The following is a 72,089-nucleotide window of genomic DNA, read 5'->3' as shown; positions in this document are numbered from 1 at the left end:
GCTCTAGTTTCCAAAAGGGGGTCACTTATGGGGGGTTTCTACTGTTTAGGTACATCAGGGGCTCTGCAAACGCAACGTGACGCCCGCAGACCATTCCATATAAGTCTGCATTCCAAAACGGCGCTCCTTCCTTTCAGACATCTGCCATGCACCCAAACGATGGTTCCCCCCAAATATGGGTATCAGTGTACTCAGGAAAAATTGGACAACAACTTTTGGGGTCCAATTTCTCCTGCTACCCTTAGTAAAATAAAAATGTGGGGGCTAAAAAATAATTTTTGTGGAAAAAAACGAAGATTTTTTGTTTTCATGGCTCTGCGTTATTGTAGTGAAGCACTTGGGGGATAAAAGTTCTCAAAACACATCTAGAGAAGTTCTTTGGGGGTCTACTTTCCAAAATGGTGTCACTTGTGGTGGGTTTCAACTGTTTAGGCACATCAGAGGCTCTCTGTTGTGAATTCTGTTTGTGGGCTCCCCCGGTGGTGTTTTATGGTAGTGCCACTTATTTGCCTTCTTCTATCCTTGATCACCTGTTGACACCCATTAGGGGAGTTTCCTATTTAAGGCTGCTTGGCTGCTGGTCTGATGCCGGCCAACAATGTATCAGTAGCATTCTGTTGCATTCTCCTGCCTCAAGATCCTGTTCAGCTAAGTTGAATTTTGTTTCTAGTTAATGCTATTTTTGTCCAGCTATTTGCAATGTGACTCTCTGTAGCTGGAAGCTCTCGTGGACTGGAATTGCCACTCCAGTGGCATGAGTTGTCACTGGAGTTTTAAAGTAATTTCAGGATGGTGTTTTTGAGTAGTGTTTTGAAGTTGACCGTGAAGTGACTCTTTCCTGTACTTCTGCTATCTAGTAAGCGGACCTCACTGTGCTAAATCTGCTGTTCATCCTACGTATGTCTTTTCCTCTTGACTCACCGTCAATATCTGTGGGGGGCTGCTATCTCCTTTTGGGGTTCATCTCTGGAGGTAAGGCAGGCCTGTATATTCCTCTGATAGGGGTAGTTAGATCTCCGGCTGGCGCGTGGTGTCTAGGGCATCGTAGGAAACACTCCCCGGCTACTTCCAGTGTCGTGTCAGGTTCAGGTCACGGTCACTTTAGTTCCCATCACCCGAGAGCTAGTCCGTTGTTATTTTGATTTCCCTGCCATTGGGAAAATCATAACAGCTCTCCTTCCTCGGGGATCTACTTTCCAAAATGGTGTCACTTGTGGTGGGTTTCAACTGTTTAGGCACATCAGGGGCTCTCCAAACGCGACATGGCATCCTATCTCAATTCCAGTCAATTTTGCATTGAAAAGTTAAACGGCGCTCCTTCCCTTCCGAGCTCTGCCATGCACCCAAACAGTGGTTTACCCCCACATATGGGGTATCAGCATACTCAGGACAAACTGCACAACAACTTTTGTGGTCCAATGTCTCCTGTTACCCTTGGGAAAATAAAAAATTTGACCAAAAAGTTCATTTTTGTGAAAAAAAATATGATTTTTTTTATTTTTACGGCTCTACATTATAAACTTCTGTGTAGCACTTGGGGGTTCAAAGTGCTCACAACGCATCTAGATATGTTCCTTAGCGAGTCTACTTTCCAAAATAGTGTCATTTGTGGGGGTTTCACTGTTTAGGCACATCAGGGGCTTTCCAAACGCGACATGGCATCCTATCTCAATTCCAGTCAATTTTGCATTGAAAAGTTAAACGGCGCTCCTTCCCTTCCGAGCTCTGCCATGCGCCCAAACAGTGGTTTACCCCCACATATTGGGTATCATCGTACTCAGAACAAACTGCACAATAACTTTTGGGGCCAATTTCTTCTGTTACCCTTGGGAAAATAAAAAATTGTGGGCAAAAAGATCATTTTTGTGAAAAAATATGATATTTTCTGTTTACTGCTCTACATTATAAACCTCTGTCAAGCACTTGGTGGGTCAAAGTGCTCACCACACATTTAGATAAGTTCCTTAGGGGGTCTACTTTCCAAAATGGTGTCAGTTGTTGGGGGTTTCCACTGTTTAGGCACTTTAGGGGCTCTCCAAACGCGACATGGCATCCTATCTCAATTCCAGCCAATGTTGCATAGGAAAGTCAGTATTATTGAAATCCACCGCACTCCCTGTGTGGAATATCTTAGAAACAAAAGGATTTTTTTAAATTTGCTAATTTATTCAAGTGAAAAACAGAAAATCAAATGTGACAGATCAAATAGTAGGCAGTATAAGCGACTGAGTGATTTGACGTTTCGACCCTCCCGGGTCTTACTCTAAAGTCGCACTTAATCCAGGATTTATGAGTGGCTCTTATGGTAGTGAGGATGTTATCCCTGTAGTGTCAAGGGGCAGGTACAGTCTTTTTGATACCAAGTATGGCCTGATAGTCGATTTCTCACTGAGTATGACCTTGCTGAGGAATAGCAGCGGTGCATCAGCGTCTTGCTGCTGTTTGCATACGTGATTCAAATAGAAAGTTGGTATGTCACTGGAGACAACCTTTCTTGCAGGTGCCAATGTATCAGCCTTAAATTGCTGGTAAGTTGTATGTGGTTTAATGGATTTGCCAGTTCTGGATAAAGCCTTGTAGTGGGGTAACAGCGGCGCAACTGCGTCTTGCTGGTGGACATGTAGGCTTAGTACCCTTAGTGGATGGGGGATAGCGCTCCTGCGTCCTGTGGGAAGGCATCATGTTGCATAGGAAAGTCAAACGGCACTCCTTCACATCCGAGCTCTGCCATGCGCCCAAGCAGTGTTTCCCCCCCACAGAGTGGGTGTCTGCATACTGAGGACAAATTGTACAGCTTTTGGGGTCCAATTTCTCCTGTTACCCTTGGTAAAATAAAACAAATTGGAGATGAAATAAATTTTTTGTGATAAAAGTTATGTTCATTTTTTAAAACATTTTAAAAGTTCCTGTGAAGCATCTGAAGGGTTAATAGACTTCTTCAATGTGGTTTTGAGCACATTGAGGAGTGCTGTTTTTAGAATGGTGTCACACTTGGGCATTTTCTATCATATAGACCCCTCAAAGTAACTTAAAATGTGATGTGGTCCCCCCCAAAAAAATGGTGTTGTAAAAATGAGAAATTGCTGGACAACTTTTAACCCTTATAACTCCCTAACAAAAAAAATGTGGTTCCAAAATTGTGCTGATGTAAAGTAGACATGTGGGAAATGTTACTTATTAAGTATTTTGTGTGACATATCTCTGTGATTTAAGGGCATGAAAATTCAAAGTTGGAAAATTTCAAAATTTTAAATTTTTTTGCAGAATTTCCATTTTTTCACAAATAAATCCAAGTAATGTCGAGGAAATTTTACAACTAACATGAAGTACAATATGTCACGAGAAAAAGGTGTTAGAATCACCGGGATACATGCAAGTGTTCCTGAGTTATAACCTCATAAAGGGAAAGTGGTCAGAATTGTGAAAATTGGTCCGGCTAACCACCCTTGGGGATTAATGGGTTAATAATGTGGAACATTATTTTTAAGTAGTTTTCCTTTAATTAGAATCACCTGGAAAATTAATTATTACATATATTTACGATTGATTTCAGTGATCCAATGAGCCCGGAGACACAATATCATCCATGAGTTTATTTGAAAAACAGACAATTAAATCTTTATGACACTTAAATCCAATTTGCATAATAATTTGGAACACAGTGTATACACTGCTGAAAAAAATAAAGGGAACACTTAAACAACAGACTGTAACTCCAAGTAAATCAAACTTCTGTGAAATCAAACTGTTCACTTAGGAATCAACACTGTTTGACATTCAATTTCACATGCTGTTGTGCAAATGGAATAGACAACAGATGGAAATTATTGGCAATTATCAAGACACACTCAATAAAAGAGTGGTTCCACTTTCCAGGCCTACTGAATACTAAGTGCCTCAGAAGGCCAACTATTTAAATCCCAGACCACACCTTTAGGTGGAGATATGGAGAACAACCTCCCTCCCACTCTATAGTTGTTTTCAAAAACCAATCCCTCTTAAAATGGCTGCTTAAACCCTCTCAACAATTAATGTGCTAGAGCAAAACTTTCAAATCACCCTCAGTGAAACATATCTCCCCTCATACTTATATCCCCCCCTTCTAGCCAAAGTCGGGGGTTTTGGCACCTACACTCACTAAAGAGGGAAGTCTGGACAGTGCATCTGCATTACCATGTAATTTCTCGGACCTGTGCTCCACATGAAAGCTAAAGTCTTGGAGCATTAGAAACCATTTAGTCACCCAGGCATTCTTCCCCTTCCTTTCCCTCATCTAGCTCAGTAGCACATGATCTGACACTAGCCTGAATGTCCGACCTAAGAGATAGTACCTCAGTATGTCAATTGCCCATTTGATGGCCAAGTACTCTTTTGATACGATAACATTGTTTGTCCCCAACTATTGCCTGGGACAACACAGCTCCCAAACAGACCTTGAAAGTGTCCATCTGGACCATGAACTTCTTACTGAAGTCAGGTGCAACAAAGACAGGCTGTTTACATAGGGCGAGCTTCAACTCCTAGAATGCCATCTTCATCTCAGAGGACCATTTGGCCATCGATGTCTTTGTGCCCTTAAGAAGATCAGTCAGGGGGGTTGCTGACATGGCAAAATTCTGAAAAAATCCCCTATAGTATCCCATAATTGCCAGAAACGCCCTAATCTGTTTCTTGGAGAATGTCCAATTATGGATTGCCTCCACATTATTTACTCGCATCTTTATTTTGCTTCTTTTAACAATGTTACCCAAGTATTTTGCCTCTTTTTTCCCCATGGTGCACATCTTTGGGTTTATAGTACACCCTGCCTTCCTCAGTTCATCCAGTACCACCTGGACTTTCTGCAGGTGGCTTTCTCAATTCCGGTTGAAGATCAAGATGTCATCCAGATAAGCTGCAGTGTACTTGTTGTGAGAGGCTAGGATCCGATCCATGGCCCTCTGGAAGCTAGCTAGGGCTCCCTGCACACCGAATGGCATCATGGTATACTGAAAGCACCCGTCAGGTGTAGAGACTGCTATCTTCTCCTTGGTACTTGGGGAGAGGAGAATTTTCCAGCACCCTTTTGTTAGGTACAGGCTCCATCAGACTATGGTACCAGGAAAATGGGGCTGGACCAGCCCCTTTTTGATTCCTCGATGATGCCCAGGCTCAACATTTTCCTCCTTGGAGATCACCTCATGATGGGCTTTGGGAAACCAATATGGCTTTTGGTTCACACGTACATCCTGGCAACTCTGAAAACAGGTCCTGGTTCAACTGAAGCAGCTCTCGGCACTGTTGCTTCTGGGCTGGTGACAGTGTATCTCCAACTGTGACATCCTCGACACTGTCTTCAGGATTGGCCCCTGTCATGTGGCTTCCACCGGTAACCTGCCTCGCCGCAGTTTGAACAGGTTGACATGGTACTGTTTCCTTCTTCCCTGGCTGGTGGAGAGCCCTCAGTCCCATAGTTGTGGTCACGAAAAGATTGTTTCCTCCTACACATTCCAAAGCTAAGAGCTTGACCTTAACCATCTCCAATCTATAGGATATGGAAATACTGCCTTTCTGCCTGGTGTATACAGACAATTTCTGAAAGCTGATGGACATTGCAGTCCCCCACTAAAAGTTACACAGTCACCATTACTTCTCTAAGAAAGATGTGTCTGCGCTAAACCAGCATGTCGCAGACAACATCACCCGTTCCTTGAAAAATTTGATGTTGGCCAGGCTGCATTTCACTACTGACATCTGGATGAGCAAGTATGGCCAGGGGCTTTACATCTAGGTGACTGGGCACTGTGTGACTCTGGTGGCGGTGGAGAAGGTGGGGAAGGGGCTGCTCCACAAGTATTAGAATCAAGCCTTACAGGGCACTTTAGCATGGAGAACTAAACCACTAGACAACAGTGCTTGGAGAGCTAAACTATTAAAAACCTAGGGCTGTATAACTAAACCATTACACACCAAGGGATGGAGAACTAAACCACTATGCACAAGAAGATGGAGAGCTAATTTACTAAACACCTAATGTTAGAGAACTAAATTACTACACACAATGGGATGGAGAACGAAACCACTACACACCAAGGGATGGTGAACTAAACCACTAGACACCAAAGTGGCACTAGGTACCAAGTCTTGAAATTTCCAAGGCTTGCAGGACAAACCTATGTATCTAACATTTCCTCCACTGTTTCTGCCTCCTCCACCACCTCTAGGACCTCTCCCTGCACCCTCAATCTCTCCTTTAATGAGACACATGTTCCAACAGTGCAGAGAGAAATCCCCTCACCTCAGGACATCGCTGTCAGGGTTCGCTGCAATCAGGCAGTGTTTAAATTAGTATGCCTTGGAGTCACACAGCTCAAGAGTTGTGGACAGCTAATCCAGGTCAAGTTTGAGCAATGGCTCCCTACACTGAACCTGGGGGCAAGGAAGGCCATGTGCGGTAATGGTGCAAACCTGGTGGCAGCCCTATGCCTGAGAAACCTCACACACGTGCCTTCCATGGCTCATGTCCCCAACCAGGTTTATACAGCATTTTTTTTGCCACTATCCTGGCCTGGATGCATTGCTGCAGAAGGCCCAGTTGCTGTTTACACGATTCCGCCATTCGCAATCCGCGGGTCATTGACTTGCATCGCTACATGCACGGTATGTTCTGCCTCTAGTCCACCGTGATATGGACACAGGAACTGGGTGCTCATGCACCATCTCCATGATGGCGCTGCTTGCTTGTGTTTCGGGACCGCCGAACAGTGGATATGTGTGTGGTGGTAGACTACTGCACATGTGCCTAATTGGGGCATTACTTCACTACTACTATTTCATTGATTTTAACATGTTCACGTGATCTCTACCACATGGTTAATATCACCTTTCTTACACACCTCCCTAAATGGTCAATCTGATAGGCTCCTCTATGCTATAAACGTCATTGATTCTTCCCCCAACACACGCCTCCTGATGAAGTAGCAACGAAATGTACATTAGGGTGACTGGATTCCTACTGGCTTCTCTTGTTTATTTTCCTTCCTCTACTGCAATGTCTATATAAGCTAGGTGTGATCCATTAGCCATGTTTCCCACTGGCTACACATATATAACTGGTTATTTAACCTCTATAGTGATAAAGCCATGAACAGTGGTACCATTTGCTTTTGTTTTCCTGCCTGTTGTATTTAAGGTGCTTTGCTCCATTTATAGACACCTCATTGAGTGAAATATAATGTTTACTTATCTGTGCATGACTAATTTGTGATATTTTGAAGGAAATTTAATAGCAAATTGCATTTTTGCACATTGAGATTTTTCTTGCACATTGATAGTTTACTTGATGTCGCACTTTGCACTTTATTTGTTTTACATAGCCGGAGTGTTCCTTCCAGTGTAGTTTGGCAGCCTCTGTATTATATTGATAAATTAAATATTTATGTGATTACTAATAATAAAAAATAAATAATTTTGGATTATACTCTAGTTCTCTTTTGATTGAAGTCTCTGTTATAATAGAGTTCTTTGTCCAAACAAATTTTGCTGGATTAAGTTGTGAGTATTTTGTGCATAACATACTTATCCACAGAGTATAACACTTTCTTGGGTATACTTCGTTAGTATTAAACCTTCAAAAAATTGTTCAAAAATGTATATATTGTTACCTTTAGTGGCCATTCAAGCCTATTTGTGTAAACCTCTGTGCATGTTATCAGGCCAAAATCAACAGGGTATGTGAACTTTTGATCAGGGTCATTTGGCTGTTTTGGGTTGTCATTATGATTTAAAAAGAGAAAACACAGTAGACTGACAATAAATGGCTTCACCCAAACACTAACCATGAGTGGAGAAAAAGTTTTGGTGTTATCATTCATATTCTCTGAAAAAAGGCCAAGAAAGCAAACATTATACTGGGGTATGTAAACTTTTGAGCATAACTGTATATAAGCTTCAAAAAAATTGTTCATAAATTTAACTGTATTATATTGTTAATCCACACAGTATAACATCTTCTTGATTATATTTTGATGCTATATCACCTTCAATTTTTTATTTTTAATTATCGGTATTATATCTTTATTAGTGATGAGAGAGCACTAAAATGCTCATTACTCAAGTCGAGCAAATCATAATTCTCAGGTGCTCGACCAGAGCAACTAGTCTATTGGAATTAAAGAGGAAACTCAAGCATTTTTCCGGCACCCTCCCGAGGTGTCATGGAGGGTTAAAAAATTGCTAAAATTGATGGAAACCACAGAAATTGTGATGCAATTGCAAGGCAGATGCACGCAACCTCCCCAGGGGGCACAGGTAAGGGGGACAAGGTAGCATTCACCGTGTAGCACCACAGTGCAAGGCACAGAGTGTCACTAGGAGGCAGCAGAGTAGTCAGACAGGCCAGTCCACAACAAACAGGAGACAAGGTATCAGAAGTAACAGCAGAGCACGTAGTCAGACAAGCCAGAAGTCAGAGCCAAACCAGAGTGCGGTATCCAAAACGTCATACACTGTAGGGAACGGGTCTACAACAAATAAGGGAAGTCAGAGGCAGAAGGAACACCAGGGTGTCAGCTGCTCTAACCAGGAAGCATGAATTATCACTGACTCCGGCCAGCAGACTACAGAGGACTTGAAAAGCACAGCCAGCTCCAAAATGAGGCCGAGGGGATTAACTCCCGCATGACCAGTCTAGAGAAGGAACAGCAGAAAACAAACTCCGAACTGGATCGTGACAGAAATGAGATGAGAACAGCATGGTGAAAATTCCTAGAAGCATTTATAAATCCCAGGCCACTGCTGGGAACAATGTTGTCAGAATATTACACCACTGTTACATACTGACAAGAAAACATACACAATCAAAGATAAATTGGATTATTCCCAGTGTAATGATTTGTTTATAAGGCAAAAGAGATGAGAAAAAAATGCTCACCCACACCTTGGACTATGCTCACACTCTATGTATTGCTTTCAATAGTGAATAAAAACATATTACAGGAAATGCAAATTTAGCATTTTAACACCTTTTTGGCCAAGTGGTGTGTGAAACATGATTAAACACATCTTGTTTTCATTTTTGAAGGAGGGACTCTGAAAGTCGCAATTTTTTTTTCAGAGCCATTAGATGGCCATCAGTATTTGTAGAGGGCCATCAGGTGGTCCCTACTATTGTTAGGGTATGTGCACACATTGCAAATTTGGCTGTGGATTTGGCCCTGCAGATCCGCAGCAGTTTTCCATGCAGTGTTCAATACCATGTAAACCTATGGAAAACCAAATCCGTTGTGCACATGCTGTGGAAATTTCCGCGAAGAAACGCAGTGGTTTATTTTCCGCAGCATGTCAATTTTTTGTGTGGAATCTGCAGCGTTTTTACACCTATTCCATTATAGGAATCTGCAGGTGTAAAAATGCAGGCGAAATGCACACAAAATCTGCACAGAATCCGCAGAAAACCCGCAGGGAATAATCAGGTAAAACCCAGGTCATTTTACCTGCGGATTCTGCAGAATCTTCTCGGAAAAATATGCAATGGAATCCACAAGATGTGCACATACCCTTATACTGCCAGCACTCGGCCCTCACTATTGCTAGCAGGTGGCCCTCATGATTGTCTGAGGACCATCAGGTGGCCCTCACTGTAAGTTGCTTTGCATAGCCATATTTTGCTACTATAATATAATTTATCCATCTGAGATGGGAAAATCTTCTTTTTCGTATTAATACTGTAAAGTTTGAAACTTGGAGGGCCAGCAGACGGCCCTCACAATTTACAGAGGGCCAGCAAGTGGCCCCACTATTTTTAGAGGGTCAGCAGGGGTCTTAAGGACAGATGAGACCAATATATAGCTTTTTGGTAAAGCACATCATTCTACTGTTTACTATAAATGGAACAAAGCCTACAAATAAAAAAACACAGTAGTTATAGTGAAATATGGTGTTGATTCAAATATATTTTGGGGTTGTTTTGCTGCCTCTGGCACTGGGTGTCTTGACTACTTGCAAAGCATCATGAAATGTGAAGCTTCCCAAATGATTTTAGGCTGCACTGTATTGCCCAGTTTCATAAAGCTGGGTTTGCATCCTAGGGCATGGGTCTTACAGCAGGACAATGACTCCAAGCATACTTGAGTCATACCTGAAGCATACAGTGACCCCAAACATACCTGAAAAAAGCAATTAGTTTAATGTAGGAGAATCAAGGACTGTTATTTCATTAATCCTGCTGAGGAATATAGTGGAGTGTTTTGCATCTACTCAACTTGATATGGAGGAGACCAGGATCTTCTATACTTACTGTACAAATTCTCCTGTCCTGTCTGTGTAATCCTGTATGCAATGTGAGAACTCCCTATGTGATGACCACCTGACAGCCCATAACAAGGTAATGGATCATATATTAATAGAACCCACTGGCTCTTTTGGTTACAAAAATGTTCCCTCAACTAGAAGGTGCAGACTAAGAAAAGCATTTTTTACCTTTGCTAAGGAGTGGGTCTCCTATACTGGTAAAGTGTATGCACTAAGTGCAAGGGATGCCAAAAATTAGAAGGAGGCACTACAATACCCCTTTGAAGAGACATAGTGGATGGCCTCAGAAAACATTTTTTTCCTATTATTAACAACTTTCTGCCATCGGACGGAATAGTACATCCGATGGCAGAACCCCCCGCTTTGATGTGGGCTCCAGCGGTGAGCCCACATCAAAGCTGGGACATGTCAGCTGTTTTGAAAAGTAGGTGCGGTGGAATCACGATCAGCCCATGCCTATTAACTAGCTGAAACTCTGACAGCGACATTTAACAAGCGCTTCCTATCAATGGAAAAAAGGATTAAACTGATCGCTAAACGGCGTAGTGAGAAAATAGTCAAAACACCAGAATTACATTTTTGTTTTGTTGCTGCGACATTGCATTAAAATGCAATAACATGCGATCAAAAGAATGTATCTGCACCAAAATAGTATCATTACAATTGGCAATGCAGCAGGCAAAAATAAGACCTTACTCAACCCAAGATCACGAAAAATAGAGACGCTACGGGTAATGGAAAATTGTGCAATTTATTGTAGAATAATTTTGGATTTTTTTTCATCACTTAGATAAAAAAAATCTAGACATATTTGGTGTCTGTGAACTCATAATGACCTGGAGAATCATAATGGTAGGTCAGTTTAAGCATTTAGTGAACCTAGCAAAAAATCCAAACAAAAAACAAGTGTGGGATTGCACTTTTTTGCAATTTCACCGCACTTGGAATTTTTTTTCCATTTTCTAGTATATGACATGGTAAAACTAATGATATCATTCAAAAGTAAAACTTGTCCTGCAAAAAATAAGCCCTCATATGGCCATATTGACATTAAAATAAAAAAGTTATGGCTCTGGGAAGGAGGGGAGCGAAAAACAAATCACAAAACCGAAAAAAGATGGGGGGTTAAGGCGTTAAGAAGTGGGTATCCTAGACTAGTAATGCTAAATGCAATAAGTGCTTGGGCTGAAACATATTTAACCCCTTAGTGACAGAGCCAATTTGGTACTTAATGACCGAGCCAATTTTTACAATTCTGACCACTGTCCTTTTATGAGGTTATAACTCTTTAACGGATCCCGCTGATTCTCAGATTCTTTTTTCGTGACATATTGTACTTCATGTTAGTGGTAACATTTCTTTGATATTGCTTGCGATTATTTATGGAAAAAATGGAAATACGGCAAAAAATTTTAAAATTTTCAATTTTTCAAACTTTGAATTTTTATGCCCTTAAATCAGAGAGATACAGTATGTCACACAAAATTGTTAATAAATAACATTTCCCACATGTCTCCTTTACATCAGCACAATTATGGAAACAATTTTTTTTTTGTTAGGAAGTTATAAGGGTTAAAAGTTGACCAGCAATTTCTCATTTTTACTACAAAATTTACAAAACCATTTTTTTTAGGGACCATCTCACATTTAAAGTCACTTTGAGGGGTGTACATGGCAGAAAATACCCAAACTTGACCCTATTCTAAAAACCACACTCCTCAAGGTGCTCAAAACCACATTCAAGAAGTTTATTAACCCTTTACGTGCTTCACAGGAACTGAAACAATGGAAGGAAAAAATGAACATTTAACTTTTTTTGCAAACATTTTATTTCAGAACCAATTTTTTTTATTTTCACAAGTGTAAAAAGAGAAAATGAACCACAAAATTTGTTGTGCAATTTCTCCTGAATACGCCGATACCCAATATGTTTGGGTGCACGGCAGAGCTTGGAAGAGAATGAGTGCCGTTTCACTTTTTCAATGCAGAATTGGCTGGAATTAAGATTGGAAGCCATGTCGCGTTTAGAAAGCCCCTGATGTGCCTAAACAGTAGAAACCCCCCACAAGTGACACCATTTTGGAACCTAGACCCCCCCAGGAACTTATCTAGATGTGTGGTGAGCACTTTGAACGCCCAAGTGCTTCACAGAAGTTTATAATGCAGAGTCGTGAAAATAAAAAATATTTTTTTTCCTCAAAAAATGATTTTTCTTTAGCCCCCAATTTTTTTTTCTCAAGGGCAACAGGAGAAATTGGACCCCAAAAGTTGTTGTCCAATTTGTCCTGAGTATGCTGATACCCCATGTGTGGGGGGAACCACTGTTTGTGCACACATCGGGGCTCAGAAGGGAAGTAGTGACTTTTTAAAATGCAGACTTTGATGGAATGGTCTGCGGACGTCATGTTGCATTTGCAGAGCTCCTGATGTACCTAAACAGTAGAAGCCCCCCAAAAGTGACCCAATTTTGGAAACTAGACCCCCCAAGGAACTTATCTAGATGTGTGGTGAGCATTTTGAACTCCCAGGTGCTTCTCAGAAGTTTGACGCAGAGCAGTGAAAATAAAAAATAATTTTTCACAAAAATAATTTTTTAGCTCCCAATTTTTTTTTCTATTTTCGCAAGGGTAACAGGATAAACTGGACCCCAAAAGTTGTTGTCCAACTAGTACTTAGTACGCTGATGCCCCACATATGGGGGTAAACCACTATTTGGATGCATGGCAGAGCTCAGAAGGGAGAGAGCACCATTTGACTTTTTGAGCGCAAAATTGTCTGTCTTGTTTGGAGACCCCCTGATGTACCTAAACAGTTCAAACCCCCCAATTCTAACTCCAACCCTAACCCCAACACACCCCTAATCCTAATCCCAACTCGATTCATAATCCTAATCATAACCCAAACCATAAGCCTAATCACAACCCTAACCCTAAAATACCCCTAACCCTAATCCCAACCCTAACCATAACCCTAATGAAAACCCTAAGCCCAACACACCCCTAATCCTAATCTCAAATCTAACCTCAAACCTAACCCTAATCCCAATACACCCCTAATCCCAACCCTAACCTTAACCCTAATCCCAAACATAACCCTAATGCCAATCCTAACCCTAATGCCAACCCTAACCCTAATCCAAACCCTAATCCCAACCCTAACCCTAATCCCAATTCTAACCCTAACTTTATCCCCAACCCTAGCCCCAACCCTAACTTTAGCCCCAACCCTAACTTTAGCCCCAACCCTAACCCTAGCCCCAACCCTAACTTTAGCCCCAACCCTAACCCCAACTTTAGCCCTTACCCTAACCCTAACCCTAGCCCTAACCCTAACCCTAGCTCTAACCCTAACCCTAATTGGAAAATAGAAATGCATGCTTTATTTTATTTTATTATTTTTTCCAAACTAAGGGGGTGATAAAGAGGGGGTTCTTTGCTATTTTTTTATTTTGATCACTGTGATAGGATCTCACAGTGACCAAAATGAAAAAGAGGAAGAAATCCTCCTCTGCCGGCTGGCGGATCACGGCGGGCGCACTGCGCATGCGCCAGCCATTTTCTTACTGAAGCAAGAAGCCGGTGGCCAGGAGGGGACGCAGGAGGACCCAGGGACACCGGTAAGTATAACAGGGTCCCTGATCCCCCTATTTCTCTGTCCTCTGATGTGCAATTACATCAGAGGACAGAGAATAAACCACAGCATTTTTTTGCGGTCGCCGGTAAACTGTTATTTACTAGTGATCACAAAACAGGGGGCGATAAAAACCGACCCCGATCATGTTCAGAGACCCTAAATATCTTCTGGGTGCCGGCCTGCAGGGCGCACTGCGCATGCACCTGCCATTTTTTTGCCGGCATAAGATGGCGGCGCCCATGGGGAACCACGAGGAGCACCGGGGAGATGGGTGAGTATCGGGGGGCGATCGGGGACCCCATTTCTATGTCCTCTGATGTGCGATCACATCGGAGGACAGAGAAATTAAATGGGAAATCACTTTTCTTTTTTTTTTTGCGACCGCCGGTAAACGGCTAATTAGCCGTGATGAAAACTCATGTTCTCTGGGGTCTCGGCTACCCCCGGCAACCGAAACCCCAGAGAGAATCCGACTCTGGGGGGCGCTATACACTTTTTCCACAGCATCGTTAATTAGCGGCGCTGTGGTTTAAGTACCCTTAACTGCCGCCGTTAAAAGGCGTATCGGCGGTCATAAAGGGGTAACCTTTGGTATATACGTATAACCCCAAGAAAGTTAGAGATTGATAGCTAGAGTAACATGATCACCCTGTTGATATGGTGGTGGAGGAAGATGAGGAGAAGGAGGATGGCACAAAAAAGCCAAATTCCTGAATCCTTTGGATGGGAAGGGGTGCACGGGAATAGACTTGAAAAAAAACTGTTTATCACTCACTCATAATTATAGTTCTGCTTCACGTCACTTGTCTTGTCATTTGCATTACTTCTTTGTCCTATTGTGTATAAATATGTGATTCTTCAGATTTTACATTAGTTTTTGCTTGATGAAGAGACCCCAGTAGTCTCGAAAGCTTGCAATTTATTAACATCTTTTCAGTCAGCCATTAAAAGGTATCAACTACTGAGGACTCTCAAATCTAAATATTTTTCTATACATAGCTAAAATCCTCTCCCTAATTCACCATCACCTTTCCCTTCCCTGTTCCGAGCATGGCGTCATGGGTCTTATATAGACCCAATGATGCTATGAAGTCTGACAATCACACTAATCCAGCATCCAAGATAGCTGCATCATTACAGTGACTGGCAGGTAATCCCCGCATGCTTATTGGCTGTCTAAAAATGCCTTTAGCACACTGATGCTCGAGCGAGGGTACACTTGCTCATTACTAATCTGCATCTATCCAACGAGAGTCATGCTTGGGACTCTACAAGTGTAAAGTCCCTGATTTGAGTAAAATGCAGTTTAGTAGCAAATTAGGACCATTCTCATGTAGTGCACCATGAGGTCAATACTTTTTTTTAAAAGATATAATAAAATATGTACAATACATAGAGCATAAAAATGTACTTTTTTATTTTTATGCTTATATGCTAGTAAAATATAGTTGAGAATAATTTCAACTGTTTTTGGTGCCATCAAATTTTTTATTCCAACTTTTTATAGTTCCTGAGTCAAAATGCTTAAATTGTATTATTCTCCTGTGTCTTTCATTTCAATTTTTATATCACTGCCTTTACTTATTTGACACTTCAAATGCTTCTTGTCCCTATAGGATTGCATTTTTGCTGGTCAGCTTCAAGTATTTAGTCCTGTCCTATACATCATGTATTTCTGCCTGAGTTGTTGGCAATGACTTTGATTTATCTTCTGCTGATTGTGAAGGAAGACTTCTCTTTTCATATGTGAGCACTTGGCTTGAGTGATAGGCATATAATACTGCTGCATAGAATGTCCTTGGCAGATATTTTTTGTTAATTCTTTACTTTTTGCTTTTGGGATATCATTTCATGTTCATACTGTATGTGTCTGTATTTCATGTAGATCTTTCATATTTCTTTTGCATACTATACTTATAATATGGGAAAATATGGACATTGGGTCAAAATCCACAATTAATTCCAAATAATTTTATACAATATACATTTATTTTTAATAAACAATTCCCTGGCTATAAGCACTATCAAACATGATTTTAAAACAAACATAGGAGTCTGTGTTGGGTTCCTTGCTTTGTGTTACCCAAAATCACACACATATGCGTGGTGATGCAGAAATGTACTGTACCTACTACCTTATGTCAACAGTTGTACTATTTTAGATTTTATCTTTAAAATTATTGTTATGATTAATAACAAATAGTATTGTAATTAAAATGCTGTAATTTTTTCAGATCTTATTAAATCCTTATTATTTTGTATTTTTAAGTTTGTTAAGCAACAGCTTTCATGGGGTATACAGTAGGTCTTCTTGTCCCTTTATAGAGATAAGCGAACCTTTCAAGTTCAGTCCGGTTCACCAAACGTCTCAATGTTCGCAGAACATGTTTGCCGAACGGTCAGATGAACGCACCAGAAACTCATTAAATTCAATGGGAGGACAAACCAAAGTATACGCAACACCTTAAGGGGTGACAAAAAGCTTCCCAAACAGATAAAATTAGGGGCAGACACCATGAAAAGTGGTATTAATTGACCCACAGTAGAAATTTGCCAATGGCATAGCAGCAATCAGTCAAGGGCCAGGCATCGAGGTATCAGGGTCTGCGCCAGAATTTACAGGTTTGAATTGAAGTTTCAATGAAGACCTGGTGGTTAAGGGAGCAGTGTAAACCTACTTTTGCTGGGAGCTCTGAAAGCTCATGCAACAGTTCCATTTTTTTATTTTACCAGCCACAATCAGAGGGCATAAACATCAGTTTCAATGAGTACTATTGGTATAAAAATGTGTGGAAAGTAACATACTGTAGGTAGTTGACTGATCAATTGACCCATAGTAGAATATTCTTTAATGGCACATAAGCAGTCAATCATGGGACATGCATGAGGAATCCGTGTCACGGCCAGCATTTACAGCTTTGAATTGAAGTTTAAATGAAGACCTGGTGGAAAAGGGAGTGGTGTAATCCTTTACTGGGAGCACTAATACCTCGTGCAACAGTTCATTTTTTTTTTTCATAGGCACACTCAGATGGACAAACATCAGTTTCATAGAATACTACTGAAATAAACATGTGAAGAAAATAAAACCTATAGCTGACTGTTAAATTGACCCACAGTAGAACATTTTATAATGGAAGAGAAGCAGTCAGCCATGGGCCATGCAAGAGCTATCAGGGTCTAGGTCAGCATTTATAGCTTTGAACTGAAGGTTCAATTAAGACCCAGTGGTTAAGGGAGCAGTGTAAGCCTTCTTTGTGGTGAGCCCTGATACTAGAGATTGAGCGAACCTTCCAAACTTCGGTTCAGTTCGGAATAGCCGAACAGACCTCTGTTCACCGAACAGTTTGCCGAGTGGTTCGACAAACATGCCCGAACCCCATTAGTTAGATTCAATGGGAGGCAAAACCAAATGCATAGACAATACTTTAAGGTATGACAAAAAGCTTCCCAAACAGCTAAAATTAGGGGCAGGCTCCATGAAAAGTGGCATCAATTCACCCACAGTAGAAATTTTCAAATAGCACAGCAGCAGTCAGCCATGCATGAGGTATCAGGGGCCTGGCCCTGCTTTTACGGCTTGGAATTGAAGTTTCAAAGAGGACCTGATTGTTAAGGGAACAGTGTAAGCCTTCTTAGCAGGGAGACCTCATGCCTCATGCAACGCCTCCATTTTTTTTTTTTTTTTAATCCAGCCACACTCAGATGGCACAATCATCAGATTTATAGACTACTATTGATAGAAAAATGTAAGAATAGTAACACAGGTAGTTGACTGATCAATTGGCCCACAGTAGAACTTGTTATAATGGCAAATAGATAATGGCAGCACTCAAGTTTATTGTGCTAAAGCAAGGAAATGTGCAATACATGAAATGTGAACAGCATAATGGCTTGTGAAATTTATGAAAAAACACATGAGATTTTTAGCACAAAATTTGGCCAAATGTTGTGAGCCCATTCACCAAACGTCAAGGTAATCTCAGATCGAATGGGTAACTAACCTGTCTGCCTAGTGTGAACACTTACCTATGGCTAATAAAATGGTAAAGCCTGTATTTATAGAGGAGGTTAGAACCAACTGTGTTTGGATGTAATTAAAATCACAGCATGGTGAAGGGCGGGGCGTTCAAGTCAGAAAAAGCAATACATAGTAAATATAGAAAAACTGACTGAACAGCCATCTAGTCTGAACTGGTGCATAACCAAAAAGTCTTACATAGCAAATAGATAATGGCTGCACTCAAGTTTATTGTGCTAAAGCAAGGAAATGTGCAATACATGAAATGTGAACAGCATAATGGCTTGTGAAATTTATGAAAAAACACATGAGATTTTTAGCACAAAATTTGGCCAAATGTTGTGAGCCCATTCACCAAACGTCAAGGTAATCTCAGATCGAATGGGTAACTAACCTGTCTGCCTAGTGTGAACACTTACCTATGACTAGACTAGATAGCTGTTCAGTCAGTGTTTCTATATTTACTATGTATTGCTTTTTCTGACTTGAACGCCCTGCCCTTCACCATGCTGTGATTTTAATTACATCCAAACACAGTTGGTTCTAACCTCCTCTATAAATACAGGCTTTACCATTTTATTAGCCATAGGTAAGTGTTCACACTAGGCAGACAGGTTAGTTACCCATTCGATCTGAGATTACCTTGACGTTTGGTGAATGGGCTCACAACATTTGGCCAAATTTTGTGCTAAAAATCTCATGTGTTTTTTCATAAATTTCACAAGCCATTATGCTGTTCACATTTCATGTATTGCACATTTCCTTGCTTTAGCACAATAAACTTGAGTGCAGCCATTATCTATTTGCTATGTAAGACTTTTTGGTTATGCACCAGTTCAGACTAGATGGCTGTTCAGTCAGTTTTTCTATATTTGTTATAATGGCAAACACGCAGTCAGCCATGGGCCAAGCAAGAGGCATCAGGTTCTGGCCCAGCATTTACAGCATGGAAATTAAGTTTTAATCAGGACCTGATGGTTAATGGAGCGGTGAAAGCCTTCTTAGCTGAGAGACCTCACGCAACACCTCCAATTTATTTTATATTTTATTCCAGTCACACTCAAATGGCAGAAACATCAGTTTCAAACAGTAATATTGGTAGAAAAATGTAAGGAAAGTAACACAGGTAGTTGACTGAAAGTACAGTGCCTTGCGAAAGTAATTGGCCCTCTGGAGCTTTTCAACCTTTTCCCACATATCATGCTTCAAACATAAAGATACCAAATGTAAATTTTGGGTGAAGAATCATCAACAAGTGGAACATAATTGTGAAGTTGAACAAAATTTATTGCTTATTTTAAATTTTTGTGGAAATTCAAAAACTGAAAAGTGGGGCGTGCAATATTATTCAGCCCCTTTACTTTCAGTGCAGCAAACTCACTCCAGAAGTTCATTGTGGATATATGAATGATCCAATGTTGTCCTAAATGCCAAATGATGATAAATATAATCCAACTGTGTGTAATCAAGTCTCCGTATAAATGCACCTGCTCTAGTCTCAGGGTTCTGTTTGAAGCACAGAGAGCATCATGAAGACCAAGAACACAACAGGCAGGTCCGTGATACGGTTGTGGAGAAGTTTAAAGCTGGATTTGGATACAAGCAATCATATTGAAATGGAAGGAGTATCATACCACTGCAAATCTGCCAATACCCAGCCGCCCCTCTAAACTTTCATCTCAAACAAGGAGAAGACTGATCAGAAATGCAGCAAAGAGGCCCATGATCACTCTGGATGAACTGCAGAGATCTACAGCTGAGGTGGGACAGTCTGTCCATAGGAGAACAATTGGTCGTACACTGCATAAATCTGGCCTTTATGGAAGAGTGGCAAGAAGAAAGCCATTTCCCAAAGATATCCATAAAAAGTGTCATTTAACCCCTTCAAGACGCTGCCCTTTTTCATTTTTGCATTTTCGTTTTTCGCTCTCCTCCTTCCCAAAGCCATAACTGTATTTTTCCGTCAATATGGCCATGTGAGGGCTTATTTTTTGCAGGATGAGTTGTACTTTTGAATGACCTCATTGGTTTTACCATGTCTTGTACTAGTAAACTAGAAAAAAATTCCAAGTGTGTTGAAATTGCAAAAAATGCAATCCCACACTTGTTTTTTGTTTGGCTTTTTTGCTAGGTTCACTAAATGCTAAAACTGACCTGCCATTGTGATTCTCCACGTCATTACGAGTTCATAGACACCAAATGTATTTACATTCTTTTTTAGCTAGGTGGTGAAAAAAATTTCCAAACTTTTCTAAAAAGAAAAAAAAATTGTGCAATATTCCGATACTTGTAGCGTCTCCATTTTTCGTGATCTAGTGTCGGGTGAGGGCTTATTTTTTGCGAGCCAAGCTGACGTTTTTAATCATACCTTTTTTGTGCAGATATGTTCTTTTGATTGCCCGTTATTGCATTTTAATGCAATGTCGCGGCGACCAAAGAACTGTTATTCTGGCATTTGGATTTTTTTTCACGCTACGCCGTTTAGCGATCAGGTTTTTTTTATTGATAGATAGGGCGATTCTGAGCACGGCGATACCAAAAATGTGTATGTTTGATTTTTTTGTATTATTTTATTTTGAATGGGGCGAAAGGGGGGTGATTTAAACTTTTATATTTTTTTATTTTTTTCATATTTTTTAAAACATTATTTTTAACTTTTGCCATGCTTCAATAGCCTCCATGGGAGGCTAGAAGCTGGCACAATTTGATCGACTCTGCTACATAGGAGCGGTCCTCAGATCGCCCCATTGTAGTAGATTTACTGCATTGCTATGAGCGTCGACCACAGGGTGGTGCTCACAGCAATCCGGCATCAACAACCATAGAGGTCACAAGGAGACCTCTGGTTGTTATGCCGATGCATCGCTGACCCCCGATCACATGACGGGGGTCAGCAATGCGCGCATTTCCGGCCCAATGGCCGGAAACGGTAGTTAAATGCCGCTATCAGCGTTTGACAGCGACATTTAACTAGTTCATAGCAGCAGGTGGAGCGCAATTCCACCTGCCGCTAATGAGCGCACATGTCAGCTGTAGAAAACAGCTGACAAGTCGCGACTTTATTGTGGGCCCAGCGCCGAAGCCCACATCAAAGGGGGAGATATGACTAGTACGGCGCATGTCGTGAATGAGTTAAAGTTTGCAACAAGCCACCTGCGAGACACACCAAACATGTGGCAGAAGGTGCTGTGGCTAGATGAAACCGAAATCTAACTTTTTGGCAACAATGTCAAACGATATGTTTGGCGTAAAGGCAACACAGCTCAGCACCCTGAACACACCATCCCCACTGTCAAACATGGTGGTGGCAGCATCATGTTTTGGGCCTGCTTTTCTTCAGCAGGGAGAGGGAAGATGGTTAAAATTGATGGGAAGATGGATGGAGCCAAATACATGACCATTCTTGAAGAGAATCCGTTGGAGTCTGCAAAAGACCTGAGACTGGGACGGAGATTTGTCTTCCAACAAGACAATGATCCCAAACATAAGGCAAAATCTACAATGGAATGGTTCACAAATAAACATATCCAGGTGTTAGGATGGCCAAGTCAAAGTCCAGACCACAATCCAATGGAGAATCTGTGGAAAGAGCTGAAAACTGCTGTTCACAAACGATTTCCATCACACCTCAATGAGCTCGAGCTGTTTGCCAAGGAAGAATTTCAGTCTCTCAATGCACAAAACTGATAGAGACATACCCCAAGCAACTTGTAGCTGTAATAGCAGCAAAAGGTGTTGCAACAAAGTATTAAGTTAAAGGGGCCTAATAATATTGCACGCCCCACTTTTCAGTTTTTGAATTTCCACAAAAATTTAAAATAAGTAATACATTTCGTTCAACTTCACAATTGTGTTCCACTTGTTGTTGATTCTTCACCAAAAATTTACATTTGGTATCTTTGTTTGAAGCATGATATGTGTGAAAAGGTAGAAAAGTTCCAGGGGGCCAAATACTTTCACAAGGCACTTTAAGTGCAGGACTGTCTGTAGGGTTGACCTATTTACACGGGCAACCCTCCAGATGAAAAAGAAACTTGGATTTTCCACATTTCAAGAGACTAAATTGTCACACAGCACAAAAGTGTCATCAATTTCCACAGATTAGAAACAGTATAATAGGGCTCTGACATACCTTCTACTACAGGCAACTCACCAGATGTAGACCCAATTCAAAGTCTCCACATTTAAAAAAATAATTGTCATACAACACTAAAGTGGCCTCAATTTCCACAGAGTAGAAATATTATAATAGGCCTCTGACTTACCTTCCAGTACAGGCAACCCACCAGATAGAGATCCAACTATGTTTCCTCACATTTCAAAAATGTGTTTGCAACATCAGCAGCAGTAGCAACAGCGCGCACAGAAGACACTAGAAAGAAGGCACAGACTGCAATAATGCAAGATCAATACATCACACTAAAAATGACATCATGTCAGTCTCTCCCCTTCTAAGATAACAGATAAAAGCTCTTCAAAGGGAGAGACATTACCTGCACTCAGTAGGCTCCTCAGCCTAAAGGTACCGTCACACTGAGCAACTTTTGAACGAGAACGACAGCGATCCGTGACGTTGCAGCATCCTGGATAGCGATCTCGTTGTGTTTGACACGCAGCAGCGATCAGGATCCTGCTGTGACATTGCTGGTCGGAGCTAGAAGTCCAGAACTTTATTTCGTCGCTGGATCACCCGCTGTCATCACTGGATCGGCGTGTGTGATGCCGATCCAGCGATGTGTTCACTTGTAACCAGGGTAAAAATCGGGTTACTAAGCGCAGGGCCGCGCTTAGTAACCCGATATTTACCCTGGTTACCATTGTAAATGTAAAAAAAAAAAAACACTACATACTTACATTCCGGTGTCTGTCACGTCCCCCGCCGGCGGCTTTCCGCACTGACTGTGAGCGCCGGCCGTAAAGTAAAAGCAGAGCACAGCAGTGACGTCACCGCTGTGCTATGCATTACGGCCGGCACTGACAGTCAGTGCGGGAAGCTGACGGCGAGGGACGTGACAGACACCGGAATGTAAGTATGTAGTGGTTTTTTTTTACATTTACAGTGGTAACCAGGGTAAACATCGGGTTACTAAGTGCGGCCCTGTGCTTAGTAACCCGATATTTACCCTGGTTACCCGGGGACTTCGGCATCGTTGGTCACTGGAGAGCTGTCTGTGTGACAGCTCTCCAGCGACCACACAACGACTTACTAACTATCACGGCCAGGTCATATCGCTGGTCGTGATTGTTGGTAAATCGTTTATTGTAACAGTACTTTTAGGTTCCTCTACCTGTCTGAACCCATGAGTCAGCTACTTCTCCCTTATCTCCACATACCATGGAGTTCATTCCAAGGGCTGTCTCTCCTACATTTCCTGAAAGGGAAGTTTTCCCTGCAATGCTGTGCCCATTCCCCACAGTTGCCTCTGAGTGAAATTTGCAGGCAGACATCACAGAGACTGACAAAATCTGTGAAGGTCTTAGAACACGCATATGTGCTATCCCCACAAGTGAGGATATGGAGAAAAATGTATCTAGACTGGAATCATCATACAGGGCTGAAGCTGCATCTGTTAGAGGGGAAATGCAACAACTAACAGGGTGTCTATCACAGAAAATAACACAGCTAATATGGAATAAAAACTGATCTCTCATGAAAAAGTTATTTCTTCTGATTCATACCAACTAGAATACTTGATGGATCTTGTGGACGACATTGAAAACAGAGGACAGCGTAACAATATCAGGGTAAGGGGGCTCCCTGAAACAGTGGCTCAGAAAGATCTAGATGAGACTCTAAGACACCTTTTCAACTCCATTTTAGAAGTACATCCGGACTCTGAATTAGAATTTAATAGAGCACATAGACCTCTAGGTCCTAGATCCACTGATGGAGCCAAACCTTGTGATATAATTTGTTGGGTCCATAAATATAAACAGAAGGAAAGCATTCTATCAAAGGCCCGAAACATGGACCCTATCCAATTCAAGGATCATTCGATCAAGCTTATGCAGGACTTTTCGCTTCACACACTTCAAAATAGAAGGGCCCTGAGACCACTTCTGGAGGTCCTGAGATAGCGCAACATCCCATATAATAATAATAATAATTTGATTTATATAGCACCAACATATTCCGCAGCGCTTTACAAATTATAGAGGGGACTTGTACAGACAATAGACATTACAGCATAACAGAAATCACAGTTCAAAATAGATACCAGGAGGAATGAGGGCCCTGCTCTCAAGATTACAAACTATGAGGAAAAGGGGAGACACGAGAGGTGGATTCATGGAGATTCCCATTCCGTCTCAAGGGTGCACTCATGTTCTTCGAGGCTCTCGTGACTTATCAGCTTTTATTGCAGATCTGAAGATCCCACCCATTTCCATCACATCATGGGACTGGCCTGGACTCCTTGGAGGCCCTAACCTGGAATATAACCCTCAGCACCATAGAGCTGCAAGACGTAAACCTAGAAGGCACTCCAGGATGGAGGAGACAGTACATCTGTTTCTCCCCCTCCTGACCCACTGAGCTGAACTTCTTCAGACTCTGCTCTCTTCTGAGATATAAGTTGGTAAAGTTTGGTTCCCTTTTTAAAAAGATTACCCAACTTGGCCCTTGAAGGATTTATAGCCAGTGACTTTGTTTGGAATTAATGCTGGTAACTAGAGATGGGTGAACCCAAACAGTAAAGTTTGTCATCCGTACTGAACACATACTGTTTGGGCACGGACACCGAACACAGACTTCACCAAGAAGTCTGTGTTACTGTTCAGGTTCAGCTGCCCAAACACCTGGTGTTTGTTGTGCTGTCATGTGCATGGCAGCACTGCAAATACCGCTTCTGATCGGCGGTGGAATCATCCTCATCGGTCAGAGAGCCGCAGTTCTCACGCTGTTCAAAGACAGCATGAGCACTCAGCTATGATCGGAGGTATAAAGTTTACCTCCAGCCACTGGTATCAGCTGATAGGACAACTGCTCCCATCATCTGAAACCTGCTGCCGCTAATAGCAGCGAGAGCAGGAGCGGGTGGATGGGAGTATTCATCAGCCGCTCTTGCGCTGTAAATAAATAAATGAAAAAAATGGTGTGAGTTCCCCTGTATTTTAACCAGCCAGGCAAAACTCACAGCTGGGGGATGCAACTCTCAGCTGTCAGCTTCAGCAAGGCTAGTTATCAAGATTAGAGGGGTCCCCACACCATATTTTTTAATTATTTAAATAAATAATTTAAAAAAACAGCATGAGGTCCCCCCATTTTTGACTACCAACCTCCTGTAATAAACCAAAAATAATAAAACAATATACCATACCTGTCCGTTGCTGTGTCCCACATCATAATCCATGTTTTTGGGTTAATTAGTTTTCAACCTGGACGGTAAACATATGCGACCATCCAGGTTGAGAACCACTGGGGAAAGAACTGCTGCAAGCGCAACCTCAAACTTTATACCTCCAATCACAGCTGAGCGCTCACGCTGTCTTTTGACAGCGTGAGAACCACGGCTCTCTGACCGGCGGGGATGATTTCTCAGCCGATCAGAAGCAGTGTTTGCCGCGCTGTCATGCACATAACAGCGCAGCACAAACTCGATGTTTGGAACCCCTATTCAAGTGAATGGGGTCCGAGTTCAGGTCCGGGTACTGTTCTGGTACCTGAACCCAAACTTTTTGTAACTGTTCGGCTAAACCCACCAGCCCCGAACATCCAGGTGTCTGCCCATCTCTACTGGTAACAAGTTAATGTTGTTAACACAATTATACTTGGTAGAGTGTGTTTTCTTTTGTTATCTTCAGTGTTCTGCTACACAGGTGGGGTTTGGTGTTTTGCCAGGGGGGAGGTATCCCCTATAAAAAGTCTGCCACATACAGGAGATCTACACTCTGCTGTGCAGGTGTGGAATAAATCTTTCCCCTTACTTACTTAGTCTCAAAACAGATAGAACAGGAATTCCTAAATATTATGTGAACATATAATCCCTTAAAAACTCTACCTTTAATATTCAAAAATTGTAAAAAAACACCAACCCAGTACTTTAAGTGGTTAGATACCAAAATAATAGAAAAAATGACCAAAAAGATGCCTAACACGGCCTTACATTAGGCCTCATACTCAGACCTGCCTGGCTGTGGAGGTTAGCACCCTAAGAGAATTACTTTATGGCATCCTTACTCGGTTATAGGATGTTTCGCCTCCAGCAGTTCGCCCCCAGCAGTTCACCCCTAGCCGTTCGCCCCCAGCAGTTTGCCCCTGGGTACATCCTGTTCATGACACCAAGTTGAGTCGCCCGCCAGGGCAGTGGGGTCCTCGGTACCAGGGCCGGTACTTGAAGGGGACATCACGGTGGCTGCAACCAGGTCCATGACCCTGGGCACTCAAATAAAAGGGAAAAGTCTTTTAAGGGTTTGGTGAATAAAGTTTGTGTTCGTGATGCCACCTGTGGTATTCGGTCAGTAGGGACCGACGCTGATTAAAGGAGTCCTCTGAGGTGATAGTATGGCAGCTTGATGGTATAACTTCCCACAGGTGAAGCAAATGTACCCAGGGGCGAATTGCTGGGGGTGAATTGCTGGGGGCGAACTGCTGGGGGCAAACTGCTGGGTGCAAAACATCCAAACCCTCCTTACTCACCGTGGACTCTCCCTCACTTCCCTATTGCCGCCCTATCAATATAGGTGGAAAAACAATATAGCAAAGAGTAGGAATGAAAAAAGATAAATAATTCACATATATTCCCCGTAGGAACCCTGTGAAGCACCCATAGATAATAAAATATAAAATCTTATCCAACAACATGTATATATTCATCAAAAATATAGCAGCATTGCCTATCAAACAGCAGTTTGACCCATTATCAACTGGATAAATACATTAGTCACCCAAACATGCACTGAGACATTCTATAAGAATGACAACAATTTCCAATGCCACAGCACATTAAAAACTTTCAAAGTGCATATCAAAAGACTGCTTTTCGGGTCATAACTGTCATGTCGGATGCTGTTCAGACCAGGTCGTTCTACAGACAGTGGTAATTCCGCTTTTGACCACTATTTGCTCATTGGCGTCGGCTAGATTTTATCTATCTGTTCCGGGGTTAATTTACCTGATCCTCGGATTGAAAGCTGGGCCATGCCCATTGCCTTTAAATAGCTCTCCTGATCATTGGGTGTCGCCGATTATAGCTTCTGTCTTGTGCTTTGTTATCTCGGTCTGGAGTGGAGAGCTGGTTGTTGGAGATTCGTTGCTGGTGGTGTATTTTCCTTTGTCTAATTTACTCCTTCCAATATTTGTATTTATTTTGCCCTGCACATTTATAGTGTATTCCTGAGTGACTGCGGCTTGGTGTATATTTTCCTTTATCCTTGTCTGTGCTAACTGTGGGTATTGGTGAATTACCTCTTCACTGGGTGGTGGGCGGAGGTTTTCAGCCTAGGGTTGAAACAGGAGACAGGGCGAGGGTCGAGGCCTGGACATGCACACCATCAGTGTAAACTCCAGGTAGAGGGTCAGTCAGGATTTCCCTAGTCTGAAGGAAATTGCAGGGGCCCGGGTTATTAGTTCCCACTCACCTAGTCTCCCCGTGACAATAAGTCGACCAAACATTACTATTAACAGATATACATAAATCAAAAAATGATTTAGTTGTGTTGGTGTCACCCCGATGCATTTACCCATTATCACGGTTCATCAGGAGGAAATATGGATATTCACAATGCCGGATGCCATAATGATAGCTGACAGTCTACAGCTCCTGCACCTCCTCCTCCTTCGCATCCTCTTCAGCCTCCATTTCCGAAAGTGACACATCAGTCACAGTTGGAAGCACTGCAGCACTGCCTCAGCCAAGCGTTAACAGGCTGTGCTGAAGCTAATATGTTTAGGTGACAAACCGCAAAATTATAAAGAGTTGTGGACAGCTCTGAAAGATCAGGAAGATTGGTTGCCAACACTGCTGAACCTACAGCCAGCCATGGTTGTGTGCAACAATAGCCAGAACCTGGTGGCTGCTCTGTGTCAAGGCGAGCTCACACACGTGCCATGCCTGGCCCATGTGCTTAACCTCATTGTTCAACGTCTTCTGAAAAGCGACACGGAGGTGCCAGATCTGCTAGGAAAAGTATGAGGCTCTGTGTACCCATTTTAGAAAGTCAGCTAGAGCTTCATCCGCCCCTGCCATGCTTCTGCAGAGTTTGGAGCTCCTGGCTCACTGACTGGTGTGTGATGTCCTCCCCATGCATTGGAACTCTACACTGCATATTTTGGAAAGGATTTGTGAGCAGAAGAGGGCAGTTGTTAACTACCAGCATCAACAAGGTCATCGGTATTCAGTTCTGATTTCACACAAAAGATCTCAGGAGCGGACATGGATGTCAGACATATGTACCATCCTCCAAAACTTTGAGGAATTCACCAAGATGGTAAGCGGCAATGACACCATAATTAACATCTCCATCCTGCTTCTCTGTGTTCTAATATTAATATTTATAGTTATTTATATAGCGTCAGCATATTTGCAGTTTCAAACACAACAGTTCTCAGTAACAACGCTAACAATAATACAATAATTAAACAGAAATAAAACTACCCTGCTCATGACAGCTTACAATCTACACTAAGTAACAATGATAACAATAATTAAACCCCCAAAAAATGATCCTGCTCGTTACAACTTACAATTTACAATGAGGTGGGGAAGATAAAAACTATAGAGGAATGTAATTACAATGATGTATTTACAATGATATTACTGAGGCTTGTCGAAAGTCGTGGAGGCCTGAGGACAATGAGGAGGGGGAGACCATGGTCAGTTGTCCTCTTGGTGAGGGCACAAAAGTATCAACTGTAGCAGTCTTGCATGCAAGGCTCAGTTTATGTTCTGCTGCCTTTCCCATCACCCTCACGTTCTCAAAATTTTGGGTGACAGGCAATATTGATGGGTGACACTTCTAAACTCACGCTAGAAGGGGAACTTTATATCTCTTATTCCAGAGGCAGACAGGTGTACTACAATATTGGAGGACCGTAGGGCCCTTCTTGCTGAATTAATAAAAAAAATTCCCATCTGAAAATGCTGGCAGAAGAGGTCAGAGTTTGTTGCCCAAGCAAGGACTACAGGTGAGAGAGAAACAACTCCAATCCAGCAGAGGCAATGGAACACTGGCATAGTTCAGGGAGAGTTTTCTCAGAACCTGCCATCGCCCTGGCCTTGAGGTGTGGGGGACTCTCACAAGGAGTGCAAAGTTTGGGAGAATGCTGAGGGAGTACCTTGCTGACCGTACCAACGTCCTCTGTCATTCCTCTGTGTCCTTTAATTATTGTTTAGCAAAGCTGAACACGGTGCATGAACTCTTCTCTACTGCGCATGTGTGCTGTACTTACGGTCATGGAGCGCACAGTGCCTCACTCTCTGGCGGTCACTGGGCACATGGCTCCTCGCTTTCTGGCAGTACTGCTTTTATTGGCTGGAGCACACGGGAACAGTTCTTTACAGCGACAGTGCTCTAAGGAAGGAGCACACTGCTCAGCCTCCTATGCTCTGCTTGTCCACGCCAAAAATCTCTGCTGTTGTTCCCCCTTCTCTTATGCTGGCCCTCCTTCCTCTAGGTCACTGGGTCTGTCTTTTGCAGTTGGTCGCAGCTCCAGTGCTTCAGGTGCTTAGTGCACTGCCCCCCTTGCTGCTCACACGCTGACAGCTGGGGACTCACTCCTGCTTTGCATTCTTTTCCCTCAGCTTACGGCCAGGTTCCCTGTCTAAACACGCCCCCTCTTCATGGGTAATGGGGCCTGTCTATTCCCCTATTTCTTCCCCCAGAAAACAGGGGACGCAGCCTTGACAGTTCCAGACCCGGCACAGCACAGGTGTCCGCAGCCCGGTCATCCCGAGCCTGTACATATCTGACCAATCAGTTCTTTACTGCAAGCATCATAGAAGTCATGTTCTTCTAATTTTCAAGATAAAATTGTACATTACGTCCAGAACAGTTTCATTCCGAAGGACTTTGTGGCTCATATCAATCCACAAGATGACACTATGTCTGATACTTCAAAATTTCGGTGGTAAATCATTTCCCCACAGATAGGTTGTGCATGTTCTGACTTGTGTTACATCAATTGGGTGATAATTATTCAAACCTATTTGCTTCACAATATATTCATCTTTTTCTTCAAGGCTTCAGAATATAATGTTGCAAAAGTGAAAACAAGTTGGTGAAGTGTGTTAACTCAAATGTGAAAGTAATTGTCATCTGTACTATTTCTCCATTCCGTGTGCGGCTAACCACCTTATTGATCTTATTGAGTTTCTTTGGCAAGAAAACAACAGCTCCATCAATACCAAGGGCTTTTACTATTAGTTCATCATGCTGGTAAAGTAAAGGTGAGATTAGGGATCTAGATAACATCTGTTGTCTGTAGTCAACATGACACTGTGACAAGAACCACTGGGGTCTAGCTACCAATTTGACACAGTTTGTGCACAGCTGAATAGAGTTGTCAGAAAAACAAAATTTTGATTCAATAACTTGTTGGATGGATTGTCTAGTGGAAACACCTATATAGTATTATTATTATGATTTATTTATATAGTGCCATTTATTCCACGGGGCTGTACATGAGAAGAGGTTACATACAAAGTAATAGATATCATTTACAGGAAAAAAAATAACAAAGACAGATTGGTACAGAGGGGAGAGGACCCTATCCTTGGGGATTTACATTCTATGGGATAATGGGGAAGAGACAGAAGGTCGGGGTTGCGGCAGCTCCGCTGGTGGTGTAGAAGTCACATATACGACCATCAATTGACAGCTCATGAAATACAGCTAAAATGTAAAAATATCTAGCTTCTGTTATAGAAAATGCAGGGGCTCCTTTTTGACGTCCTCAAACAACCAGTTCAGTATTAGTAGGTGATGGATTGTTAGAATATGGACCAGGAACAGCAGGCTTCAGTAGTTGTGAGTACTGGCCACATGCTCTTGCTCTGGCCCTTCCAGTCATGATTTAATCTAGAAGATCTTGCCTTCATAATCAAGAGACAGAGTACAACACCGCCCAACCGTTCACACTCTGCTCCTCAGACTTTCTATGTGCGCAGTCACTGCCTCTAGGCAGAAGATGATGGTGGTGGCGGTAGTAGTAGTTGGAGCATTTAAGACAGTCATGAAGCAGCCATAACAACTTGAAACAGAAGTATTTTTACCAAGATATCCCACTGTTCGATATGTGGCCTGTATTTTTTAATTTTTTAACTAAAATAGAGTATCGAAATAAGGTAATAGACAGCAAATACAGCAGAATGTAGGCCTGAATTTACACAATTTGTAGGCCACAAATACATCAGACGTCTGACAACGATACCACACTGCCAAATATGTGGCCTCTAAATTTTAATTTTTTTTTAAATGCAAAATAGTGCTGTATATAAGTAGAATAACAGACAGGAAAAAAACAGGAATACAGGCCAAAAAAACCCAAACTTGGAGCACGCAGATATATGAGGCCTGTCACGGAAATACCACACTGCCAAATATGTGGCCTGTATTTTTAGGGGGTCTGCAAAATAGTGCTGTATATAACTAGAGTAACAGACAGCAAAAAAACTGGAATACAGGCCTAAAATACCCAAACTTGGAGCATGCAGATATATGAAGCCTGTCACGAAATCCCACACTGCCAAGTATATGGCCTGTATTTTTTTAAAATGCAAAATAGTGATGAATATAAGTAAAGTAACAGACAGAAAAAACAGGAATACTGGCCTAAAATGCCCAAACTCAGAGCACACAGATATATGAGGCCTGTCATGGAAATCCCACACTGCCAAATATGTGGCCTGCATTTTTTGGGGGTCTGCAAAATAGTGCTGTATATAAATAGAGTAACAGACAGCAAAAACAGTGGAAAACCAGCCTAAAATGCCCAAACTTGGAGCCCGCAGATATACGAGGCCTGTCACGGAAATACCAAATATGTGGCCTGTATTTTTTATTGTTTTCAATGCAAAATAGTGCTGTTTATAGGTAGAATAACCACACTGCCTCTTCCTGCTTGTTGTGGTGATATGCCTCCATCCCCTTGTGTGCTGCTGTCCTCGCTCTGCATGTCCTCCTGCCAGGTTGGGTCAGTCACTATGTCATCCGCAACCTTTTCTTCCACATCCGCACCCTGCTCCTTCTCCTGACTTTCTGGCAATTGTGTCTCATCATCGTCAACCTCTTGTGATACTTTCCCACCATCGCCTTCATGTTACCGTGGCTGTTCAAATGTTTGGGCATCGCTACATGCGATCTCATCTGGCCCACTTCAAGTTGACCGGCCAAAAGTCCAGAATCTTTAAAAGGAAAACTGAACAGCTCTTCAGAGTGTCCAAGTGTGGGATCAGTTGCCTTAGGGCACTCAGCATGGTGGGATGAAGGAGGATCAGGGTGAGTAATATCCGGTCCACAATCATGGCTACTCAGACTTGACCGTGCTGAAGACATGGTGGTGGTGATAGTGGCTAAGTGACTGGAAGCATTATCCGCTATCCAACCAACAACCGTTTCACACGGCTCTGATTTCAATAGTGGTGTGCTGCGGTCCTCTAGAAACTGGGACAGGAAGGTCAAGCGCGAACATGTGGGTCTTTGCTGTGGACCACTTTCAGCTTGGCCACGGCCTTGTCCTCTGCATGCACCATCAGCTTCACGTCCACTTCCCCATCCCTTGCCCCTTGCCTTGCCCATTTTAAATGGACTACTGAACTATTTCAAAAGCTCAACACAAATGTATTTATTTGGAGCAAAATTATATCTGATCAGTATGCCTTCACAGCTACCATTTTTCCACCACAGATACAACTGGCCTCAGCCTGACATAACAAACTGTATGCATTTTTTGGGGGGTGAATTTTTGAAAAAAGAAAAAGAAAAGGAGAACAAGACTAGCACACAGAACTATGATACGTATGCCTGCGAAGCTACGATTTTTCCACCACCGATACACCAGGCCGCAGCCGCAGATAACAGACCGTATATTTTTTTTTCTCTTGTATGTGAAATTTGGCAAAAAATCAAAAATGAGTACAACAATCATATGAACTCTAGCGAGGTGATTTTTCTGAATATTTTCTCATGCTCGAGTTCATCTGAGGTTATGCCAGCAGGGGGCGCAGCACCGGAAGTCTAGGTAGCTACATTCCCCTGCTTTCCATTCATTCCCAAGTTTTTACAGGCAGGAGCACAGTTGCATTAGCAGTCTCCTGCTTGTAAAATTATTTAATCCCTTTCAGATGGATTTACAGCGAGGGACATGACTGTAATGGCGGGATATTGTTGTTTTTTTATTTTTCCTTTTTTACAGAATGAGGGTTGTCATTTGGATTGAGAGTATAATAAACTATTACAACACCCTGTGTCTTTATTTCAATAAAATACTTTTTTCATAATGTGTGTGTGTTTTATTAACCATTTACTACTATTGGATTAATAATGGATAGGTGTCACTCTGCCTACGGATTACATATGGATCACTGTTTTGGGATCATTTCTGCATATTACGCATGTAAAATACGGACTGTATTTCCCTACGCTGAGTGTGACGCCGGCCTTATGCCTGCGAAGCTACGATTTTTCAATCACAGATACACCAGGCCTCAGCCTGACATGACAGACTGTATAATATATATATACACTCACCGGCCACTTTATTAGGTACACCATGCTAGTAACGGGTTGGACCCCCTTTTGCCTTCAGAACTGCCTCAATTCTTCGTGGCATAGATTCAACAAGGTGCTGAAAGCATTCCTCAGAGATTTTGGTCCATATTGACATGATGGCATCACACAGTTGCCGCAGATTTGTCGGCTGCACATCCCAAAGATGCTCCATACAAGGCAGGATGGATCCATGCTTTCATGTTGTTTACGCCAAATTCTGACCCTACCATCCGAATGTCGCAGCAGAAATCGAGACTCATCAGACCAAGCAACGTTTTTCCAATCTTCTACTGTCCAATTTCGATGAGCTTGTACAAATTGTAGCCTCAGTTTCCTGTTCTTAGCTGAAAGGAGTGGTACCCGGTGTGGTCTTCTGCTGCTGTAGCCCATCTGCCTCAAAGTTCGACGCACTGTGCGTTCAGAGATGCTCTTAGGCCTACCTTGGTTGTAACGGGTGGCGATTTGAGTCACTGTTGCCTTTCTATCAGCTCGAACCAGTCTGCCTATTCTCCTCTGACCTCTGGCATCAACAAGGCATTTCCGCCCACAGAACTGCCGCTCACTGGATTTTTTTTCTTTTTCGGACCATTCTCTGTAAACCCTAGAGATGGTTGTGCGTGAAAATCCCAGTAGATCAGCAGTTTCTGAAATACTCAGACCAGCCCTTCTGGCACCAACAACCATGCCACGTTCAAAGGCACTCAAATCACCTTTCTTCCCCATACTGATGCTCAGTTTGAACTGCAGGAGATTGTCTTGACCATGTCTACATGCCTAAATGCACTGAGTTGCCGCCATGTGATTGGCTGATTAGAAATTAAGTGTTAACAAGAAGTTGGACAGGTGTACCTAATAAAGTGGCCGGTGAGTGTATATATATATATATATATATATATATATATATATATATATATATATATATATATATTTATTTATTTTTTTGGGGGGTGAATTTTTGAAAAAAAAAAAAGGAACAAGGCTAGCAAACAACTGTGATACGTATGCATGTGAAGCTACGATTTTTCCACCACAGATACAACCAGCCTCAGCCTGACATAACAGACTGTCTAAATTTTTTGGGGCTTTTGGAGAATTAAAAAAAAAAAGTGGAACAAGGCTAGCAGACAGTACTATGCAACTTATGCCTGCGAACCTACGATTTTTCAAACACAGATTCACCAGGCCTCAGCCTGACATAACAGACTGTATAAAATATTTTTTGGGGGGTGAGTTTTTGAAAAAATAAACAAAACAAAAACAAGGCTAGACACAGAACTATGATAAATTTGCCTGCAAAGCTACGATTTTTCCACCACAGATACACGAGCAGTCAGCCTCAGATAACAGACTGACCTAAATGTGGCTTTGATTTTTTTGGGCACAACGAAATTGTGGTAACAAGTTGTCTATGACACAACAAAAAAAAGATTTTTTGGCGCACTCACATCTGGTGTCTGGAACAAAACAAATGGTAGATTTGTATGCTCTTAGATTTCAATAACCTGGCTGTAGTAGGCAGCATGAACAAGCAAATAAATGTTAAAATAAGGGGGCTATGGATTGCTTTAGAATAAAAGGAGCAGGTATCAAGTGAAGAAAAATAAAAGCCACAGAAAACGGAAGCTAGATATATATTAAATAAGCAGCAGCAGCAGCAGCAGACAGTAATGGAGCTTTTGGAGTTATGCAGTGAGAGCTATGTACTCACATACAGTGCCTGCAGGCCTTGCAGTGATGTGGATATGCACATATAGACTCCCCTGCCTACCTAGTGCTGCAATCTCAGGACCCCCGAATTAGCCCTGAAAAGGACTGCTGGTTTCTCAGGAGTTGTGGACTGAACAGTTGCAGACCTACACTAAATATTAAAAGGACGATTCTGACCCTATCTCAGCAGCAGCTCTCCCTACACTTGCTAAGTCCAGAGCAGAATGTGGCGAGCAGGGTGGCGCCAGGTCTATTGTGCGGCCAGCCAATCACTGTAATACCACAACAAAGATGGCTGCAGCATTACAGTGCATGGCTGACAATTAGTGATGAGCAAGTATACTCGTTGCTCAGGTTTTTCCGAGCACGCTCGGGTGGTCTCCGAGTATTTGTAAGTGCTCGAAGATTTAGTTTTCCTTGCCTCAGCTGTATGATTTACAGCTGATAGACAGCTTGAATACATGTGGGGATTCCCTAGCAACCCCCACATGTACTCAGGCTGGCTAGCAGCCGTAAATCATGCAGCTGAGTCAACAAAAAATAAATCTGTGAGCAGTTACAAATACTCAGTGACCCGAACAACGAGTACACTCACTCATCACTACTGACAATCCCTACACTGTTATTGGCTCTCTAAAGAGCACCAGAATTGCAGGGCTGAGACCAGAGCTCCCACCGAATAATTCTGGAAAAACTTGGTGCTTGCCGAGTACACCAAGCATAGTGATACTCGGGCAAGTACTGAGTAGTGGCAAGCACGTTCGCTCATCACTACTAGCTAACAATCCAAAATGACTTTTTGACCATAAACCATGAATTCCCTCCTGAGCCCTAAAGGACAGGCCACAGTCCCCAACCTCAGTAGTAACGATCTGGCCACTCATTTCCTAGAAAAAAATCAGCCATATTCATCAGGACATTTCTGCCCAATCTCCTCCGAGTGTGGATCCACTTCCTGGCTGCACTTCAAGCTCACTTGCCATCTTTGAATCTGTTGCAGAAGAAGAAGTTACTTGGCTCCTCTCTTCTTCTTAGCCTACAATCTACAACAGATCCCTCACATCTCCTGCAGTCTCTTTCACCAGTTGTCACCACTCACCTAACTAAAATATTTAAACTCTCTCTTCTTTTAGTATCTTTCCCTCCTCATTTAAACATGCTATCATAATCCCTTTATTTGCAAAACCATCCCTCGACCAGAACTGTGCTGCTAGATATAAACCTGTCTCTAATATTCCCTTTATCCAATCTCCTAGAACGCTTGGTCCACTCACATCTAATCTGCTATCTCTCAGATCACACTCTTCTTGACCCTATAGAATCTGGTTTCCACTTTTTACACTCTATCGCAAATGTCCTTACTAAAGTCTCTAACAATTTGTTAACAGCTAAATCTAATGGTCACTGCTCCCTGCTGATTCTCCTGGATCTCTCTGCTGCTTTCAACACTGTGGATCACCAGCTCCTCCTCACTATGATCCTCTCTATAAGCCTCAAGGACACAGCCCTCTCCTGGTTCTCCTCCTACCTCTCTGACCACTCTTTCACTGTATCTTTTTCTGGCTCTTACGCATCTCTTCATTCCCTTACCATCGGGGTTCCTCAGAGCTCAGGTTCTAGGCCCCCTTCTCTTCTCTCTACCCACAGCACCTAATAGACAATCAATTGATTTGGGCTCCAGTGTGATCTGTATGCTGATGACACCCAATTATACATTTGTTTCCCTGATATCACCCCCACTCTAATACAAAATACAAAGGATTGTTTGTCTGCTGTCTCTAACATGATGTTCTCCCTCTATCTGAAACTGAATCTCTCCAAAACTGAACATCTCGTGTTTCCTCCCACTAGTAACCTAGCTCTACCTGACATTGAAATTACCTTGGAGGGTTCAATCATAACTCCCACGCCCACTGTCTTGGAGTCTTATTTGACACTCAACTTTTCTTTCTTTCCTATATCCAATCATTCACTCGCTCATGTCACCTGCATGTTAAAAACATCTCCAAAATCCAAGCTTTTCTCACCTTTCAAACTGCTAAAACTCTTACTGTCGATCTTATTAACTCTTGTCTAGATTACTGCAATTCTCTTCTGATCGGTCTCTCTCTTACTAATTTCTTTCCTCCCCAATCTATCCTGAATGCGGCAACCAGGGTCGTATTTCTGACCAGTCACTACACCGAAGCACTCACTTTGTCCAAATCATTGCACTGATTACCCATTCACTGCAGAGTACAATATAAACTCATATCTCTAACCCACAAAGATCTCCACGGTTCTGCACCCCCTACATCTCCTCCCTCATCTCCATCTGTCGCCCTACACATTCTCTCCATTCTGCAACTAACGTAAGACTAATATCCTCCATAATTCAAACCTTGGTCTACAAGACTTCTCCTGTGCTGTGCCAGTTCTCTGGAATTTACTATTCCAGGTGATCCAACTGTTACCTAGCCCCAACATTTTTAAGTGTGCTTTAGAAACATATCTCTTTAAACAAGCAGATCACCTCAACTAACTAACCTAACTCTTCCCTGTTCTTTCCTTCTAAACATTATTCAGAATTTGCTCCCTCCTTTTCATCTGTATTTACACCCTCCATGCAAATGATCTGCACTTATAAACACTGGCTGATGACCAGATTATGCAGCATTATAATCAAAATCCCTATTTATTACAATTGCTGGATCTAAAATAACAAGCACCTTTCCCCTATTCTGTCCCCCTTATTTCCTTGTAGATTGTAAGCTTGCGAGCAGGGCCCTCACTCCTAATGCAACTGTTTAATCTGTCATACCTTGTACTGAATTTATTGGCTGTATATGTCCCCGTTTAATTGTAAAGTGCTGCCGAATATATTGGCGCTATATAAAATATTATTATAATTATCATTAGCCTGAGAATATCAGCCCCCAGCAGTATGCGTTAGCTTGGCTGGTTGTCAAAAATGGAGGAGACCCAACACCATTTTTTTAAATGATTTATTAATTAGCTTAAAAAAAACATTGTCGGGACCCCTCTATTCCTGATAACCAACCTTGCTAAAGCTGACAGCTGACGGTTGCAGCCCGCAGATATCAGTTTGGCCTGGCTGGTTATTAAAAACACAGGGGAACCCAAGCCGTGTTTTTTTTTTAATTATTTATTTAGAGCACAGGCGCCAGCTGATGAATACTCCCATTAGCTGCTACCTGCTCTTGCTGTTATTAGTGGCAGCAGGCGTAGACTGATGAGAGTAGTAGCCTCTTCAGCCGAAGCCAGTGACAAGAGGTCAACTTTTTACATGCGATCATAGCTGCAGATTCACGCTGAAATGATTTTACAGCTGATCAGAGGCAGTGTTTGCCATGCTGTTTTGCACATGACAGCATGGCAAACACTGGATATGCAGGCCCCACCTTTAAGTGAAAGTGAAATGGGTCCGGATTCAGGTTCGGGTACTGCTCTGGTACCCAATCAAACTTTTTTTTAACTGTCCGGCCGAACCTGCCAGACTCGAACATCCAGGGGTTCTTCTATCATCAATCAGTAATAAAAAATTATAAGTTTTGACCGTTTGTACAAAAATTAAATCTACATTTAGCAAAGAGCAAGGCTCTTGATACTCTTCAAACAGGGATAATTTTTGCAGCCCAACATATGCAAATGCATTGACTTCTCCTGTTTGCAGTGCCTCTGTAAACAACAGCAAGGCAGGCATCTGCACTCTCACCTCCCCCCAAAAAGATAAGCTTTAGATTATTTATACAATATAATAGCCTACAAAGTCTGAAACTCAATTGTGTGGTTAAATTGCCTGCTGATTACCACCTCTTACCATCCGTTTATACATAGCCAAATGATCCACTCAGTTCTCGTTGTCATTCTTTAGTTGATGCCTGTTATTGGCATTTACAGAAGATTAAAAAAAATAGAAAACAGATCAGCAGTCATAATGATGGTAGGGATGTAGGGATTTTATGCCAAAGAGAATCTTTTAAAATAAGTCTATATTACCACTAGCTTTATTTTTGCATTAGAGCTGTGATAGATACATTTTCAAACAGACACCAGTAGCAAACTTCATTGACTTCCATCGGATCGTTAAAGTTTTGGTATTTTTATGTCAAGTATAGCACTTGAGACTACATTAAGATGAAGGGATGGAACCCCATTAATTTTGAGCGTAATGCAATGTGTGAGAAATAATATTTAAAGGTATAATGAATATTTCTAAAATCATCTACAGAAAAAGAATACTCAGGATATGTTTCTCAACAGAAAGTAACATTGGAATAAAATGGAACAGTAATCATATAGTATTGATATAAACAAATAAAACTGTTCATTGAAATAATTGTAAAGGAAACAGATAGGAAAAATGTGTAAGGAAGGTGAAATGCCAAATATAAGTGGGCAAATTGTGTTTAGTAGTATTGCTCTGGACAACCAATTATGGAATTTGAAATTTTTCCAAGTTGATGTGATAAAGCAACTGTGCTTGCATTAGCCTTTAAAACATCTTTCATGCCTAAGCTTTTAATAAGGCACTACAGGTGTTTGGCAAATGTCAAATAATCATAACTTCAAAAGACAAGCTCAACATGAAGTGGCAAATTGTCTTAATGTGTTAGTCACACTTCCATGGAGTATCTATTAAAAATAATGCACTGTACAACTCATTTTCACACATACAAGATGATTGCCCCAATAGGTAATTTGACTTTAAAATGAGTTCAGTATGTTATTTATTTGCGTTGTTTAGTTCACACACTATATGTAACCTTTTATTGTATTGTACATTAAGTCCACATTAAATTACAGATTACAACTCCAAAGGGAATACTGGATACATTATTCATGGACACAGAAAAGTTATTTCAATTATAATAATTTTAGACTTAGGTGCAAAAACACTGACATCTGACAAGTCAGGATATTTGAGATACCAAGTGGTGTAGGTTAATGAACTGAACTGGATAGAAATAACACATGTCATTAACTAACATTACGTTAAAATATATACTTAAAATATTATATTTATCCAGTTCACACATTCCAGGACAAGTAAGTCTATTTTAACATGTTTTTATGATGTCTACCATGCAGATGATACAAACATTTTTTATACGACTTATTGTATAAGTAGTGGTCAAACATATATATTCTGTATATTTTTTTTACTATGTGTAACACACTCAATATGCATGCTTCCTTTATTTCAAAGCTCACATTTTTTACTACCAAACTATCATGGGAATTATTTGTGAAATTGTTGCAATGCTTCACAATGAATGCATCCCACAACACACCTCCGATCCGCTTTCTTTTTTACATTTATTGTATTTTTGTGTATTTTTTCTTCTATTGCACATATAATATTCGTATAATGCATCTATATTTTAAATGCATTTGTATTATATTTATATACCTTATGCAATAGCACACAGATTCGTTTTTTGGTGATATATTTGATCATCTGCAGTAATGTTGTTATTTGGTCGCAATAGATGCATACAGATTGTCAAAGGTGGAGCTGCAATCTAAGATGATGTGAAACACAGAAAGAGGAAGTGCAGCCATACTAAGGGCAGTCGACAGCTATTAAGAAAAGGGAGGGGAAGTTCCTGAGGGGAATCCAACCACACACTCTTGTGGAAGCATCCCATCGAGACCAGAGCAGCCGCAGATTGGAGCTGATTGTGTTTGTGACCAGAACCTAGAGCTGGGATGAGGAGTAGGTCGGGTAGGCTCCCACCTGGGTTGCTCCCCTTCTTCCCAAAGCAATAACTTTTTTATTTTTCTGTAAATATGGCCATGTGAGGTTTTTTTTTTGCGGGACGAGTTGTACTTTTGAAAGACACCGTTGGTTTTAACATATCATGTACTGGAAAATGGAGAAAAAAATTCCAAGTTTGGTGAAATTGCAAAAAACGTGCAATGCCACAGTTGTTCTCTGTTTTGTTTTTTTACTATGTTCACTAAATTCTAAATCTGACTGGCCATTATGATTCTCTAGGTCATTATGAGTTCATAGACACCTAATATGTCTAGTTTTTTTTTGTCTAAGTGTTCAATGAAACTTTGTTAAAAAAAATAATAATAAATTGCACTATTTTCCGATTCCTGTAGCGTCTCCACTATTCATGATCTGGGGATGGGTGAAGGCTTATTTTTTATGTGCCGAGCTGACGTTTTTAATGAAACCATTTTGGTGCAGATATGATGTTTAGATTGGCCGTTATTGCATTTTAATGCAATTTCGTGGCGACAAAAAAAGTAGTTCTGGCGTCTTGACTTTTTTTCTTGCTACACTGTTTAGCGACCAGGTTAATTATTTTTTTTATAGATCGAGCGATTCTGGACGTGGCGATACTAAATATGTGTATGTTTGACTTTTTTATTGTTTTATTTTATTTATTTATTTTTACTTTTGGCATGCTTCAATAGACTAGAAGCTGCTATAACCTGATCGGCTCTGCTACATACAGGCGATGATCAGATCGCATGTATGTAGCAGAATTACTCACTTGCTATGAGTGCCGACCACCAGGCGGTGCTCATAGCAATCCAGCAGTGACAACCATAGAGGTCTGCAGGTCTTGCCAACCCATCGGTGACCCAAGATAATGTGACCCAAGATAATCGGGTCACCGATGGGCGGAATTCCGGCTCAGAGTTTGACAGTGGCATTTAATGGTTTCACACCCGTAGGAGGTTTGCGATTCCTCCCTTGGCTGTTAGTGACACAGGTCAGCTGTTCAAAACAGCAGACATGTGCCAGAAAAGATGTGGGCCCACCGCCGGCGCCCATACCAAATTGAGGGTGTCTGACATCGGCGTTCTATTGCGCCCAATGTCAGAATGGGGGTAAAGAGGATGAATATTCATGCTCACCATGCTAACAGTTCTGGCCCACCTCTCTGCACTGAGTCCAGCGGTGAGAGAGTGGTGAGAGATGGGCTGGACTTTGGGAGTGGGGAGCAGTGAATATTCATTCTCTTTAATATGGGGCACAAGTGTAGTTGCTGCCTACAACTTAGTAGCAGTAGCTGGGCAATTAAGTGTGTCTGCTATTAAGAAAAATGAATATTTAATGCTCCACACTCCCATTGTTCCAAGTGTTGGGAGCAGTGGATATTCTGGCAGCTAATGTTGGCATGTGGGGGTGCATGGAAGTGATGTCACGCGCTTCTTACAAGCTGAAATAAGCTGCCGGCATCAGAACAGGATGCTGTGAGAGATTGGAGGGAAGATCAGAAGAATTGTTTTTTTTTTTACGTATGCATTGTGATGGGATTTATACCAGAATGGGGGGGGGCGAAGCCCATATACACCAAAATGGGAGGTCATATATTCCACAATGGGGCACCACATATACCAGGATGGGAAAGTCATGTATACCAGGAAGGGGCCATATATACCATGATGGAGGGCATATATACCAGAATGGGGAGCCATACTGTATACACCAGATAGAATGGAGCCATATATACCAGGATGGGGACATACAAGTGCTCCTCACTAAATTAGAATATCATCAAAAAGTTAATTTATTTCATTCCTACAATACAAAAAGTGAAACTCATATATTATATAGAATTTTTCAAACAGAGTAATCTATTTCAAGTGTTTATTTCTGTTTATGTTGCTGATTAGGGCTTACAGCCAAAGAAAAACCTAAAGTGATTTTCTCAGTAAATTAGAATAATTAAGAAAAAACACCTGCAAAGGCTTTCTAAGAATTTACAAAGGTCCCTTAGTCTGTTTTAGTAGGCTCCACAATCATGGGGAAGACTGCTGACATGACAGATGTCCAGAAGGCAGTCATTCAAATAAATAAGGCAGCACACTGCGGAGCTAAAACATGCAAACATGAAACATGAAAATTGAACTGCATTACTGCACTAAAAATATGAAAAAATGAGAGTGTTTAGCGCATAAAATGGCCAATTTATGTGTACCTGGTAGCCACATTAGGGCATCTCTCGTATACCAGGTTGTCATGGTTCCCAATGGCAAGGAAACGTCAGAGAACTTAAACTACAGACTAGCTCCTGGGAGATGGAATCTCGAGCTGACCGTGAGCTAAACCTACCACACAACTAACAGTGGCCGGGTGGCGTACCTACGTTTTATCCCTAGACGCCTAGCGCCAGCCGGAGGACTAACTAACCCTAATAGAGGAAAAGACAGACCTGGCTTACCTCTAGGGAAATTCCCCCAAAAAGGAGACAGAAGCCCCCCACATATATTGGCGGTGAGTTCAGAGGAAAAGACATACGTAGTATGAAGGTAGGTTTAGCAAAGCGAGGTCCGCTTACTAGATAGCAAGAAGATACAATAGGGAACTTCACGGTCAGCTGAAAACCCTATTAAAATACCATCCCGAAATTACTTTAAGACTCATGTGTCAACTCATGACACTGGAGTGGCAATTTCGGCTCACAAGAGCTTCCAGCTACAGAAAAATAACATAACTGTGAACTGGAACAAAAATGCAAAACAAACTTAGGACTAAGAGTCCAACTTAGCTGATAGTAGTCTAGAAGCAGGAACATGCAACAGAAAGGCTCTGGTTACATTGATGGCCGGCACTAGAATAACTGAGCAGCAAGGCTAAATAGGATACACCCATATCCAGATGGAAACAGGTGAACAGAGAAAGTGAAGCACACAAGTCCAGTACCACCAGTGACCACCGGGGGAGCCCAAAAACCAAATTCACAACAGTACCCCCCCCTCAAGGAGGGGGCACCGAACCCTCACAAGAACCACCAGGGCGATCAGGATGAGCCCTATGAAAGGCACGGACCAAATCAGAGGCATGAACATCAGAGGCTGTCACCCAAGAATTATCCTCTTGACCGTAGCCCTTCCACTTGACCAGATACTGAAGTTTCCGTCTGGAAACACGGGAGTCCAAGATCTTCTCCACAACGTACTCCAATTCACCCTCAACCAACACCAGAGCGGGAGGCTCAACGGAAGGCACAACCGGTACCTCATACCTGCGCAATAATGACCGATGGAAGACATTATGGATAGAAAAAGATGCTGGGAGGTCCAATCGAAAGGACACGGGGTTAAGAATCTCCAAAATCTTATACGGGCCGATGAACCGAGGCTTAAACTTAGGAGAAGAAACCCTCATAGGGACAAAACGAGAAGACAACCACACCAAGTCCCCAACACGAAGACGAGGACCAACACGACGACGGCGGTTAGCAAAATGCCGAGTCTTCTCCTGGGACAACTCCAAATTGTCCACCACCTGTCCCCAAATCCGATGCAACCTATCCACCACAGTATCCACTCCAGGACAATCCGAAGACTCCACCTGACCGGAAGAAAAACGAGGATGAAACCCCGCATTGCAAAAGAAAGGAGAAACCAAAGTGGCAGAACTAGCCCGATTATTGAGGGCAAACTCCACCAACGGCAAAAAGGCAACCCAGTCATCCTGATCCGCAGACACAAAACACCTCAAATAAGTCTCCAAGGTCTGATTAGTTCGCTCAGTCTGGCCATTAGTCTGAGGATGGAACGCAGACGAAAAAGACAAATCAATGCCCATCCTAGCACAGAACGCCCGCCAAAATCTAGACACGAACTGGGTTCCCCTGTCAGAAACGATATTCTCTGGAATACCATGCAAGCGAACCACATTTTGAAAAAACAGAGGAACCAACTCGGATGAGGAAGGTAACTTAGGCAAGGGCACCAAATGGACCATCTTTGAAAAACGGTCACACACCACCCAGATGACAGACATTTTCTGAGAAACAGGGAGATCAGAAATAAAATCCATAGAGATGTGAGTCCAAGGCCTCTTCGGAATAGGCAAAGATAACAACAATCCGCTGGCCCGAGAACAACAAGGTTTGGCCCGAGCACAAACATCACAAGACTGCACAAAAACTCGTACATCTCGAGACAGGGAAGGCCACCAGAAGGACCTAGCCACCAAATCCCTGGTACCAAAGATCCCGGGATGACCTGCCAACACAGAAGAATGAACCTCCGAGATGACTCTACTGGTCCAATCATCAGGAACAAACAGTCTACCAGGCGGGCAACGATCAGGTCTATCCGCCTGAAACTCCTGCAAAGCCCGTCGCAGGTCTGGGGAAACAGCAGATAATATCACCCCATCCTTAAGGATACCTGTAGGTTCAGAATCACCAGGGGAATCAGGCTCAAAACTCCTAGAAAGGGCATCCGCCTTCACATTTTTAGAACCTGGTAAGTATGAGACCACAAAATTAAACCGAGAGAAAAACAACGACCAGCGTGCCTGTCTAGGATTCAGGCGCCTGGCTAGGATTCAGGCGCCTGGCAGACTCAAGATAAATCAAATTCTTGTGATCGGTCAATACCACCACTTGATGTCTAGCCCCCTCAAGCCAATGACGCCACTCCTCAAAAGCCCACTTCATAGCCAAAAGCTCCCGATTACCAATATCATAATTTCGCTCGGCGGGCGAAAATTTTCGAGAAAAGAACGCACAAGGTCTCATCACGGAGCAGTCGGAACTTTTCTGCGACAAGACCGCCCCAGCTCCGATCTCGGAAGCATCGACCTCAACCTGAAAAGGAAGAGTAACATCAGGCTGACGCAACACAGGGGCGGAAGAAAAGCGGCGCTTAAGCTCCCGAAAGGCCTCCACAGCAGCAGGGGACCAATCAGCAACATCAGCACCCTTTTTGGTCAAATCAGTCAAAGGTTTAGCAACATCAGAAAAACCAGTTATAAATCGACGATAAAATTTAGCAAAGCCCAAAAATTTCTGAAGGCTCTTAAGAGAAGAAGGTTGCGTCCAATCACAAATAGCCCGAACCTTGACAGGATCCATCTCAATGGAAGAGGGGGAAAAAATGTACCCCAAAAAAGAAATCTTTTGAACCCCAAAAATACACTTAGAACCCTTCACACACAAGGAATTAGCCCGCAAAACCTGAAAAACCCTCCAGACCTGTTGGACATGAGAATCCCAGTCCTCCGAAAAAATCAAAATATCATCCAGATACACGATCATAAATTTATCCAAATATTCACGGAAAATGTCATGCATAAAGGACTGAAAGACTGAAGGGGCATTTGAAAGACCAAAAGGCATTACTAAATACTCAAAATGGCCCTCGGGCGTATTAAATGCGGTTTTCCACTCATCCCCCTGCTTAATTCGCACCAAATTATACGCCCCACGGAGATCAATCTTAGAGAACCACTTAGCCCCCTTTATTCGAGCAAACAAATCAGTCAGCAGTGGCAGAGGATACTGATATTTGACTGTAATTTTATTCAAGAGTCGATAATACACGGCCTCAAAGAGCCATCTTTTTTAGATACAAAGAAAAAACCGGCTCCTAAGGGAGATGAAGAAGGACGAATATGTCCCTTTTCCAGGGACTCCTTAATATATTCTCGCATAGCAGCATGTTCAGGTACAGATAGATTAAATAAACGACCCTTTGGAAATTTACTGCCCGGAATCAGATCTATGGTACAATCGCAATCTCTGTGAGGAGGTAGTGAACCAAGCTTAGGCTCCTCAAAAACATCACGATAATCAGACAAAAATTCCGGAATCTCAGAGGGAATAGATGACGAAATGGAAACCAAAGGTACGTCCCCATGAGCCCCCTGACATCCCCAGCTTAATACAGACATAGCTTTCCAGTCAAGGACTGGGTTATGAGATAGTAACCATGGTAATCCGAGCACCAAAACGTCATGTAGATTGTACAACACAAGGAAGCGAATCATCTCCTGATGGTCTGGATTCATACGCATAGTCACTTGTGTCCAGTATTGTGGTTTATTACTAGCCAATGGTGTAGAGTCAATACCCTTCAGAGGTATAGGAACTTCCAGAGGCTCTAGATCAAACCCACAGCGCCTGGCAAAGGACCGATCCATTAGACTCAAAGCGGCGCCAGAGTCGACATAGGCATCCGCGGTAATTGACGATAATGAACAAATCAAGGTCACAGACAGAATAAACTTAGACTGTAAAGTGCAAATTGAAATAGACTTATCAACCTTTTTTGTACGTTTAGAGCATGCTGATATAACATGAGTTGAATCACCACAATAGAAGCACAACCCATTCTTTCGCCTAAAATTCTGCCGTTCGCTTCTAGACAGAATTCTATCACATTGCATATTTTCTGGAGCCTTCTCAGAAGACACCGCCAAATGGTGCACAGGTTTGCGCTCCCGCAAACGCCGATCAATCTGAATAGCCATTGTCATGGACTCATTCAGACCTGTAGGTGCAGGGAACCCCACCATAACATCTTTAATGGCATCAGAGAGACCCTCTCTGAAATTCGCCGCCAGGGCGCACTCATTCCACTGAGTAAGCACAGACCATTTACGAAATTTTTGGCAGTATATTTCAGCTTCATCTTGCCCTTGAGATAGGGCCATCAAGGCTTTTTCAGCCTGAATCTCTAAGTTAGGTTCCTCATAAAGCAACCCCAAAGCCAGAAAAAACGCATCCACATTGAGCAACGCAGGATCCCCGGGTGCCAATGCAAATGCCCAGTTTTGAGGGTCACCCCGCAGCAAGGAAATTACTATCTTAACCTGCTGTGCGGGATCTCCAGCGGAGCGAGATCTCAGGGAAAGAAATAATTTACAATTATTTTTGAAATTCAGGAAACGAGATCTATCCCCGGAGAAAAATTCTGGTATAGGAATTCTAGGTTCAGATATAGGAGCATGAATAACAAAATCCTGTAAATTTTGAACCTTCATAGCAAGATTATTCAAACCTGTAGCCATACTCTGAGGATCCATTTTAATCAGGTGAGATCAGAGCCATTCAAGGATTAGAAGGAGAGAGAGAGACAAAGGCTGCAATTAGAGCAGAAATGCAACTGAGTCAACTAAAAAGCAAGCTCAGAAGGAAAAAAAAAAATCTGCAGACTTCTTTTTCTCTCCTTTCTTCTGCCAACGGTTTTAACCCTTGGCCGGCCATACTGTCATGGTTCCCAATGGCAAGGAAACGTCAGAGAACTTAAACTACAGACTAGCTCCTGGGAGATGGAATCTCGAGCTGACCGTGAGCTAAACCTACCACACAACTAACAGTGGCCGGGTGGCGTACCTACGTTTTATCCCATTTATCCCATCCGTTACATTGATGGCCGGCACTAGAATAACTGAGCAGCAAGGCTAAATAGGATACACCCATATCCAGATGGAAACAGGTGAACAGAGAAAGTGAAGCACACAAGTCCAGTACCACCAGTGACCACCGGGGGAGCCCAAAAACCAAATTCACAACAGCAGGTCCTACACTTTCCTTTCCTCGCTGAGAATAAACATCTTCATCTGAATGGGTATCTGTGAAACCTCTTCTTAGACTAAAATTCTCTCTCTCTGTGAAGGGGTAATGGACCTGCTGCTATTAAAACACCTGTGGCTAAGAGGCAGAGTGCACCCATCTTGAAAAGTTTTTCCCCTCCCATATACTAATGTGCCACAAGCACAATTCAAGATGGGTGGTGAACATGGTGGCCATTATTAAGGACATACTGGAAGTTGTGAGTTTGTGAAATACAAATGTATATAAAGCTGACTTAGAAGGATTCATCTTGTCAGTTATTAATCACGTGATGTCAGAGATCTAATGGAAAAGGGAAGAATCAGCTGGCTAGAAAGGAAAAATTAGCAACTGTAAGTACGCAGTGCTGTATAATATCACGATTGCAATATATTAAAGGGGATATCTTGAACTTTCTGAAAAAAAATGTGCTTAAAAAGCAGGCTACTGATCATTTGGTCAGGGTATAGATTTAGCCATGAAACCATGTTTTCCACCTTCACCGGTGTCTGCGCTCTTTCCATTAGACTCTTTTGAAAGGGACTGAGCTGATTGCTTTTAAAGGGCACCTGTCACCCCGTTTTTTCCGTATGAGATAAAAATACTGTTAAATAGGGCCTGAGCTGTGCATTACAACAGTGTATTTTGTGAACCCCGATTCCCCACCTATGCTGCCAAAATACGTTACCAAAGTAGCCGTTTTTTCCTGTCAATCAGGCTGGTCTGGTCAAAAGGGCGTGGTGTCTTCCCCCAGATCTTGCTTAGTTTTCCGTTGGTGGCGTAGTGGTTTGCGCATGCCCAAGGTCCCGAATCCACTGCACAGGGGAGTTAAAAGAGCGCGATGTGCACTATTTCATTGGTGATCGGTGGGGGCGGCCATCTTCCTTTGGCCGCGTGTGCGCAGAAGCGGCGCTCTGCTGGCCGCGGCTTCAGGAAAATGGCCGCAGGATGCCGCGCGTGCGCAGATAGAGATCGCGGCGGCCATTTTCCTGAAGCAGAGTTCGCATCTCGGCTTCAGGAAAATGGCCGCCGCGATCTCCATCTGTGCACGCGCGGCATCCCGTGGCCATTTTCCTGAAGCCACGGCCAGCAGAGCGCCGCTTCTGCGCACGCGCGGCCAAAGGAAGATGGCCGCCCCCACCGATCACCAATGAAATAGTGCACATCGCGCTCTTTTAACTCCCCTGTGCAGTGGATTCAGGACCTTGGGCATGTGCAAACCACTACGCCACCAACAGAAAACTAAGCAAGATCTGGGGGAAGACACCACGCCCTTTTGACCAGACCAGCCTGATTGACAGGCGAAAACGGCTACTTTAGTAACATATTTTGGCAGCATAGGTGGGGAATCGGGGTCCACAAAATACACTGTTGTAATGCACAGCTCAGGCCCTATTTAACAGTATTTGTATCTTATACTGAAAAAACGGGGTGACAGGTGCCCTTTAAAACATTTAAAAGCGGGGTGTGCATTCCCACAAAAGGAGCACTCATGATGGAAACAACAATTGGAGCTCCATTTACAATTGGACTCATTGAAGGCAAAACAGAAGCCTTTCCTAGGGACAGGGGCGGCTGAAGATCTGGAAGAAAAGTGTCTTTGAGGAAGCATTAAATTCAACCATAATCCAACATCTTTACTACCCCAGTGGACCTCAGGATGTACCACCAGCTTTTGTCGGAAAGCCTCATCATAATGAAGCCAAGCGACTCCACCAAAATTGCGGTAAGCTTCAAGTATGATATCAATATGCTGGAACAATCTGCTACACAGCTGCGGTGATTTCTCGCCAAGAACAGCCGAGTAAATAGAAAACGCCTGCAACCAATTATTGAAAGATTTAAATGCATGCTTAGCATCATCTGTATCAGGCTTATCATCTTTCTTGTCTATTTTACTCGGCTGCTCTCTGCGGTGAAGTAGTGAAAACAAATCTACGTAATGATTGTTTCATATGAGTTCCTTGGTTGCAGAGCTCAAATGGAAGCCTAGAGGGGTTAAATCACATGTTAAGGCTTCCTTAACCCCTTCCCGACCCATGACGCCACATAGGCGTCATGAAAACCCGTGCCAATCCGACCCATGACGCCTATGTGGCGTCATGGAATGATCGCGTCCCTGCAGATCGGGTGAAGGGGTTAACTCCTATTTTACCCGATCTGCAGGGAGAGGGGGAGTGGTGCTTCAGCCCAGGGGGGGTGGCTTCACCCCCCCGTGGCTACGATCGCTCTGATTGGCTGTTGAAAGTGAAACTGCCAATCAGAGCGATTTGTAATATTTCACCTAAAAAACAGGTGAAATATTACAATCCAGCCATGGCCGATGCTGCAATATCATCGGCCATGGCTGGAAAACCTGAAGTGACCACCCCCCACCCCACCGATCGCCCCCCCACCGCTCCGTTATGGGGTCCGGTCCCCTCCGTCCTGTGCTCCGCTGCCCCGTGCTCCTGCCCGCTCCCCCGTCCTGCTGTCCGCTCCCCCCGTCCTCCGATCACCCCCCCTGTGCTCAGATCCACCCCCCCACCACCCCTTCATACTTACCGATCCTCCCGGTGTCCGGCCGTCTCCTCGCTGGGCGCCGCCATCTTCCAAAATGGCGGGCGCATGCTCAGTACGCCCGCCGGCCGGCAGATTCCTTACAGGTACATTTTGATCGCTGTGGTAGGTTCTACCACAGCGATCAAAATAAAAAAAATAATAAATAAACCCCCCCCTTTATCACCCCCATAGATAGGGACAATAATAAAATAAAGAAAATATATATATTTTTTTTTCCCACTGTGGTTAGGGTTAGAACTAGGGTTAGGGTTAGAACTAGGGTTAGGGTTACGGGTAGGGTTAGGGTTATGGCATGTGCGGATTTGGCAGCGGATCCGCAGCGGATCGGCCGCGGATCCGCAGCGGATCGGCCGCGGATCCGCAGCGGATCGGCCGCGGATCCGCAGCGGATCGGCCGCGGATCCGCAGCGGATTGGCCGCTGCGAATTCGTAGCAGTTTTCCATCAGGTTTACAGTACCGTGTACACCTATGGAAAACCAAATCCGCTGTGCCCATGGTGCGGAAAATTCCGTGCAGAAACGCTGCGTTGTATTTTCCACAGCATGTCAATTCTTTGTGCGGATTCCGCAGCGTTTTACACCTGTTCCTCAATAGGAATCCGCAGGTGAAATCCGCACAAAAAAACACTGGAAATCTGCTGTAAATCCGCAGGTAAAACGCAGTGCCTTTTACTTGCAGATTTTTCAAAAGTCGTGCGGAAAAATCTCACACGAATCCGCTACGTGGGCACATACCCTTAGGGTTAGGGTTGGAATTAGGGCTAGGGTTGGAATTAGGGTTACGGGTGTGTTGGGGTTAGGGTTGTGGTTAGGGGTGTGTTGGGGTTAGGGTTGGGATTAGGGTTATGGCTACAGTTGGGATTAGGATTAGGGGTGTGTTGGGGTTAGTGTTGAAGTTAGAAATGAGGGGTTTCCACTGTTAGGGCACATCAGGGGTCTCCAAACGCAACATGGCGCCACCATTGATTCCAGCCAATCTTGCATTCAAAAAGTCAAATGGTGCTCCCTCCCTTCCAAGCCCCGACGTGTGCCCAAACAGTGGTTTACCCCCACATTTGGGGTACCAGCGTACTCAGGACAAACTGGTCAACAACTGTTGGGGTCCAATTTCTCCTGTTACCCTTGCAAAAATAAAAAATTACTTGCTAAGACATAATTTTTGAGGAAAGAAGAATTATTTTTTATTTTCACGGCTCTGCGTTGTAAACTTCTGTGAAGCACTTGGAGGTTGAACGTGCTCATCACACATCTAGATAAGTTCCTTGGGGGGTCTAGTTTCCAAAATGGGGTCACTTGTGGGGTGTTTCTACTGTTTAGGCACATCAGGGGCTCTGCAAATGCAACGTGACGCCCGCAGACCATTCCATCAAAGTCTGCATTTCAAATGTCACTACTTCCCTTCCGAGCCCTGACGTGCGCCCAAACAGTGGTTTACCCCCACATATGGGGTATCACTGTACTCACAACAAACTGGGCAACAAACATTGGGGCCCAATTTCTCCTGTTACCCTTGTGAAAATAAAAAATTGCTTGCTAAAACATCTTTTTTGAGGAAAGAAAAATGATTTTTTATTTTCACGGCTCTGCGTTGTAAACTTCTGTGAAGCACTTGGGGGTTGAATGTGCTCATCACACATCTAGATAAGTTCCTTGGGGGGTCTAGTTTCCAAAATGGGGTCACTTGTGGGGTGTTTCTACTGTTTAGGCACATCAGGGGCTCTGCAAATGCAACGTGACGCCAGCAGACCATTCCATCAAAGTCTGCATTCCAAAACGTCACTACTTCCCTTCCGAGCCCCGGCATGTGCCCAAACAGTGGTTTACCCCCACATATGGGGTATCAGCGTACTCAGGAGAAACTGGACAACAACTTTTGGGGTCCAATTTCTCCTGTTACCCTTGCAAAAATAAAAAATTCTGGGCTAAAAAATATTTTTGAGGAAAGGAAACACATTTATTATTTTCACGGCTCTGCGTTATAAACTTCTGTGAAGCACTTGGGGGTTCAAAGTGCTCACCACACATCTAGATAAGTTCCTTGGGGGGTCTAGTTTCCAAAATGGAGTCACTTGTGGGGAGTTCCTACTGTTTAGGCACATCAGGGGCTCTGCAAATGCAACGTGACGCCCGCAGAGCATTCCATCAAAGTCTGCATTCCAAAACGTCACTACTTCCCTTCCGAGCCCCGGCATGTGCCCAAACAGTGGTTTACCCCCACATATGGGGTATCACCGTACTCAGGAGAAACTGGACAACAACTTTTGGGGTCCAATTTCTCCTGTTACCCTTGCAAAAATAAAAAATTCTGGGCTAAAAAAATATTTTTGAGGAAAGGAAACACATTTATTATTTTCACGGCTCTGCGTTATAAACTTCTGCGAAGCACTTGGGGGTTCAAAGTGCTCACCACACATCTAGATTAGTTCCTTGGGAGGTCTAGTTTCCAAAATGGGGTCACTTGTTAGGGAGCTCCAATGTTTAGGCACACAGGGGCTCTCCAAACGTGACATGGTGTCCGCTAATGATTGGAGCTAATTTTCCATTCAAAAAGCCAAATGGCGTGCCTTCCCTTCCGAGCCCTGCCGTGTGCCCAAACAGTGGTTTACCCCCACATATGGGGTATCATCGTACTCAGGACAAACTGGACAACAACATTTGGGGTCCAATTTCTCCTATTACCCTTGGAAAATTAAAAAATCCTGGGCTAAAACTCATTTTTGAGGAAAGAAAAATTATTTTTTTATTTTCACGGCTCTGCGTTATAAACTTCTGTGAAGCACCTGGGGGTTATAAGTGCTCACTATGCATCTAGATAAGTTCCTTGGGGGGTCTAGTTTCCAAAATGGGGTCACATGTAGGGGAGCTCCAATGTTTAGGCACACAGGGGCTCTCCAAACGCGACATGGTGTTCGCTAACGATTGGAGCTAATTTTCCATTCAAAAAGTCAAATGGCACGCCTCCCCTTCCGAGCCTTGCCGTGCACCCAAACAGTGGTTTACCCCCACATATGAGGTATCAACATACTCAGCAGAAATTGCCCAACAAATTTTAGGATCCATTTTATCCTGTTGCCCATGTGAAAATGAAAAAATTGAGGCTAAAAGAAATTTTGTGTGAAAAAAAAGTACTTTTTAATTTTTACGGATCAATTTGTGAAGCACCTGAGAGTTTAAAGTGCTCACTATGCTTCTAGATAAGTTCCTTGGGGGGTCTACTTTCCAAAATGGGGTCACTTGTGGGAGCGCTCCAATGTTTAGGCACACGGGGGCTCTCCAAACGTGACATGGTCTCTGCTAGCGATGGAGATCATTTTTCATTCAAAAAGTCAAATGGCGCTCCTTCCCTTCCGAGCCTTACCATGTGCCCAAACAGTGGTTTACCCCCACATGTGAGGTATCAGTGTACTCAGGAGAAATTGTCCAACAAATTTTAGGATCCATTTTATCCTGTTGCCCATGTGAAAATGAAAAAATTGAGGCTAAAATAATTTTTTTGTGAAAAAAAAGTACTGTTTAATTTTTACGGATCAATTTGTGAAGCACCTGGGGGTTTAAAGTGCTCACTATGCTTCTAGATAAGTTCCTTGGGGGGTCTAGTTTCCAAAATGGGGTCACTTGTGGGGGAGCTCCAATGTTTAGGCACACGGGGGCTCTCCAAACGCGACATGGTGTCCGCTAAAGATTGGAGCCAATTTTTCATTCAAAAAGTCAAATGGCGCTCCTTTCCTTCCAAGCCCTGCCGTATGCCCAAACAGTGGTTTACCCCCACATATGAGGTATCAGCGTACTCAGGACAAATTGGACAACATCGTTCGTGGTCCAGTTTTTCCTTTTACCCTTGGGAAAATAAAAAAAATGTTGCTAAAAGATCATTTTTGTGACTAAAAAGTTAAATGTTCATTTTTTCCTTCCATGTTGCTTCTGCTGCTGTGAAACACCTGAAGGGTTAATAAACTTCTTGAATGTGGTTTTGAGCACCTTGAGGGGTGCAGTTTTTAGAATGGTGTCACTTTGGGGTATTTTCAGCCATATAGAACCCTCAAACTGACTTCAAATGTGAGGTGGTCCCTAAAAAAAATGGTTTTGTAAATTTTGTTGTAAAAATGAGAAATCACTGGTCAAATTTTAACCCTTATAACTTCCTAGCAAAAAAAAAATTTGTTTCCAAAATTGTGCTGATGTAAAGTAGACATGTGGGAAATGTTATTTATTAACTATTTTGTATCACATAACTCTCTGGTTTAACAGAATAAAAATTCAAAATGTGAAAATTGCAAAATTTTCAAAATTTTCGCCAAATTTCCGTTTTTTTCACAAATAAACTCAGAAATTATCGACCTAAATTTACCACTAACATGAAGCCCAATATGTCACGAAAAAACAATCTCAGAATCGCTAGGATCCGTTGAAGCGTTCCTGAGTTATTACCTCATAAAGGGACACTGGTCAGAATTGCAAAAAACGGCAAGGTCATTAAGGCCAAAATAGGCTGGGTCATGAAGGGGTTAAAGGTATTCTTAGGAGAACTAGTAGTAGTCAGATCTATGGGGGAAATGGAAGGGGGGCCAGAAGGAAGAACACCGCTTAATGCCTCAGAAAGCACATTCTGAATAATGCGCTTTATATCAGAGTTAAACATAGATAAATGGGTATCAATAATCTCACCCCTTCCAGTGCTTCTGTCCTCTACTGGTGACTCCGGTGCGCAGCCTGCGCTCGAGCCCTCCATGTTAGGCGAGCGCACCTGCGTGGCTGAGGCAGGCAGGAACTCCGAATCCCGGGTGTGTGGAGGCAGACCTCTGGAAGGAGGAGGAAAAGGAAAGCCTGTAGCCACTGAGTGAGGTGAGCCAGCATTTGAAATTGGCGCTCTCGTCGTCAGCTTCTTCCGGCCGCGAAGATCTTCAGCCCTGTCAGCGGCGCCTGATGACGCGGACGGCGGCTCCTCATGATGCCTCCGGGAATCTCGCGATGGACTCAGAGACCTTCTTGATGGAGTCAGGCGGGACTTCCTGTTGCGCTCCAGCGGTGGATGGCTGCCCGCAGAAGACGCCGGCGATGGGGAGTAAGCTGTCCGGGGCTTCGTCTTCCTGGTGCTGCCGCGGTGGCTCGGCGGTGACATCGGAGGCAGGCTCTGAAGCTGCGGCACAGCGCTGGGGTCCGACGGAGGAGGGACGGCTTCTGGAGCTGAGGTAATGGGCCTTGTATTGAGACAGGACCTAAGCCATTCAGCGCCGTCTTCTTCCCCAGCTCTCGCTAGAATCTGTTGCAGCAGGTTCTCCATCCAGATGGGGGGTCTTCTTTCTTCACACGGTACCTCACAATGATTGAAACCTGCCAGAACATGGCCATAAATATCCCGGCGACAGTATGGCAACGCGCTGACAACCAATTGTCAGCCGTTAAAAGACCGCCAAAACAGCTGATTGGAGCCGGATTTACCCATAAATAGAACAGTAAACATAAATAACTAAACCATTAACCCTTAGTTAACAACAGAAACTGGCCAATGCGCTGTAGAGTCTGTGTGGCCATGTGACCCCCCCGATATTCCCTACGTAAAGTAGGGGGGCTTCCATTCTGTCATGGCAGTGACAAAAAGAAAATAAAGTTTGTGACGCCAGAGTGCACTTAATTAACCTCTGCTTCATAGTAGTGTGGTATAATGTGGTGCATTCTAAATAGTCCAGAAAACAGGGCGATCAGAGGGGTAGTTAACTTTTACTTGTCGTAAGTTTCCTTAGGTACATCCGTATTAAAGATGATTGAACATAGATTCAATTCCTATACAGCAATCAGAGTTACTATCCAGTGTAGTAATGCAGTTATATATCAGATGCAGTGATCCCTGAGATTAATTTTCTGCTTGTCTTTGCAATCCTTATCACACAACTGTCTGCAGCTGAGGATCTATGGCCACTTCCCTCTCTGCTCCCTGAGCTTCTCCAGGACAACTCACTCAATGTCTCCTTCCCTTCACTGCTAGACCCAGAACCAGGCCATGTGGTCTAACCATGTGACCTTATGGCTACATATGGAAAGCAGAGCTGCTTTATTAAACATTAGCAACCTCCTAATGGCAGAACATAATAAACACATCACTTTGTGCATAAACCACTTCTTTGCATTGAATCTTCATGTACATTTTCTGCAAAGGAAAAGGTTTACATAGTGCAATCATAATAAGGTTGCTGTCCGCTCTACTACATCTGAAAGGCACATACACTACAACTTTGGGGCATCACACAGACACTACATGCAGTCAGCTCGTCTACACCAGACACACACTCAGCTTAGCTACATCAGCCAAATCATGCACTTAGCTCAGCTAAACCAGGCACAATATACCTTGGATTCAAGAACACCCTTTGGGCTGAAAGATAATTTACTATTAAATAAAAGGTGGGGAGGAAGAGATTACAGTATCGATTTGTCTTGACTCCAAAATTGATGATTTCCCATCGACCTCTGGAGAGGGGTGGTGCCAAGGAAGAAGGGTGGCTGTAAGTTGTAGAAAACCAGAGACCAATGTAACTGGTTGATATGATGTAATCACAGCTAGATCACAACAGGGGCGTTCAGGTCATATAGAAGCACTTGAGATGACTGAGAAGTTAAACAATTGTGGGTGCAATACGAATATCGTGCGTGGCATTGAGAGAGAATAATAATTAGGAGAAGTCTGAAAGAGGACAACTCCTTTAAAATACACACAGTAAACATTTACAGGGTGCAATCCACATTGTATTCATTGGGGAACCACGTATATAGACTTAAAGAGCATAGACATCTCCCGACTGAGAATTGCAAAATGTTTGTATGATCTCTCACCACACATCTTGGGATATGTTGAGATATGAGGAAAGATGAGAAAGGGAACATCTGCACAATTTGTAGAAGCAGAGAGATATACCAATGAATTGCCTTTGAATTATTAATATAAACTAAGACATGGTGGGGATTCTGAGTATAAGAAGTGACTATTTATGGCATTTGTTTGAATCTAATGCCTGTTGCGTAAGGAGTGTGCATATGACCTATTGCAAGTGATGAGGAATAAAACCATATGTGGAATTAGGTCCCATAGCTTATTATTACCCTGATCCCCAGATAATTTCTATTTATTTCAGTTCAGTACCAGCTTAGCTTCCAGCCAGCTTCTCGGCGCATCAAAATACCACATCCGACATTCATATATTTATTAATGAAAACAGCATTCTCATAAATCTTCAAATGTGATGCTTGGTCACATTATTATTATTATTATTATTAATTTATATAGCACCATTAATTCCATGGTGCTGTACATTAGAAAGGGGTTACATACAGAGTTATAGATATTGTTTACAGTAAACAAGTTAACAGTGACAGACTGGTACAGAGGGGAGAGGACCCTGTCCTTGCGGACTTACATGTCACATGCATCTAATGAATAATTTATGCTAATGTATTAACTTGCAAATTATTATTTTACAGAAGCGTGTACTCACCTTGTAAGTACTGACAGCATTGATCAGTCCCAAGGGCTCTGCATATTACAATAATCAGTAAATACTCTGATCAACAGTCAATATAAATAAAAGTAACCTCACTGTTAAACATGTCAGTACTGTGTTAATTTAAGTATTGTATATGAAGATTAAACTCATTAAAGCATTTTACCTTGAAGCCAAAGAAATCTAAAATGTCTTAGAAAAAGATGAATTCTAAGAATTATTTAAAAATAAAAACTTATTTTCTGCAAAGAATTATTTCTAAGAATGCCAGTGACGTCTATTATGGCCGCCACTGCAGCAATCACAAGAGCTGTCAACAATACTTAAGGCAAAACTATTCAGAGGGTGGATCACTTCACCATAAGTTTTTATGGCAATAGCTAATTTATTTTAATGAGATCGACCCTCCAAATTTTGCCTAAGGCCAGTCTCACACATCCAGATAATTCCGGTACCGGAAAAATCGGTACCGGAGTTATCCGTGTCCATGTGTCCGTGTGCTCACGTGGCACATCAGTGTGGCACACGTGCGGCAGCCGTGTGCCGCCCTTGTGCCGACTGAGGACCACACGGAGCATGCAGGAGACAGCGCTACAGTAAGCGCTGTCCCCCCTGCGTGTAGTGCTGAAGCCGGCATTCATTCCTTCTCCCAGCAGTGTTCGCTGGAGAGAAGGAATGAAAAATCATGTTTTTTTTTATTTTTTTTGTTTTTAAAATAAAGTTCCCCTATGGGAGGTGGAGCCACATATTCATAACTGTAATGAGCGGTACCACGTGACCGCTCATACAGGACAAGCTGCGGTGCTGAGAGGAAGCATCGTGGGAGCTGGGTGAGTATTTTAATGCAAGCGGGTGGGCGCACAGGGGGTAGGAGGCGGGAGGTGACCGGGAACTTTATTTTAAAAACAAAAAAAATAAAAAAACATGATTTTTCATTCCTTCTCTCCAGCGAACGCTGCTGGGAGAAGGAATGAATGCCGGCTTCAGCACCACACGCAGGGGGGACAGCGCTTACTGTAGCGCTGTCTCCTGAACGGTCCGTGTGGTCCTCAGTTGGCACACGGACAGCACACGGACAGCATCCGTGTGCGGTATGTGTTGACACGCACCCATTGAATTTAATGGGTCCGTGTGATCCATGAGCTCCCACGAACACTGACATGTCTCCGAGTTTTGCACACGGACACACGGTCCATGAAAACATGATGACATGTGCAGAGACACATTGATTTTAATGTGTCTACGTGAGTCAGTGTCTCCGGTACATGAGAAAACTGTCACCACACGTACCAAAGCCACTGACGTGTGAAACAGGCCTAATGTGTTTGCAGTCCCTAACTACATATTTTTTTATCTTCTGGTACAATAATGCAAAACAAATTTCCTGAAATTCCCTTTTAATGCAAATTTGATTTAATATACAATACTGTTGTAAAAAAAAAAACAGAATGGAGTCCAAACGTACAGTGGGACAATGAATAATGATGGCCTCATGAAGGCATTAGTCCACTGCCGAAAAGTGTAACCTTTCAATATAATACAAATGTTTCCACTGTACATCCAGACTCCATGTTTTCTACAGCAGAAACAATTATTATCCGTTTTTTTCTCTTTCATTACACTACATAAATGTTGGTGTTGTTCTCCTCCCTGGACCAAGGGCGGCGGCAGCTGATTCTGTAGTAGCTGAGTCTATACAGTACATAACCTTTTCACAGAGTTGTGCATGGCATTTGCAAATATCTGCTAGGTGAACATAATTCTTATTTCCTCCACACCCTATTATTTGTCCCAGTGATCTCTGCATTGTGTATTGCTGTTCTTTTTCTATCTTTGCAGATCGTATTATGCCAACTATCATTAAAGAACACCCTTTTGCTTTCCTCTTGCTGGGACGGTCCATTGAAAATCACTCGACACTAGAAAGTACAAGCTCCTGCCAACAAATTGCTCAAATGTGGCTTTTTTAGATGAGAAAGACAATGCCTGAAAAAAATATGTGAAGGTCTATGTTATTTTTTTATACAGTATATATAAAGGAAATGTATCAATAGAGAATGTTGTATTTTTGCCCTCTGAGGGAAGAGTTATACTTAATGTGAGTGAAAGTTCTCAGCACTGCTTGTTACTGGATCAAGCATTAGGGTGCTTGGGCTTGATGGTTACTCATGCGACTTTCGGCCCCACATGTTCCACAGCCGTTAGACAGCCAATCACCATGTGGGATTGCCTGACATACACAGTAATGCAGTAGTCGTGTTGACAACTGGCATTGCTGTGATTGGCCAGCCGCATTGCATCATTGCGTCTATCTAAAACTTGAGACTCTAAAATCAGAGAATAAAATGACTATTCACTGCTTCCCCTGCCCATCTCCAGGCAGAGAGATAGGCTAGGGAAGCAGTGAATATTTATTAGACATTTACATCTGCTTAATTGGCAGATGGGTTACCGTATATACTTGTGTATAAGCCGAGTTTTTCAGCACATTTTTTGTGCTGAAAACACCTGCCCAGCTTATACACGAGTCATTGTCTCAGATGCCGGCACGGAGCAGAAGGTCACAGGAGGCAGGAGCTGGCGGCTGTTAATGTGCCCGCTGCTAAATTGAAATGAATAATCACTGCACGGGTAATGAATATTCACTACTCTTATAGCACGCACAGTTACAACCACAGCCGCAGCTTTCAGCAGCTGTGCAAAAATAAACCTCCTACTTACCTTCCCTGCACGCCCTCGCAGCATCTTGTCCTGCCTTCCAGCAGCTTCTCTGGCCGAGCGATCACGCATCCCCTATGACTGGAGCGAGGTGAATATTCATTAACTTAATGAGTGGTGACACGTGATTACTCGACCGCAGGAGCTTCTGGAAGCCAAAACAAGGTGCTGCGAGGGCGCGCAGGGAAGGTAAGTAGGAGGTTTTTTTAATGCTTTTCTCATAAGGGCCATGCATTCAAGGATAGGGATGAGGAACCGTGCATACAAGGATAGGGATGAGGAGCCATGTAGACAATGATGGGGATAAGGAGCCATGCATACCAGGACAGGGATGAGGAGCCATGCATACAAGGATAGGGATGAGGGGACAATGCATATCTACAGTAGTTTATACTAAAGTCAATACTTTTTCCCATTTTTTTGTGGCAAAATTAGGTGCCTCGGCTTATACTCAGGTCGACTTGTACACAAGTATATACGGTATTTAAAAACAAATAAACTCCCAAAATAAGTAGAAGAGATAAAAACACACTGGCCCTCACCTCAATGTGGGCACGTGCCCGATGCAAGGGAGAATAAGGGACGCAGACTGTACCCCTAGCTGGTGGGATCACTAACAGGATCTGTGCCTATCCTGAAGATAAGTATTGTAATACCAAAAGAAAATGTGATACCGCGCTTAGGGGTTAAATACTAGGTGGTGCTGAAAGGCGCATAGCTGGCAAATGAGCACCGCAAGTATGGAGGTAATGATAGGAAGTAGATAATAGTAATAAGTTCCCCTTAATAAAGTGACTAGAATGTACACATAACTCAGTACTGCAGGTCGGTGCTTACCCCGCTGGTGGTGCACGTGTAGTCTTAGTGTCACAATGCTTCTGGGAGGTATGTCCAGTCGGCGTGGATATGCAGAGGGGGAAAGAAAAAATCCAAAATCCGCTACTTGCTGCTGCGGAGTATGCGGGAGAGAGAAAGCGGGGAGGCGTATGGCAGCTGCCGCGAAACCTAGGGAGCCCCGGCCGAAGGCATCCCTGGTTACCGCTGAGAGGAGATGGCTGCCGGCGCCTGCTCTCGCGTGCCTGAACTGTGACGTCACAAAGCGTACTGAGCGGCGTTGGAGCCAAGAAGGAATGACCTAACCAACGCGTTTCGAAGGCGTTTCTTTTTTATTTTGTCTTATTACAAGTCATTATATAGGAAATAATGTTTCCTAACATGTTTCCTGTTAAATCCATATTATATTTGACTTTGCATGTTTTATTGTCAGTCTGTAAAAGTGGCGGAATACTCTGACAACATTGTTTGCAACCATGGCCTGAGAGTCAGCTATGATTCCAGGGTTCTTCCCCATGCTGTTCCCATTACAGTTCGGTGGTGTTTCCATCCATTTCAGTGATTTTCTGCCCCCCCCAGACCTTCTGGTAGGGTCTGCAGAAAAAATTCTTGAGTTTCCCATTGATGTTCATTATGCTCATTACTTGAAACAAGCACAGAGAATTACGATTTGCTTGATTCGAGTAATGAGCATCTGAGCATTTTAGTGCTTGCCCATCACTAGTTGTACTGCCTTTATATTTGGCAATCTTAATAGATATTTAAATTAGTTTTTCAATTGGCTTCTATTTATTTCAGCTGACATAAAGCAATTGTGAGCCTTTAATATGGCCATATCCAGAAAAATTACTAGGGAAAATTTCTAAAAACTGAAGAAATAAAATACAAAATAGAATTTAAAAAATAATGAACACATTGCCTATATTTTATAAGCTGATTATGTCAGTTTTGGGTATAAACAAAACCCTCAAAAATTGCAATTTATTTTGCTTTATGCTAAACAGTGTCACAGATTTTGACCCACATATTCATAAGCACCAAGGAGAGTTAGATTGACTTAATGTCTTTAGGATAGTCTAAAATTTATTAAGAGGAGTGCGTCCTTCAAAAAGTTTGAAACACAGTCCAAATAATTATATTATAAAGCAAAAAATACCTCCAAATATATGTCATATCTTAAAACATCCCCACATCAGTCAGTATTTAGGAAAAAAAAGATGGTCCATTGCAAAAAATTAAATTTTAATATAAATTATTTTATTAAGTCATTTTAAAATTATTTTAAAAATTCAAGCAGATAGAACAAAAAGTGGCATGCTAACAGAAAAATATATTCAAAGAATGCATCCTGTATAGAGCCTTCATGTAAGGGCAAAAAATACTTACAAAGTGCCCAGTGCCTTTAAGTATAAGTGAAGCATAAAGGCACTGGGCACTTTGTAAGTATTTTTTTGCTCTGCTTGGCTTGATCTACCTAATCCTGCACCTTATTCCAGATACCTGTAGCACTCTAAAACTCAATATATAATCTCCTGAATTTAGCACTTGCACTTTATATCAGGCTTGAAAACATTATGTGTCTATGGTAAAACAGCTTTTTTGCATGGAACTTTGGGAGGGTCAAGCAAGGGTAGTGCAATTTTGAATATTATGCCCAAACATGAAGGCTCTATACAGGATGCATTATTTGAATATATTTTTCTGTTAGCAAGCCACTTTTGTTCTATCTGCTTGAATTTTTAAAATCACTTTGAAATGACTTAATAAAATAATTTAATTCTAAATTTCATTTTTTGGAATGGATCCTCTTTTTTTTCCTAAATACTGACTTATGTGGGGATGTGTTATGATATGACTTTTAAAAAGTTTGATGCAATTTAAGCCAATTATCTATTTTTATAATAAATTTGTACTGTCAATAGGGGTGTGTGAGCCCATCATAGTGTGTACAGGGCAGCTGTACGCTCAATATACTCTGTACAGTGGAGCTGTGGGGTCATTATACTGTGTATAGAGGAGCTGTGGGTCCATCATACTGTGCATATGGGAGCTATGGGCCCATTGTACTATGTATATTGGAGCTGTGGACCCATCCTACTGTGTACAATGGAAATATTGGCCCAACATATTGTATATAAGGGACCTATGGGCCCATCATACTATGTTTTTCTTTTAAGACAAAATATGTTAATGTATGAGTTGTTTTTTTTTATCTAATATCTCAGTATTCAGGTTAAATTGCTGTGTTGGTACTTTTCAATAAATACATGGGTTTTGGGCTGTAGTGTGGGCACATAGTCTACAAAAGGTTTGCCATCACTGCTCTACATACACTCACCGGCCACTTTATTAGGTACACCATGCTAGTAACGGGTTGGACCCCCTTTTGCCTTCAGAACTGCATCAATTCTTCGTGGCATAGATTCAACAAGGTGCTGGAAGCATTCCTCAGAGATTTTGGTCCATATTGACATGATGGCATCACACAGTTGCCGCAGATTTGTCGGCTGCACATCCCAAAGATGCTCCATACAAGGCAGGATGGATCCATGCTTTCATGTTGTTTACGCCAAATTCTGACCCTACCATCCGAATGTCGCAGCAGAAATCGAGACTCATCAGACCAAGCAACGTTTTTCCAATCTTCTACTGTCCAATTTCGATGAGCTTGTACAAATTGTAGCCTCAGTTTCCTGTTCTTAGCTGAAAGGAGTGGTACCCGGTGTGGTCTTCTGCTGCTGTAGCCCATCTGCCTCAAAGTTCGACGCACTGTGCGTTCAGAGATGCTCTTAGGCCTACCTTGGTTGTAACGGGTGGCGATTTGAGTCACTGTTGCCTTTCTATCAGCTCGAACCAGTCTGCCCATTCTCCTCTGACCTCTGGCATCAACAAGGCATTTCCGGCCACCGAACTGCCGCTCACTGGATTTTTTTTCTTTTTCGGACCATTCTCTGTAAACCCTAGAGATGGTTGTGCGTGAAAATCCCAGTAGATCAGCAGTTTCTGAAATACTCAGACCAGCCCTTCTGGCACCAACAACCATGCCACGTTCAAAGGCACTCAAATCACCTTTCTTCCCCATACTGATGCTCGGTTTGAACTGCAGGAGATTGTCTTGACCATGTCTACATGCCTAAATGCACTGAGTTGCCGCCATGTGATTGGCTGATTAGAAATTAAGTGTTAACAAGAAGTTGGACAGGTGTACCTAATAAAGTGGCCAGTGAGTGTATATGGTTATTTGAGGAGTGGCTTAAAAATATTTTGTAACATTTCCAAACAGTTGGTCTTAAATTTCTTACATAATATTGCTTTTGAAATTAAATATGTTCTAGTAGCTTTTTCTAAACATAGTGTATTAAACCCAAAATGATACCATACTTTTGGATTTATTTTTAGTACAAAATGTGTACTGGGGATTTAAAGATGCGATTTGATTATTGAGCAGAACATACTGACAATTACACACGATATGTAAAGGCCCCGTCTCACATAGCGAGATCGCTAGCGAGATCGCTGCTGAGTCACAAGTTTTGTGACGCAACAGCGACCTCCATAGCGATCTCGCTATGTGTGACACGTACCAGCGATCAGGCCCCTGCTGTGAGATCGCTGGTCGTGTCAGAATGGCCTGGACCTTTTTTTGGTCGCTGAGGCCCCGCTGACATCGCTGAATCGGTGTGTGTGACACCGATCCAGCGATGTCTTCACTGGTAACCAGGGTAAACATCGGGTTACTAAGCGCAGGGCCGCGCTTAGTAACCCGATGTTTACCCTGGTTACCAGCGTAAATGTAAAAAAAAACAAACACTACATACTCGCCTTTCGGTGTCCAGGTCCCTTGCCGTCTGCTTCCTGCTCTCACTGACTGAGTGCCGTACAGTGAGAAGTGAGAGCACAGCAGTGACGTCACCGCTGCGCTCTCAGTGTACGGCGGCTCAGTCAGAGCAGGAAGCAGACGGCAAGGGACCTGGACACCGAAAGGCGAGTATGTAGTGTTTGTTTTTTTTGGTAACCAGGGTAAACATCGGGTTACTAAGCGCGGCCCTGCGCTTAGTAACCCGATGTTTACCCTGGTTACCGGGTGCTGCAGGGGGACTTCGGCATCGTTGATGACAGTTTCAACGATGCCGAAGTCGTTCCCCTGATCGTTGGTCGCTGGGGAGAGCGGTCTGTGTGACAGCTCCCCAGCGACCACACAGCGACTTACCAACGATCACGGCCAGGTCGTATCGCTGGTCGTGATCGTTGGTAAATCGCTTAGTGAGACGGGGCCTTTAGGCTCCTTTAGTGATATAGTTGCTGGGCTTCAGAAAGTTTTTCTGAAATTGTAAACAATCTTAACTTGTTTTTATTGCTTAAATATAAAACTGCCAGTGTAAGGAAACACTAAACACTGAGCAGTGTCTGGAACCATAAAGGACCTTTGTTATCTTTTAAATTTTTTTTGTGATGGTTAAAACAAGTAAAATCAATGTTGTAGAAATCCATGCTTATACTTGCTTAGAATTCACTGCGCCCAATTCATCCCTTACAACAAAAATCTCACAGAATGGTTATTATAAATTATCTATCATTTTTTATTTTATTTCCATACAAAATATAATGAATATTTTATTTTTAAATAGGAAAATATTAAAATAAATATTTGGTTCAAAAGTGTCATATTAAATGAGATAATGAAAAGTATACTATACCACATGTTAAAAAAACCCTCAAAGAAATACTTAAATATGGACTCAAAGGTATTCCTATTCCCATGTATGCCTTTTATTCCTATATACAGTGGCATGTAAGAGTTTGGGCACCCCTGGTCAAAATTATTGTTATCGTGAACAGCCAAGTGGTTGAAGATTAAATGATCCCTAAGGTTAAAGATAACACATTTTCTTTGTTTTTTTAAGGCAAAAAAATTACTGCATCTTTTACATTTTAAAAATGACAAAAAGGAAAATTGGTCGATGTAAAACTTTGGGCACCCTTGGAGATTTGTGTGCTCAGATAACTTTGACCAAGGTTTCAAACCTTAATTAGACTGTTAGGGTTATGATTTGTTCACTATCATCGCAAGGTTTGGAAGAGTAAAGGTACCTTCACACTAAGCGATGCTGCAGTGATATTGACAACGATGCCGATCACTGCAGCTGTGTGGTCGCTGGAGAGCTGTCACACAGACAGCTCTCCAGCGACCAACTATGCTGAAGTCCCCGGGTAACCAGGGTAAACATCGGGTTACTAAGCGCAGGGCCGCGCTTAGTAACCCGATGTTTACCCTGGTTACCAGCGTAAATGTAAAAAAAACCCAAACAGTACATACTTACATTCCGGTGTCCGTAATGTCCCCCGGCGTCTGCTTCCTGCACTGACTGTGAGCTCCGGCCGTAAGGCACAGCACAGCGGTGACGTCACCGCTGTGCTCTGCTTTTACTTTACGGCCGGCACTCACAGTTAGTGCGGGAAGCGGAAGGCGGGGGACGTGTGACAGACAGCAGAAGGTGAGTATGTACTGTTTGGTTTTTTAACTTTTACAATGGTAACCAGGGTAAATATCGGGTTACTAAGCGCGGCCCTGCGCTTAGTAACCCGATATTTACCCTGGTTACCATTGTAAAACATCGCTGGCATCGTTGCTTTTGGTGTCAAACATGACGATACACGCCAATCTGACGACCAAATAAAGTTCTGAACTTTCAGCAACGACCAGCGATATCACAGCAGGATCCTGATCGCTGCTGCGTGTCAAACACAACGATATCGCTATCCAGGACGCTGCAACGTCACGGATCGCTATCGTTATCTTTGCAAAGTCGCTTAGTGTGAAGGTACCTTTAGTAAAAATTTCAGTAAGAGCTGCTCTTAGGATTTCTACAGAAGCAAATTGGAACCCCCACATGACTGCAAGAGACCTTCAGAATGATTTAGCAAACTCTGGAGATGCGGTACATTGTTCTACTGTCAACCTAATAACCTCTCCTGTATCCTCACCATAAATTTCAGGGTAAGTTTACAAAAGAACATCTAAACATGTGCGGTGGTGTTTTAGTCCCTTACAGCCTATGGCTTCACATAAGGTCCTCAAAGTTGTGCTCTCTGTCCCCCATATAGGATAGGACATAACCCGCATGACTGGTGACTTGAGCCTTTTTACAGGGACTCTAGCATGCCCCGGGCTCTATAGGTGTCACTGTGTCTCCTGGGTATTAAGGCGGACAGGTAACTTGCAGTTCAGCTATCCTGCCGGTCTCTGATGTAAGTCGATTGCACAACTTGCACAACTGTTCACAATAACAGTAATTTTGACCAGGGGTGCCCAAACTTTAACATGCCACTATACTAATAAGAATTTACAGTGCTCAAAGGACCTCTATCCACAGTAATCACAAGTAAAAGGGGCTGCCCTTCATATTATAATATGCTTGGGATGTACTAAAATGAAAAATAAGTGATCCTCACTAATTCCCCTGCATTCAAATACACCCACTTTTGGAGTATCCAATGATTTCTTATTTGTCTAACAGTGATGTTCTAACCATTCATACATGACCATGTAATACCATAATAAAATTACCCATAGCTACCTTTAGGTGGTTGTCAGCAACAGAACACTTGTCTTTCAGCTGTTGTTAGGGAGCTTAGACTTTGCATTAGCCTCTCAATCGAGCAGATCTGAGTAGAGAATTGGACGTACACAGGGGCCTCTAGGTTAGGTCCACAGAGTGGCTACTGGCTGATTGCAAAATGATAGCATGGTGATCATACTCAAACAGTGGCAATAAATAATTGCACGTCCAACTGGAAGAGTGTTTCGAATTGGGTACTACAAGGCTCTGTATTGGCCCCACTGGTGTTCAACATTTTTATAAATGATCTAGTTAAGGTAACTGATGTTAAACTAATCAAATTAGCAGACAATGCAAAGCTAGGAGGGATAGCTAACACTAGAGAAGGTAGAGAAAGATTTCAGGAGGTTCTAGATAAGATTGACCAATGGGCAGTGACTAATAGAATGATAATTAACATGGAGAAATTCAAGATTCTTCTAAAAAGAAGGCTAAGAGGAGACTTAATAGCTGTCTATAAATATCTGAAGGGATATCACAGTATAGCGGGATCATCCTTATTCTCGTTTGCATATGGAAACACGAGACGCAATGGCATGAAAGGGAGAAGATACAGATTAAATGTTAGAAAAAACTTTTTGACAGTGATGGTGATCAATGAGTGGAACAGGCTGCTACGTGGGGTGGTGAGTTCTCCTTAAATGGACGTCCAAACAGAGGCTGGGCAGACATCTGTCTGAGACAGTTTTGTGAATCGTGCATTGAGCAGAGGGTTGGACAGAATGACCCCTGAGATCCCTTTCAACTCTAAAATTCTATAATTTGATGATTCTATGATTCTATGAACTTGCATAGGATGGTCATAAAGCCAATAACAAGAGATTGGGGAAAGGAAGAAAATGAACAGGCAGAAGGATAGTCTAAACACTTGTTGAGGTCAGAAACGGTCATGAAATAGGCTGAACAAAAGCTGAATAACTGAGTGAATAAAAGCAAGAAAAAACTATAACGGGAAACCCCCCAGCAATGTGCTGGGAGTTTATGAATTGTGTGGTTCTTTCTCAGTGGGCAGGCAGCAGGCAGTTGATTAATCATGCTGGACAGCACACAACCCATACTGCCAGATGTAGTTATACTACAGGTGCACACCACATTAGTCTGTCTGGCTGGACAGAGTATACAACACCAAAAGCTTCTGGTCATGACTCCTCCTGCATCACCAGCTCTGTCTACTAAATTAATATGTTGATGCCTGGTGACAGAAGCAGTTGTCGTATGAACAGGTCCAGGCTAAGATGTGACGGTTAACAGCCTCTAGGTCCTCATTTAAAAATGGATTGCCCTGATAGCAAACTTATTGCAAACTTGTGGATTCAACCACTGGGATTCTAGCCAATTGTCTTTTATGGGTACTTGTAATCTCCATTCTTCACTGCTTCCCTCAGTTTTCTTTGTCACTACCATAGATTTTGAATTGAACAGCAAGGTACATGCACAACAGGTAACGCTCTTTAATTTATCCTGGCCACTGTGTTGAGATGGGGAAAATCAGGGGAAAATAGGTTGATGGCTGATTTACAGTTGTGCTCAAAAGTTTACATTCCCCTTTCCTGTTGTATACAGTTCAACTACCTTTTCCCATAGATCTATTGACCCTTCTTTTGCTTTCCCCATGACTCACAATCCAGAAATGTCAGTGGCTGGATGAATGATGAAAAAGTCTGTCTGGAACCCAGAAACTCACTCAGCTTTTATGCACACACACTCATTACAAGCAAACAGGTCACACGTGAGGATGTTACCTTTAGTAGCCATTCAAACCCATTTGTGCCAACTTCTGTGCATGTTATCAGGCCAAAATCACCAGGGTATGTGAACTTTTGATCAGGGTCATTTAGATGTTTTGGGTTGTCATTATGATTTAAAAAGAGAAAACACAGTAGTTTGACAATAAATGGCTTCACCTAACCACTAAGCATGAGTGGAGACAAAGTTTTGGAGTTATCATTCATATTCTCTGAAAAAAGGGCAAGAAAGCAAAAATTCTGCAGGGGTTATGTAAATTTTGAGCATAACTGTATGTAGCCTGATATATTCCTTTAACTATGAACACTAAAGTACATTGATTTAAGTTAAAAAAACACAATTTGAATATTAATATTTTTTTCCACTAGTTTTATGTTTATGGTTTAGAAAGCTTTTTTCTTTATTACTGTAACTGTAAAAACAAATAATGAAAATGTCACCTTAACTTGCTTCACCGCATGTATTTTATTTTATTTTCCACATCACCCCAAATTACTCTTCTGCCCAGCTGACCTCCTCTCTGATTCCAGAAGACACACATTTATCAGATAGAATTGGCTTTCTGAGCATGAGATGTTAAAATCCAGTTCAGTTTGAATTCCTTTTCCATGCTGGCAGCTTGCCCTGTTCAAATGGACGCACACGGTGTTGGATAAATGAATTGTATTTGTTCTAAATTGGCCTGCAAAATGCCCTAAGAGGGTTTTCATATTGATTTGCAGAGACAGAGCACCACAGATGTTCATGTTCTATGGTTTGACTCCTGTCATGGATATTTCTCTCTAAGAGAATACAACATGGGTTCTATAATGTGAAATGTCACGGATATCCAGCTCTAAAAGTGCAAGGCAGTTTATATTAAAATAAAATGAATTGAGGGCATAACTTCATCTTAATTTCTTCTTTCTCTGGTAGATTTCAATTGCACAGTTGGACCTGAAGCGCTTCTTCAAAAGGAAAATAGGAAAAAAGAAAGATAAAAGCAACTCAATTACCTTAAAAGTTCCTACTGGTCAATCAGCATGCACTACTTTTGATCATTCATTATTCATTTTCAGTGTGATTCATAAAAATCATGTCCCACAGGTAGGGCATGACCTTACAACTTAAAATAGGAAGTTACCTGTATGTCTTACATCAGTTAATTCAGAGCAAAAGAAAATTTGCCATATAACTGAATTTGGCACACTTTAGCTGTGGGTCATGATGGCTTTGCTGTTGGAGTGCTTGCATAGCCAGTTAAGTCCTTTTTTAACAGAAAAAGTAAAAATTAATCCATTTCTGCACTCATATAAAGGCTCACATTCTAGCTAGCATTATTTAAAGTTAATAGTATGGAGGCATTTTGTGAATGAGATACCAGATTAGAGGAGTCACAAGCAAAATAAATCACAATTTTCAGACTTTACTCTCTGTTTTACCCAACAGAATTCTTAGT

This window comes from Ranitomeya variabilis, chromosome 2 (assembly GCF_051348905.1).
Source record: "Ranitomeya variabilis isolate aRanVar5 chromosome 2, aRanVar5.hap1, whole genome shotgun sequence".
Classification (NCBI taxonomy): domain Eukaryota; kingdom Metazoa; phylum Chordata; class Amphibia; order Anura; family Dendrobatidae; genus Ranitomeya; species Ranitomeya variabilis.
This window is presented reverse-complemented; position numbering follows the sequence as displayed.